This window comes from Python bivittatus, unplaced genomic scaffold, assembly GCF_059951505.1.
Source record: "Python bivittatus isolate LINGU-HERP-01145 unplaced genomic scaffold, Pbiv_v1 ctg000020_np1212, whole genome shotgun sequence".
Taxonomy (NCBI): Eukaryota; Metazoa; Chordata; class Lepidosauria; order Squamata; family Pythonidae; genus Python; species Python bivittatus.
The window spans coordinates 10462802-10516589 of record NW_028277030.1 but is presented as its reverse complement, the minus strand read 5'-3'; the positions used below and the strand labels follow the sequence as shown (position 1 = coordinate 10516589).

Genomic DNA, 53788 nt, shown 5'->3' with positions numbered 1-53788 from the left:
GACTGAGTGTAAGTGATGTTATGTAAGAGGAACAAGTTTCACTGGACAAGACTGAAATTAATTTGAACATGGATTTAAAAATGACAGGCTACAAGAATGATCTGGAAAAAGATGATATACTGGACATACAAGTGAAACGAGATGATGTCAGAATGATTAAAAGGGACATACAAATAACAAATCAGAAGAGTGACTTGGATAACTTTCTTATACTGGATTTACAAAAGAAACTAGTTAAAGTTTTGTGAGAAGGGACAAAGAAAAAAGGAAAAGAAATGAAGTTCTAGGACATTATTTGAAAGAATTAAAGATCAAGATAATTAAAAGTAAAGGGAAGGAATATAAAGTTGGTTTATTTGATAAAAGTTAAAATAGATATGTTGGTATCTCTGGTAACCCTTAATGGACTTTTGCTGACCAGGACTGAATGGCGCCATTTGTTGTATTTTAAAAAAAGGTGGTAAGTTACTAAAATTGTTTATACTTGTGAGGAAGGGGGAAGTACTTCTTTACATATGTCTTTTTTTTTTCTTTACTACATTCTTATTTTTTCTTTCTTTTCTATTTTTCTTTCTATTCTTTTTTCTTTTCTGTACTTTCTATTTTTAATTTTTTTAGTTTGTATTAGCTTTTATCTTATTAATTGTAACATTTAATAGAAATTATTATTTTAAAAAATGAAAGAGCAGTAGACTTGTTTTGTAAACATAGGTGTGATGCTCTTCGGAAAAAGCACTAAACGTGTCTAAAATAGCCCAGCTCAGAGGTCACAGGGATGGAGGAGGGGTATGGGATGAAGCAGGAGGAAGTAATCAATAACGAGTGAGTTCAACAAGTGTTGCAAGGGAATGATAGTGCTGGCAGTGAGTCCAATTCTGTCCTCATGGAAGTAGCAGATGGATGGCCCTGGAGTCAGAATGGAATAGGCCAAATGGCACCTCTCCCGCCATACAGTGGTACCTCGGGATATGAACTTAATGCGTTCCGTGACTCTGGGCGTATCCCGAGTTGCTCGTAACCCGACGCAAATTTCCCCATAGGGTTCAATGTAAATCCGGTTAATCCGTTCCACCCTCCGAATTTGGTCGCACCCCGAAGCAAATTTTCCCATAAGGTTCAATGTAATTACCGTTAATCTGTTCTGGCGTCCGCGGACCACACGTCAGGGGCGGGAGAACGGCCGGGCGCTGCACAGCGCGGTGAGAAAAAGGTTGGGCACCGCGCCGTGTGGCAGGAGAAAGGCTGGGCGCGGCGCGGCGGGAGAACGGCTGGGCGTGACATGGTATGTCAGGAGAACGGCCGGGCGCTGCACGGCACGGCAGGAAAACGGCCACAGACCACGTGTCAGGGGCGGAAAAATGGCCGTGGACCACGTGTCAGGGTGGAAAAATGACCGTACCCCGAGGCGGAGTTTGCACATTGAGGTAAATTTTTGCGTCCGGAGCTGGCCATAACCCGAAAAGTTCGTTAGTAGAGGCATTCGTATCCCGAGGTACCACTGTAATAATAAAAAGTATAACTTACACAAAATCCCTTGTTGACAAAGCAGTGGGAAACGTGCAATGCATCCAGTGCTGAAGAACCAGCAATGCATGACAGGTGGAACCCAGTTCAGTTTCCAGGTTTAAATCAACACGCACTTTCAAAAGGGGGCTAAACCCATGTTTAAAAAGAAGTTTAGCACCTTTTCAAAAGAACACTAAAGCTATGATTATAAGGAGCCTACAAAAGACCCAACAAGCCCTGAAGAAAGTACAGCTCAAGCAGTTTGCAGACAGTTGCTTTTGCAGAAGCCTGGAGTCTGGTTTCTCCTGCATTGCAAGCAAAATGACCATAGAAGGCAGATCCCAGCAACTGAGGGAGGGGATATGCCTGCAGAAGCCTAAAGTGGCCAACAGGAACTGAGCAGTACAAAAAAATTGCTTTGTATTTGGAAGTCCACCTGGACTGAAATCAGCACTACGTTTGTGCTGCTATGACTTGTTATGATGAGTTGACTGCATGTAAAACCCATAACTGCTGTATTGATCCCTCTATGAAACCACAATATAAATGGCTATAAAGATTTTGGTTTCTTTACTTAAAACTGTATGTTGGGATCCATAGGAGACACACACACACTTTACGCCCTTATGGGCCTCTGGGGTGGGAGGGGGGAAGAGAGGCAAATGATAACATGAATCATGATGCATTATGACATGATGTGAGTACTTGTATGAGGCATCATGACACAAGTACACAACTGAGTCATTTGCACAAGGGTGCCATAAGACACTTACTGTTTTGATATCATCATAGCTTGCTATAGATGCCTTTAGCCATATCCTCCAGGAAATTCCTGCTTTTGATCAGCCTCCCCTCTAAATTTTCAGAAGCCATACCACGAGCAAGGACTCCCTACAGCTGTTTCATTTCTACCCTGAACTTACTTGGCACCCAACTCTATGAAGCTAAACTACGGATCTCTCTTTTTAAAAATGCTGCAGAAGTCAATGACTGGTCAGTAAAGAAGGCTAACATTTCTGAATGCTGATTTGCTCTTTGGTTAAATCATGTGTTCTTTTTGTAATGCATTCTCTGCACTGATAATTATTTTGAGAGGTTAATATTCCTATTTACTGGAATGCAAATCTTCTCAAAATTTAAGAACAGCATAAAAATTATGATTCTCAGTGGTAATACTACTACTGATAAAAATGGTAATAATGCTAAGATTATTTCTTTTTCAATATGTTTATTGAATTATTTGTTAGAAGTGTAGCCCACCTTTCATTTGGGAGCTCAAGGCGACACATACTGTATAGAGCTCCCTTCTCCTGTTTTGCCCCACAGCAATAACCCTGTGAGACAGGTTGGGCTGGGAGAGAGTGACTGGCCCAAAGTCACCCAGTGACCTTCCATGGTTGAAGGTAAACTAGAACCTGGCTCTTCTAATCCAAGCTCTGTAATACTTGTAGGCATATACCAAATTTCATGGAAAGGTACTTCATTGAAGAAATTATCTCTACTTGGGTTTTCTCCTGCCTGTTTACTCTCAGTGGGACAACAGCTCATATAAAGTGGCATACCATATCAACATGAGTAGTGCCAGTGTGATGTGGCTGGAATCCCAAATGTTCCTATTAGTGAGAGTCACAAATACTAGGTAGTATCTGTTATCTGTCTTACACAGAGATTCCTAATTACAGAAGGACCTTCACTGCGACTTCTTTTACAGTATTTCCCTGGGCTGTGCTAGAGGGAAGTTACAGGAAGACCTCCATGATGAAATGCTTGTGTCCTTGTAATAATGGCCAAGTTGAAATTATAGAAATATTCTCTTTCACTGCACATATTATAAAGACATTCATAGTACACTTATCCACCATTATATTTAAGGATTCTAGACCATACAGATACATTCTATGTCTCTTTATTACTTTTAACTTTTCTATTGCTTACAAGGTAATGAAGTTCTACGCACCCAGCATATAAATTATTCTTATTTTATAGACTTATAGGAATTATTGAATTATTTATTTAATATGCTGCCACATCTAGCGATTCTACATTTTGTTATTTTATATCACATATTTTATGCTACTAATATTTAATACTATAAGTTGTCTCTACAGAACCTAATAATAACTGAGGAATTCTGAACTGTTAATTTTATTCCTTATGTTGGTCAAAACCAAACTAAAATTGAATGAATAAAAAATAACCAACTATAAGTTTCAATTGTATTACTTTCCCTTTGAATGTTTAAATTAAATATTGGCCTTAGGAATTGTACCTGAGAAGGAATTCAGCTTGGATGGAGAGATGGGCTAAAAAAAAAAACTTGCCTCAGATGGTTCGCTACTCAGCAAAACTCAGACACAGAGAAGTAGGTGTAGGATAAAATGGGGTTGGCCTCAGCCACGTCAACTGCTCAGCCTTTCAAAAACATAATGACATCATTAAATCTTCCCATTTGCTAAGCCAAAAATATAATTAACCCAAAGGCACAAGAGTGACTGGGATCTTCTGCAGTTAACCTCTTGGTGATCACTGCTTTCCATCTGTAGTTGCAAGATACAAGTCCATACAGGGAGCCACTCTTGTATAACCCTTACAATTCTGAAACAATTCCCCATCAGACCGTTGTTGTTGTTTTTCAGAAAAACACTTAGGGAGACTGGGTCTTTTTAACAGAGTTTAGCACTATATATAGGCGCCTGCCAAAATTATTTGGGGATGGGGTGTTATACATTTAACACCTTCCCATGATTTGTCAGGAAAAAAATCCATGTTTTATAATAGGAATATGGGGAGTTGCCTTTTAGTGACTTTATGTACAGTACACCAAACCTTTTGCTGACAAAGCAAAACTTCTAACTCTGAGCTAAAGCTCTTTCCTTCATCTTGAGAATATGGGTTAGTTTTCTGTAAAAAGTAGCAATAGCGACTGGGCCTACTGTATTTTGCAGTAATGATGATAATGAGATACGGATATACTTGGTCACAGTTTGGAGGTTTGGTTTGGTTAGTCAACTACTTTTTTCATCCACAAATATAACTTTTCATTATTCAAATGTTATACATCATCTAATGCTCTTGGAAGTACTGTATATGTTTGTTCCTAGAATAACGGTTTCTGTCTGGTTGCACATTTAATAAAACTGCCCTGATAGTATCAAATAAAGGTTTTATCTTTTCTCATTGTTTTGATGATTGAACAAGCTAAGGTTGAACCCCTTTCCTGCCCAGTATTTGCTATTTCAAATTGTCTTATTGAGTATGTTTATTTTTGCAAAAACACATTTAGAACTTAAGGCAAAGGGGGAAATTATGAAGTCCAGGTAAGGGTTATGCAGTTCTTCTGAAAACACTTTGATGTCTAGTGTAATCAACAAGAATTGTACAAAAAATATATACAAAATGCATTTTAAATTATTTATTTATACATCTAATTTTTCTGAGATCAATAATATCATGACTTCCTTAGTAAATTCTAAATTCATTAAATTAATTAAGAAAATAAAAATCACTTAAATAAGAACTAAGGATGAAACAAATAGTGTCATAAAACAATTAAAAATGGTAAAATTCCAGGTATGGATGGTTTGAGATCCAAATATGATGAAGTTTTTAAAAACTAATTATAACCATGCTAGTCAAATATAAAATGATATATTCACAGATGCAATGATTTTAGACTCATTGAAAATCATTGAAAGAAGAAACTTCTGGTTATCCTAAATCAAAGAAATAACCTCAACACATATCTTCATGTAGGACTCTCGCACTGGATTAAGCTCATTTCTAAGTAATTACATCTCCTCAATCAATCTGTTCCAAGAAGAAGTATAATGGATTCAGTCAAAATATTAATATAGTTCATTAAAGACACCAGAATGCTACTAGTTTTGCAGTCTTTAGATGGTTTTTAAAGATGTTTTCAAAGTAATTGATAGAATGGAGGGTAAGATTCTTGATGCTGATGAAATAGGATTTAGACATAAGATCATCTTTGTAATATAGGCATGTGCAAAACATATAATTCCAAGAGGACTCCAAGAACTTTAGAATGTTCTGTTTCTTCTCTGGACCATGTTTCAGTCATGGTCCAGTGATTTTTTTTTTTCAGAAGTGAAACAGTCTGCTTTGTTTTGGACATGGTGTTCCAGATGAAACAGGCCTGTTTGGGAGCCAGCCCATGCCCAGAATATCATGAGCCACTTCAAGTTCAGGGGATTAACTTAAAAATGAAGCAAAACAAAACACTGGGCCACATCCAGAATAGACAAATCAGCATTGTCAAGAGGAGAAAAGAATGTTCTGTTCCTAGAACACATCCCTATCCTTAATAATCCATTATATTCACTGACACAAACAGTAATTAGCACCAGTGGATAAGGTATTAATCAGTTATATTTACCGGCATATGGATAACCACTGTTACCTACATCTTGCCTGATCTAGAAGTGTTAGCATACTAGAGAAAATAAGAATATTCAAGGACTTACTATAAATCAGAACACGGTACAATTCATTTGTTTGCAGACCTTATGCTTATTTACCTTTACAATCTAAATAAAGATATATCTTAATTGCAACTTGAATTAAATAAATTATTGCCAGGAGCAGGTATAGAAGTTAACTTTTATAAACCTTCTGCTATGATAATTAACATCTGCAAAGTATAAGAGAAACAACTTCAAGAAGTTACAACTGTAAAATCCTCTTTGTTTCAGGTACTGTACTCCCAATTTTACTTTTTTTTTTCAATACGGCAAATATTTTTTTTATACAGAAGTATGAAAAACCTAGTATTACAGAACCTATACAGTATGACAGACTATACAGAGAAAGGCAGTTTGGTGTAGTGGTTAAGGCACCAGGCTAGAAACCAGGAAACCAGGAACTGTGAGTTCTAGTCCCACCTGAGGCACAAACCCAGCTGGGTGACTCTGGGCCAGTCTCTCTCTCTCTCAGCTCTCGGAAGGAACAATGGAGAAAAAGGTTCATTCTCACTTCCCTTGAAGAGTTCCAGAGGAAAATCCTTCCTCTGAAGCTGCTATTTGCATTAGAAGGAAATCTCCCATTATGCCATTGAGACATTTCCCTGCAAAACAGATTCACAGTGACCAACCTCACAAACAGCCTCAGTAAGCAATGTCCATCATTAAGATTTGATGTCTGTCTGTCTGTCTGTCTGTCTGTCTGTCTGTCTGTCTGTCTATCTATCTATCTATCTATCTATCTATCTATCTATCTATCTATCTATCTATCTATCTATCTATCTATCTATCACATTTATACAGCCGCCCATCTCACACAAAGTGAGGGGCTGCAGAGAATACGCTAGAACCTGCCATGTAGTTATTGTATTTGAGCTGCAAAAACACAAATGACCATTAGAAGGCAGCAAAGTGTTAGTTTTTTAAAAGAAGAGACTATGTGCAGCTCAGGGTTGCACTGTGGAGTCCCTGGAGTTCTCTGAGCTTGGCTGTTTTCTTGCAAATGTTCCATTACCCAGCTAGGTAACATCTTCAGTGCTAGAATGGGATGGGGTTTGCTCTCTGTTTATATACAGTGGCATGCCCTTCCAGTGTTGGTGGGGGTGGGGGTTTCGTTTTGTTTTTTTCTCTGGTAGTTTCTTGATTAGGGTACTGCTGGATTTACTGCTGATTGTATGTCTGGTGATAATCTTGGTGTTAATCTCTGCTTATCTGGGTGATGACTGCTGGTGAGGAGATGTTCTGGTCTTTTGTTTTCCTTTCTATTGTCTCTTTTGAATAGTGTGTAGGTGTTGTTTATCTCTATGTGCCTGTTGATGGCTGTCTTGTCTGAATACCAAGCTTCCAGGAATTCCCTCGCATTTTTGGATTTAGCTTGGTCTAAGATGCTGACAGTTTCCCAGTTGAAACTATGGTTACGTCTGTCCATGTGTTGTGAGATGAAGGAGTTTTCATCGTGTCTTCTGACTGCTAGTTGGTGTTCATGGATGCACTCTGCTAGCCTTCTGCCTGTCTGTCCTACATAGCGGTTGTTACAGTCCTTACACTGTATGTTGTAGATGACTCCTGTTTTTTTCTTCTTGGGCTACTGGGTCTTTTTAGTTTTCTGTTTGTTGTCATTTAGCGGTCATCCAGATTTTTGCAGTGCCCATATGGTAGCCCTATGGTCATGGCTATCAATTCACGGCTATCAACACTGTTCTTCAAACATGATAGGGGAGAAGGCACTGCTTCTCATCGCTTCATTCTCAGTACAGATGACGGACTGGGGGCTGCATTTATGGGACAATGCTGTCCCTGCCCTACGTAGCACTGAGTGTAGCACCAAGTAAGCTCTGATGCCTTATCAAAAAAAAGCTACATCTTACTGAAATCCATGGTTCTGTTTACTCAGCCACTAAGCCAAGATTTGCTTAAGTGAAGTTTATTGAGTAAGTCATAACTGGCTGGGTTCAGGCAACATTCTAAGTCACAAGGAGGCAAACCACATTATAGCTTAGCATCTTGTGTGAAGTCAGTTGATACAGTTAAGCAGTTCCTGCACACTACCTAGAAAAGCTAAGTGGAACAAATATGTACGTTGCTCCAAGATCCTTATGGGGCAGGGAAGAGGTGCCTAAGTTTAGATGATAAAAGCAGAGAATTAAAATGTTTCTCACTCACTGGAAAAGACAGGCATTATTTGGCTACAAATCAAAGAAAAATTGGAGAGTGTTAAACTGCAAGAAAGTACTTAATGCTAACTGTTGCAATTACATGTTTCTTTGTGATGCATCAAGCACATAATGTCTCCATTTACCGCTTACAAAACCAGAGATCATTCTCTGTATATTAAGTAGTCTGATTACAAGAACCTGGAATTTTGGACACACAGCATTTGTAAGGCTCGCTGGATCCAGGTATAAAGTGTAATTAGCACTGGTGTATTCTCTCAGAACATTCTGTCTCACTTGTTCTTTCCAGCACTATAGTGAGGTCACTGGATGAAGTTTGCACATAAGAAATGTGAAGAAGGAAAAACAGGAGGCTCACATCCAGGAGTGTTCGAGCAAAGGCTCTTTCTGAACAGATTATTAGTGGCCAAAGTTTAGATTGTTTTTTCCAGCACAAACGTTACTTGCCAGAGTAATCATAGCTGCACTTTTTCCCTTTGCCCTTCACTTTAGGAGTAGCAGATGAGGGGTGTCTCCATGCCAGTATTACGATAGGTATTGGGGAAATACATGTTGCTATTTCGTAGCGATTGCAGAACAGTAAGGACAGGTCTATATGATAAAATTAGACAGAGTGCACCATTACTTGCACATTTGTTATCTGTTCTCTTAGTCCCTGCATCATTACTCCCTGCGCAAAAGTATACAGATAGGTACAGTTTATGGGATTTGTAAACAAGAAGTAGAGTGCACCATTTGATTTGGAAAAACTGTGCATGGACCGTTTTATTTCTTTTGATCATTGGATAAAGCAATCAGCAGAAATAAGAGGCCCTGTGCAAAGTAGGTTTTATTTCCAAGTAAGTGTGCAAACAAGTGTAGCCTAGTGACTTTGGGGCAGCTGTCTATTAAATAAAAAATAAGAGTTGTGTTAATTCTGCGAAAAGGAAAACTGAACATTCGTAAGTAGGGTGTCACAAAAATGTACAAACTTTTAAGTTCTTGATAACTACTCATCCGACTAGATGCTACTATGGACAAGAAACAAGAAATCCAAACATCACAAGATCAATAGCTCAACGTCATTAGTTAGTCAGAAGTAGATATTGCCCAAGGGGGATGTGGTGGCGCAGTGGCTTAATGACGCTGAAAGTTGCCGGCCAGAAATGGTCGACGCTTCAGCGGTTCGAGTCCAGCCTTCGCGTTAACAGGGTGAGCTCCTGTTTCCTCCCCAGTTCCTGTCAACCCAACAGGTCGAAAACTCACGTGAGTAGATAAATGGGTACTCTCACTCCGGTGGGAGGAAAAATGCTGGCGGCGCCTTGCAAAAAGGAGTTGGGAGCAGTTGCCGGTAAGCACGAAAAACCGCGCACGCCCAAAAAGGGTGCGAAGCAACGGAAACCCTGCCTCCTGCGCTCGCCAGCTGGGCTCTGCTCTAGGAAGGAGGCCCTGGCAAACCACTTCGGAAACACCTTGCCTTGAAAACTGCAAGGACTCGTCCAAGCAGTCACTGCAGGGTCAGCAATGACTGAGCGCAGACAAAAAAAAAAAAAAAGATATTGCCCATAACAGGTTATACCTCGTATTCAGGAACAAAAAATACAAGCTGATCTCCTTCAAATCACTGTGCAATGCTTCACACAATGAAGACTTCCAGAGGATTCAAAAATATGGACAAACCTATGCAAAACCTTTCAAAATGGGGGGTGGGGGTGGGGAGAGAGCGGAAGTGGCTTTGCAAAAGCCTGTTGGCATGAGCAAAGCGCCACTCTTCAAAGCATTAAAGCAGCTCCAGTTGTCCGGGTGGAAAAGTCTGGGTATGTACACACCCTTTCAAAGCAATTGTGTGAGCCTGCCAAATAATGCAGCCATTTAAAAACTTCATGGAGGGATGTTTTTCACCTATACATTTTGTGCAGCACCTTTCGCAGAGTACTTTTAAGAGTCTGAAGGACTGGATGGAAAGAGTGCAAAACAGCATTCCAAAGGTGTTTTTTTTTTACTTTTTTTTTTTGTTCAAACTAGTGATAAAACACATAGCCAAAGTAGTCTTGTTTCCAGCTAAGCCTTGCAAATACAATTTACAGCTTCTAATTGCTCTCTATACAAAAAGGAACACTTCTGTCTCCCCTACTGATAAGACAGTGTTTCAAAAGCACAAGCGAAGACATATTTTTCTAAAGTCCAACTTTCAGCCCTAGCTAATTCTAAGCATGTATACACCTGCTAATTATTATAAAAACTCAACATATCTTGACATCTAATATTAACTCCTATGGTTAATTCAAAGTTATAGGTATTTACTTGTTTTAAAGCAACTTCACAGGAACCCATGACAAATAAGAGTCTTTAGTACTTTTTTAAATTTTAGGTGATCTGATTACAGTACAAGTGTAACCTTGATGGGAGTTTATTCCAAAGAACTAGAGCCAGGTGAGAAAAAGCTTTTAACAAGGACATGAGTATCCACCTACATATTCAATAAACCTATGCCTGTCTCCTTAGAATAAAAACATTACTTTTCTTTTGCACAGAGTCATGCTTGACCTCTCAATACAATGCCAGGAATTGAATTCAAAATCACAAGCCATGAGAAAAAATGAGGAAAAATTAATATCATTATTCTCCATATTTTGTTCTTGTTCCTCATTCCACCATTTGCCATCTTTAAAATAAATTGCTTTTCCTCAAGCCACAGACTTTTAATTAAAGGAATTTAATTTAAGTATAAAGTAGACAATTAACTGCCCCAATTAATTAAACCCAAAGTATGCACATAGATTATAAGAAGGAATGAATAGATTTTTCTATTTAAATCTGGCTAAGTAAGTTTTGAATATGGTTTTCATACTTTTCCCTTCACCCACCCACCCACACACACACACACACTTCCCTTAAAACTGAGCAGAATCACAACATAACTCTTCCGTCTTTGCTAGGATTCTTGGAATTGCAATTCTGATAAATCCGAAGAGCATCAGGCTGGGAAAGGCATTTAGGTTCTAAATGACCTAATCTTAGGAGAGACACAGTGTGTTGCAAATAGTATTGGGTTCCAAACAAATAGAAGATGCAGGTTTGTTTGTTCTCTCAGAAAGGATGCACTGCAGAACAGGAAGATGCTTCTCCTTTGACTGGTTTGTTACAGCATCAAAGAACACAGAACTTCCTTTGGAAGGAATATTATAGCATTCAATCTTTATACTCCTACAACAATACAATAAGAAGATAGGAAGATTGAATGTTATAATAACTGTTTCCTTGAAATAAATTCAAATGTCAGCAAAGGCTACATTTCTGTTCTTGGAAAAAAAAAAAAGAATGAAATTAACAATTTCCAAATTTTCAAATGTGTTCCACTGGTACAATAATTCTTCATTCTCTCAGACTGAACATTATTTCAAAAAGCTGGGGCTTGTTATAGGTCTAGTACTTCCAGATAAAAGTTGTACATTCCCTTTTTGAATTCACCTTCATTCACTAGAGCATATGGGGGAGGTTTAGAATAAATGGTGAATATCAAAGATCATTAGTTATTTTGAAAGGGCTAATGAGAAAACTATCTACTATTATTAAAAAATTGATTATGATTATGGAGAAGCTTAATTATAGTGAAAAATGAAGAAAGGATTTTCTTTCCTTTAATAAAAGCACAGTCCCATTCATCTTTAATTCTCCTAAGACTGAAACTTCTATATAATTAACTCCTATCATTTACTAAATGTTGATTTCTTTCAGATATTCTGAATATCTCCTCCTCCTCCTGCCCCTCCTCCTCCTCCTCCTCCTCCTCTTCTTTGTTAGAAACAAATTTTGGAGTATATTCCAAAGTATATTCCACATTACCTAAATTTGCTTTGGGATTGTATAAAAAAACCCCAAAAAACATGAAAATGGACAATGGAATTCTGTTTGGATGATAAAATAGAAAGTGTAACTTGCTTTCTAGTAATTGCAAAAATATATATTTCACTGGCTGCTTAATGAAAATGAATGAAAGAGCTGCTTTTGACAGATATGGATGTGAGTCCTGGACTCTGTACTAAGGGCACATCAAACAACTGGAGAAAATTCATGTGCATGCTGTCCGCTCCACCCTTAACATTCATTAGCAAGACCACGTCTCCAACCTGGAGGGATTGCATGGAGTCCACCAGCATTGAGCCCCTGATTATCAGAGCCCAGATGTCATGGGTGGGATATGTCATCAGAATGGATGACCATGTATGCCTTTCCAGTTGCTGTATACTGTACTGGAGTCTGGGAAGAGACCTCAAGGTCAACCACACAAGTGCTACAAAGATGCTGTGAAAGAAACCCTACGCCACAGTGACATTCAGCCAAGGGAACTAGAAGTTGCAGCTGCTGACAGAACCCACTGGTGAGCCCTGTGCTATGAAGCCTCCACTGGCTTTGAAGATAGGCACTGCCAAAAACTGATAGAAAGCCATGACATCACAGAATAACACCCACAGTTACCCCCAGTAACTTCCAGAGCCTCCATTATGCTAGACTCTGTGCTTCCAGACTGGGACTGCAGAGCCACCTCCGTGTCCACAGATGAACTGCACAACAGCGTGTCTTCTTTGAACCTGAAGGACTACCATATATCTGGCTTCTTAATGAAAATGAATGAAAGAGCTGCTCTTGACAGGTTAGTATATAATTCAATGCACACTATAGTGTTGCTAATATTATTTATCTGTCAATTTGTACGCTGCCTCTGTTATGAAAGTGACTCTAATTTAACATCTCATTGTAAACAGAACAAAAGTGGAACCACACAGAGATGTGTTCTTTTTTAACAAACTAAAATAGAATGTAGTTAGATCAAAAGTAACATAATTTTTCCTAAACCATTCTTGAATCTTTTGTATTGAGACTGCTCAGAAGACAGTAGACACAATCAGCACTGTAAAATGAAACCTTGTTCCCCTTATCCACCCATGTTCATGACTGATTTCATTAGTATAGCCAAAAGGGAACAAACTAAAGCTAAATTCTGTAAAAAAAAAAAAAAAGTTCAGATTCTGTTCAGTGACCTATTCTTTCAATGCCCAATATCCTACAAACAAGGAATATTTACAGCTGTGCTAATTTATGTATTAGGTTTATAACCCACCTTTCATTCAGGTGCTCAAGGTGCTGCATATGGCACTAACCTTATTTTGCTCACAATTCTATAAAGTAGGTTGGTCTGGGCATATGTGACTGGCTCAGAGTCACCTTATACGTTTCTGTGGCTGAAAGAGGATTAGAACTTGGGTCTCTCTCTCTCTCTCTTAGTCCAACGCCTTCTTCATACCTGGTCTCAGAGTCACTGAGAGTTGGGTGGCATACAAGTTTTTTTTTTATTATTATTATTATTATTATTATTATTATTATTATTATTATTTGCCACAAACCACCAAGACTCCAGTAGTGTGCTGTGATATGCAAGACCTACAGTGCTGTCAAGACAAGAGTTTTCATGTCCTTACTCTGCTTGTACTGTTTTTTAAAAAAGAGTTATCTTTATCCCCAAACAGCAAAAAGATTTGTGGAATGATATCATGCATGTGAATATTGACTTCACCTGAGGAGAGGGAAAGGAAGATTTCTGTGTCTATCCCTTCAGTACGTTTGGGACTTGGTTGGGCTTGTGCAGCAAACTTGTTTTAGAACTTGATCTTTGCAATAGTTAGGAATCATTCCTATGGTGACACTGGGACATCTGCATGCCTTGCTGACATTTGCACAACTTGTGAGTATCCAAAAGCCACAGCTGGTTCTTGAGAGGCATCCTGGGCCATCCTGTACAAACTGGATGGGCCAGAGAAATAGGGAGTACCAGGAGAAAACTTAATTTGATATAACTGATTTAATTGAAGATTAACTAAGCTTAGATTAATACAATATAGCTCACATGATTACTAACAAGTATTTAACTATTTTCCTTTTCTGCACATTAACAATTACAGTTGAGTTAAACTTTCAAAAAGGCACTGGGGAAGACCCCCAAGGTTTTGTAGGCCCTAGAACCACAATATTGTGCATCTCTGACTTATCTCATCTCAATTGTTTCAGCATGTCTAGCATCATATACCTCATGGGAAGTAATGAATTTTAAACAATGCAGAAATGTGATGTCAGGCCATAAGGAATTATAAACCTTTTAAATTATTTAGCTGTTTCCAACCCAATGATTTTACACCTGTAATAACCATAGTATCAGAAAAGCTTCCCTGGTCCCAACATATGACTGGCTCCTTGTATGTTTCTACATTCAATGCAAAACATTATTCTGATATTTAAAGCCCTAAATAGCCAGAGACCAAGATGCCTTAGCAATTGCCTCAGGCCAAAGTGATGCCCAGGATATTGAAATATGAATCTGAGATCCTTCTACAAATTCCACCATTGTCTCTAAACTGATATAAATGATGTATGGGGTCTTCTGTGGTCTAGAGTATTCCAGATTTACAGTATTCTTCCTAGGGAGGCTGACTTAACAGCACCAGATGAAGGCCATTTGTTTGTTTTCCTGCTGCATGGTTATTTCTGAGAGAGAGAGAGAGAGAGAGAGAGAGAGAGAGAGAGTTTTTTAATCCCACCTTTATTATTTTTTATAAATAACTCAAGGCAGTGAACAAACCTAGTACTCCTTCCTCCTATTTTCCCCACCATAACAACCCTGTGAGTTGGGCTGAGAGAGAAGCACTGGCCCAAAGTCACCCAGCGGGCTTCCATGCCTAAGGCAGGACTAGAACTCACCATCTCCTGCTTTCTAGCCTGGAGCTTCAGATCTTCTATTTGAAGATAGATTTGAACAAGAATACAATCTCAGTTGGAAGAAAGATCATCACAGAGTTTACCATATTCCGATGTTGCCCAAGCTTAATAGGATATTACTTCCCTGCTTCAATATGAAATACAGTTTTGTTCCCTACAGCCACATTAGTTGCAGCACCATCAGAATTGGCTTTTATGCTTTTTTCCCAGAGCTGGACATAGGTGGTGGTCTTGATTCCACATAGATTTACAAAAATGAATCTCAGTTCTACCTTGAAGCTAACAAGAAAGACCCAGATGAAAAATAGACTGTTAAATACTGTGTATCATTATTCTAAACGTAATTATAAGCAAAAGCAAGCTGCACATCTGACTGTAGATTAAAGTGCCAGGGAGCTCATTAATACCACATCCATCAGTGATTGCAGAAAACAAATGATGAGGCTTGATTTAAAAAAAGAAAACTCCACAATTTTCAATCCAAGTTCCAAGGAACAAAAGCTGCAGTGCTAGGCCTAACTACACTGAATTCGAAGGGGATGACTCGGGTGTAGATTGTGCTGAAAGTTTTTACCAGCTTCAAGATGGATTCATGTGTTATGACAGAAAGTTTTTCAGACTAGAACCCACGGTATTTGATGCAGAAGTGTTTTCTTAAGTTGGTAACTATATACAGTATAAGCATGGGCATGGCTATGGTGATAGAGAGGAAGCAGTGATGTCGGAAGGAAATTAAACGAAATACAAACTGGGACAACTGTAACCAAGTTTAAATATATATGAGATTTATGCACAATGCCATGTTGATAGTAGCAAAATTGTGCATAAATCTCACAAATATTTGAGATTTATGCATAACTGTGCTGTCGTTGGTAAGCTAATTAGTACCCGGGTAAGGACTCATTATCTCAATTCACGTCAGAAATGATATAACTGATTTCTTGATCAACCGTAATTTAGAGTTTTCTGTTCCTTTGATGTGGAATGGCCATTCCCAGGTAATTAACAGGATGCCCTAAGAGAGTCAAGTGTTCTCCCGTTGATTTCTGGGTGAAATCAGATTTGTCTACCTGTCCTACATAGAATAGGGAAGAGCCTTGGGACAGATTAATAAACCCTTGGTGTGGCTGACTGTGGACATTGTAGTAAATGGGGCAAAATCCCATTCCAAGAAGTTCAGGCACAAAAGAGTAAAACAAAACCCTTAAACTTGAACTGTCAGTCAAATCTAGCCTGCCATCCTAAGATAGCGGGTGGAGCCATCAAAGCCTGTGAGCAAAAGGTTTCCCTCTTTCCCTCTGGTGTGTTTTAAAAAAGAGGAAGGGGCATTTCCATTTTGTCTTTGTTGGACCTTCTCTCTCACAGGTGGAACAGAACGTCTATTTCAAAACTGGTTGCAAGATAGATAATCAGTGCCTGGGAGTTTGAGATCACTCTTCCAGGAAATATATAGCACTCTAGAAACCAGTAGAAACTAAATAGGAATTAGAATATTGATTTTATTTTTGGGGAAATTATCTGAGTTGTCCCTTTGTTATCTCTGCTATCCTTTTTGTATTTCATCCTACCAACCTGTTTTTGGTTGAAGGAGCAAAAAGTTGGGAAACTTTGGAATCATTGTGAGTTTCTTCCTTTTTCTTTCCTCCTTCTGGCTTTAAACTCCCATTTAATTCCTTAACCTTGGTGTACATAACACAGACTTGCATTTCTTACTGAATCAGCACTCTTGTTCTAAAAGAAGTTTGACTGGAACATACACATCTCACCCATTCCCAGCTCAATTAAGTTACAGAACAGGAAGGAAAGCAACAGAAGGACACTTATCATGTTCTTCTTCTTGAGCAAACCAGAGAGGGACTTTTTCTGGAATATAGTGGATGGTGGCAGCATTTACCAATTAGATGTTCTCCTAGGAGTTATGAGAGAGTGCTGGAGGGTTATTAGTGAAGGATATGGAGACTCTCTCCCTCCTCCCTCCCCTACAATCCTTTGTGGGAGCCAGAAGGCCTGGTCCACCACGTTTCTGTTTGTGCTTATATAAGTGCAAGTGTAAATTACAAAGGTAACTTAGGTTTCTCCAAGAGAATTATTAGTAGCCCCAGCAAGCTTCTCTGAAAAGCAAAGTATTATTATTGATCTTCCTCCAAGGAAATAAAGATGAGTATGCCTAGGTTGCAATTCATGCAAAGTGGTGATAAAGCCTGCAATAAATAAATTGTGATTATGTCCCATAAAAACAGTCACTTGCAACACCCAGATCTGTCAAGGCTCCTTGGTAGACTATTAGAGAGGGAAAGGCTTCTAAGTGGTTCAGAAACCGCTTAGAAAAATACATCTGGTATTCCTGTTGATGAAAAAGGGAAATGCATCATATAAAAAAGGCAAAAGAGTACAAATGCATACAATGATTTTATATAGAGTTATCTACTTATATATCCAAAGAAAATAACCTTCAAAAGTAATCGATCTCATGATCATGGGAAACCCGGTAACCAAGTAAACTCTGCATATCTTCACAAACGATGCAAAGCCTTGTACTCCCTTAGGGTTCTTGATCTTTAAATCTGGCATGGGATAGCAGCATTTCAACATGAAAAAAAAATTCAGATAGAGGAGTATCTTCTCTAGTGGGGGACTCATGGCCAGATTATTTTTTTATTTTTAAATTAAAATCCATGTGTACGTTCCTGAGGCCAGGCCTATATGGGATTGCAATTACTTTCTGAACTTGACCATTCAGTTTATATGAGACCCAATTTGGAGTAGCGGTTCAGGGGCTGGACTAAAAAGGGGGCATATGAGGTCTACTCCTCCATTAGGCACGGGAGCTGGCTGGATGGTTTGGGGCCAGTCACCCTCTTTTAGCCCAACCCATCTCACAGGGTTGTTATTGTGGGGGACAATAGGAGGAGGAAGCATTATGTTTGCCACCTTGGATTGTGTAAAATAAAGGCAGGATATAAATGACCATTCCAGGAAGCGCCAAAGAAGAAGAGCCAAAATAGCTGGAGAAAGTACACTGGGCTTGAATTAATAAGAGATTTCCAGCCACATCATAACAATTGGTTGATGAATGGAATGGCATAAAAGCCTAGTAAAATAAATGCATAAATAACATTAGAAGGTAAGTGATCTCCCATCTGCCTCCCTGTTCCAGCAAGGGTATCCATTAGCAGATTCCCAAATTTGCGCACAGTAATATGCATGGCACGGCTCAGTCCTACTCTCCCCCAGCTATTTTATTATCCATAATGGCTCCATCTGAAGTTGATTTCACTCACCAGAATGGAAGAGACATATAAAAGGGGGAAAGGGGGAGGGCATATTTTTCTTTTACTTTCAGAAAGTAAAAGAATACTTTTATTGCCCAGAAAGGAAAAGAATACCAAACAAATACATCATTTGCATCAACTCTCCTTCAACTTTCTTCATGTCTTTCGAAAAAATTCTGTGTTCTTGTAAAGTCTCCAGAAGATGTTATATTTTTTAATGTGTATCAGTCTGTTTATCTGGCTTTTCCCTCCTTCTTCTTGCCATCTTAGTATTGGAGAGAGTTTGAATCATTTCCATCATAATGATTTCTTCAAAAGAGGTCTGTGCTGCTGTGGGAAATACTCTCCCTTAAGTGTAGTAGTAAGGAGCTCCAATGTTTGTGACTGCCACAGATGAAAATCACATCAACCTCTTTGTATGAAATCTTCCTCTTCCCCACACCCCACATCCACATTTGTTTTCAGTCTCTGCCTTAAATGTTCACTGTCAAAGATCTATTGGAATTCCTACTGTGGAAAACAGAGTTTGTGCAGCCATGACTGAAAAGCAGATTTGGTGTAGCCATATATATCTATATCAGCTTTCCAAACATGGTGCCCTTGAACTGTGTTGGTATAAACTCTGGCTTGGTGTAATCTATGGAACTTGAATTGATTTGGAATTTGCAATGATTTGAACTGAACAAAAAGCTTATTTAGATATGCAAAATAATAGAACCAGATTTATAAATCTTCTAATTTAAGAAAACACACACACACACTGCATTATAGACTACTCTTTTAAAATGTCTGTCTGTCTGTCTGTCTATCTATCATAATTGCTGCCTTACAAACTTTTTGGACAGGCAGCCCAAATGCTTTATTGTATAAGAAGACCGCCTCTCTCTGATTACATCAGTCCATCCCATTAGATCCAGCAGGGAAGGTATACTATGCGTTTCATCGGCCAGGGACTTGCATTTGGTGGGTCCCAGGAGGGGGGTTTCTCTGCCGCGGCTCCCTCCTTGTGGAATATTCTCCCCCCTGAAGTGAGGCTCGCCCCTTCCCTACTGTCATTTAGGAAGTCCCTCAAGACCTGGTTATGTCATCAGGCCTGGGGCCTTTGGGAACTGGAGACATTCTTAGATGGCTCCACTATGATTAATATTCTGCTCTTTCAGTGGGGTTTATATATTTTAAAATTTAATTTTAAAAAAATTGATAATGTTGCATTTTAATGATCACTTTTCATCTTTTTATAATTATTGTTTTTATCTATTTGTTGTTTTATTTAATTGTTGTACACCACCCAAAGTCACTTTGTTTGAGACGGGTAGCTATATAAACACGACTAATAAATAAATGACATAAATAAATAACAACGTGCTGGACCTATCAGCCACGTTCTGCATGACAACAGTAGCTACAAGCAACAAAACTTCAGCCATTGCTAAATGGGTTAACATATGCCACTAACCCATAATGTGGTTTGCTTGTTTGTTTCATTTCAAATTAATGTATTCTATCAACCTGGCCATTGAGGTTTGTCAACTGTTGCTTCCTCTAGAAATCAGAGTTAAGTAAACTATGGGTTTGTGCAATGTGTCAATCCAACCATAAAGTAATTCCACAAGAACAATGCACACATAACAAATTTCAAAATAAAATTCAATTTTCTCACATAAAATGATAAGGATTATCCTATTTATTAATTCAATTACCTTACAGAAAATGATGGTTATTAATTATCGATTATTAATAAAATAATAATTAAAGATGATTGATAAGTAATTATGATCAGTTCTGCAGCAATCAATTCTCGAGCAGAATAAACAGATTCTTTCCTTCTAAACTTTCCCATGAATGATGACTCTCCTTGCAAGGCTAAAGCAAACAGTTAATACAAGTGAGGTTCAGAGTGAACAGCACTCACCTGAACGCCCCAGATGATCACTGGTCAGGTGGGATAGATTTTTTGAGAATTGTAGCCCAGATGAATCTGGGGAATACCACTTAGGGAAAGTTAGAGTATAATCCCACTTGAGTGCAAATGTGTGTCCTTTGTCACAAGCATCTACAACAGTATTGAAAGCACAGGAGTTTTAAAACACTGTAAAGCATTGGCTGGTAAGGTCTGAATACCATGGCTGCTGATAATGACCACAGCTGGCAACCCATAATAGTAATAATAACAGCAATTGCTTCAGTAATGCCTTTTTTTTAATGGTTATTGATATATTATGAGCAGCATTGGGTACAATCTTTTAAAAAAGCAGCAAACAATGGAGGTTATGATGATCGTACATGAAAATCTCCTTTGAGAAAGCTTACCCATTTTTACCGTGGTCTTGAAATACACACATAAAAGCATTCTTGGATTATCATTCTTTCGTTCCAGCCCTTCTCGCTGTGTGTTTAATGTGGCTGGAGAGAGAGGGAACGTAGAAGTAGCCAGCAGTATGGATTAGGGAGGCATCAGATGGTGACATGCAGTCAATGACTGGAGCGGTGGCTGGTTATACAGGAGTGAAGTTAATGGCCTTTCTTTTCAGACCTGATTATTGTTCCAGCCCTGAGCCTTTTGGATACAAATATAGTTTCTTCTTGTCCCACTATATCCAAAGAGAAATCTAATCAAGACCTTAGTGTAACATCATTCAGTTCCTCAGAGTTTATGGAGGTCTGGGGTTTCATAATGCCACCCAGAAAAGAAAAAAGTGTGTCTTTTGTGGTTTTATTCTCATGCCTGTGTGTGCTTTGGTGTACACTGCTAATCTTTGGGCAAGAGTCTGCAACTGGCAAGGTTGACCAGGTCCTCATGGAGGATTGCTCCCACAGTGCCCAGATGTGCTTCTTTCCTGTTACTAATTTGTCGTTCTGGTGGATCCATTTGTTTAGGATTTGGCAAAATAGAAGGTGTGGTAGAGAAGGGGAAGGGGAATATAAATAAGGAAATGAAAAACTCTGCATTGCAAACTGAATATGCCATCTCTGTACATTTGATCCTATTGTGTTGGCACAAGTGTAGCCATACTGAGCGCACAAGAGTTCTTTTCAAGAAACAGCAAAAGAAGGCAGGTAGGAATGAAGAAAATAAATGGAACAGTTTTATTATGCCTTTGTAGAGAGTGCTTCCTTCTTTTCTTTTGTTTCCCCATATCTTCCCCCGGTATGCTAATTATGTATTGATTTCCATTTCCAGCCTCCTTGCAGCCTGCTTGGCTTGCCACAGTACAAATGCTTTAGAATGGAAAAGTCATTACTATGATTAATAACCACAGATATTGATATTGAGATAGATATATATAGACATATATATAGATATATATAAATATATATGGTGTTAATAGCAAATGTAAAAATATTGAAATAGCTTTTTGATGCAGTGATTTGTGTTACTTCCTTCTCTCCAAATGCAGTCTAGATTGGTGTTAGCTAAACTTAATTTTTCTTAAAAAAAAAAAAAAAAAAGACAAAAGCTGTATTATTGCACTAATGGTCATAGGTTTCTGTCTCTAAATTCCCATTTTCAGTTTTCCATACATTTGGATAATGCTGTGATGCTAAGCTTCTATCATAGTTATCCCATTCATTCTATTGGGTATGGTAGTCTATTCATATTGCTGTGCTCCCTTAAGTTTTATGTGCAAGGTACTGAGAGATGACAATGTGATTTATCTGGGAAAATGTTAGATATGAGATACTGTGAAAGTATGCAAGCAATTATGATTTCTTTGTTTCTTTGATTTAAGAGATTCTAACCAATCTTAACAAGGTCTTTTGTGCCTTTCCCCATATAATTTTGGCTCACTCCATTCACATAACCCCCCAACATTTTATAAGAAAGTAGGGCAAAGTGTGGTAGGAAAGAGATAGTGAACTGCCAGGAGATTTATGGATTCCTCTGCTCCCTAAAAAGGTCATTGTGGTAAACATACTGACCAATTTTGGTTTGCATTTGATCCAGATAGCAATTACTAGTTTTCAGATAGCTTAATTCCAACAGGTGTTTTCTTGTTTAATTCTTTTAAAGTTGATTGGGGACAGAAGCAAGGTTCAGTATATTAGATCTAGGCTGCAAAAATTCAAATGGCCATTATATGGCAGATTAGAAACCTTGCATATATACAGGCCTAGCTAGCAAAGCTTTGATAGATCAAGAAAATCCCTACAACCTTAGGTAGCACCTTCCTGGTTATGTATGCTTTGCATACATGCAACTAGGCCTCCACATAATTGCTAACACAAGCAAATGAAATTCTCTAATGCAATCACCAAAGCCAAATCTTGACAGAAAAAACTTGAGTTAGACAGGCCTGTGTGGACAATTAACGTATGACTTTCAGCTTCTTTAAGAAGACAGATTTTTTTCAACCTGTTCGCCTTCAGATGAACTCCCAGAATTCCCATCTATCTGGCTAGGAATTTGGAGAACTGCCATCTCAACTTTTTTTTCCCCCCCAGACTGAGAAATGCTGCTGTAAGAATTTCCAGTGGTAGGAACCCTACAAATTTGGTAAATGATTATCAGCATTCCGAATCTAGAAATGTAGCTGAACTCTTTAGAAATGAATTCTAAAGATACACTTCCCATTCATCATGTCATTGGAACCACTAGCTAAGTAGTCACACACATATACGCAACCCACAATTAACAAAAAAACTGGCATAACCTACAGTTCTATCATCTATAAGGGATATGGAACAAAACAAGTGAAAGGGTATAATTAATTTGCCGGTTGATTGGTTCAAGTCAACTATAATTTACTCAGCTCTTTTCTAGCATTCCTAGCTCACTAAGAGTTTAAATATGGTGGAGTTTGGGTTTGATTTTTGGGGGAAGGGGTCACCTGTGGTATGAAGTACCATTTCAAAGATTTGATTGGGAAATGGAAGGTTGTCTAAGATAAGCTGATTTCACTGTATGTCTATGGGGCTGTTTAAGGAAGTACAGCATGATATCTCATGGGGTACAGAAAATTGCTAGGAAGCAGTAACATGTAAAAAGCTGAGCAGCAAGCTATGATATGTGAGATTTGTCATTTATCTGTAAATAGAAATGCCACAAGCCTCTTTAGGAGAACAGTGAAGCATTCCCAACATATGATGTAAAAGCACAGAGCTTTCAAACATACAGCCTGGGCAAAGATGCCTTACTTAGGAGGCAGAGATGCTCTTTCAAAATACCTTCCTTCATTTTAGAGGCAGAGATCTAAAATGAAGGAAGGTATTTTGGGATTCCTTTAAAGTGTGTTTGGGAAATTGGGAAGATGAAATTAAGGAACCGGAGAAAAGGGGACTATGTCCCTTCTTAGATCAGAAATGCAAGGACCACATTGGACTTTTGAGTGACACACTAAGGGCTGCACTCCAAAAATGAGATAGGGCAGAACAAAAACTCAGTTTGTTGAGATTTCATTTATATTCATGAGGGCTATTAGAACTGCAAAAATACAGATGACCACAAAATGGCAGCAAAGAATCAGAGTTTTCTCTTTTTGCTGTCATCCAGTGGTTATGTGGACTTCCATAGCTGATGCTGATCTATTTGGCATAATTACTATTTCCTGTATATTTAAGTTTTTCTTTCCTTTTATCAGACACAAAAAAGTCACAGTTCAATTGCAACTTTGGGTGAGGCTCTAAGGGACACATTCAGAATTTTTAGACCCCATGAGACCTTGGAGGCTCAGCTGTGCACCCCATCCCAGTTGAATGAAAATCATCCTAGGACTCAGTAGACATCACCTGACCTGTTGTAGTGGAATCACAGAAGACAATGGTGAGGAGCTTAGATGGCATATTACATTGTTCCCTGCACCCTCCTGCATAAAAAGGCTTCTCTTTTGTATTCTTGTGCACAGCATCACATAGCATAGCTGAGAAACTCCTTCAATTTCAAAAAGAAGGCCTCTGTTCCCCTCCATTTTCAGAATCAATTACCTTTCCATAAAGTTTAGCTGTACTACTCTCTCTTTTAACTCCAGGGCCAAGCATTTTGGCACAGAGATGCTGGTATTGTCTCACGAATGCTTTTGATAATTAACAACAACCTAGAATAATCTTTCATGCTTGCCGTTTTGAAACACATAAACGGAGGTTCTAATTTTTGGACACGATTTACAGATTATTTACAAAGAACAAGAAGCCAAGTTAATAGTAAATGCCTCTGCATCGCAGCAATGTGAATGTGAAGAGGACAAGATCAGGTTGCCTTTCTTTCATTTATTTTTTAATTTTTTTTTTAATTTATTTTGGCCTTAGAACCATTGGCAATGAAAATACATCAAGAAAATAAAATGTCAGGAGTTAAATTAGCAACTCAAGGGCATAAACTGGAATTATGTGTTGTTGATGCTGTACCCACAGTTACCCAGCCAGAGGACTCTTTAGCATTGTTAATGGAATATATGCAGCAACAGAGCTCTGTGTCAGGTTTTGGATCAATAAAGATAAAACTCAGGGAACTTAACAGAGGAAGAAAAGCAACACCTGCATTAAATAACAGGGTGCAGCCCTTCTACAAAAAACAGCAAATATCTAGGAATTTATTTGACAAAAAATAATAAAGATCTGTTTAAAAATAATTATTTACAGATTCGAATAATATAACAGTAGACTTTTCAAGATGGAGAAAACTAAAATTGTAGTGGTTAAGAAGCATTGCAGCCATTAAAATGAATATTCTCCCGAAGCTTAACTTACTGTTCCAAATAATTCCAATGAATATTGAAGACAAAGTATTAAATGACTGGCATAAACAAGTAACAAACTGCATACAGTATGGGTTTTAAAAAAAAATCTGAGGTGCATTCAGTCATGTGAAACACTCCTCTCACATCTCGCATGCAGTGGTACAGGCTTGATCCAGGTTTATCACATGCCCCTACAAGCAGGAGATTGCACACTAATTACTGTGTATGTAAAAATGAAGCAACAAATATTTCATAGGGCTTAACCTTGAAACAGGCAGTTTTATTACTCGGAAAATTACATCTGAAACATAGTGAACTCTAATAGGCTGTTGTTGACTGAGCTTTCAGCAAGAATGCTCAAGGCTTCTGTAAGTCCCTTTAAGCCCATTGAAGCCCAATGTTTGCCTTGATTTACACCACCAGAAATAACCGTCTTAAGTTATTCACCCATAAAAGAACACAGTCCTTCCTGCCTTACTGCAATCACTGTACGTCTGTGGTGTCCAAAGACTCTAAGACAGGAATATTGCAAGTGCAATTATAAATACTGACAAATGAGGGCTGCTTGCTCAACAATCAACCAGAAATTTATTTATTTTTTATTTTATATATCAAATTTGTCACCACCCATCTCAGGAAAAAGATGATGAAATCAGTTTGAGGCAAGTTTATCCAAACTGGGAAATTTGAGTGGCCCTTGAATCTCTCTCAATCTTGGTGCTGCAAATATCCACAAGCAGAAACTAATCATTTTCTCTGATAACCATTCAATTTGAGTATCTTCATATATTAACATCAAAGGTCTCTCTGTGTATATATGTGTTTGTGGCCTATAAATATAATATAAGCCACCCACTTTTATATAAAATAACCATGTACTCATTTTTAGTTGCAAAATCATAACTGTTTGCACTCTGTTGTTATAGAGAACATATGTACTCAAATACATACAGCTAAACAGATCATTATACCAAGTGGGCATTTTTTATATCTATTTATCCCTCCTCCTTCCATCCTGGGTCAAACTCTGAGTGCACCAATATGAAGAAGGAACAGATTGAAAGGCAATACATGGCAATAGAAAGACCTGGCAATAGTTATGTGCTCCCCAGTGTTTGCAGGGAAGTTGTGTGGCTGCCTAATTCAATTGCAGAATGCAGAAAATAGGATCTACCAAGATGGATAGATAGGTACATGAACAAAGGTAGAGATTTTGGGAAGAGGTAGGAAGATTTTCCTGTGAGACATGCTGATACCAGGGGATAGTGAAATAGCCCCAACCCTAAACATTAGGCAATGGAAGGGGGAATAGAATGACGAAAGGAAGCTATTTGGGAAGGTGCAGAGAGAAAGAGAGAGCTAGAGACAGAGAGAGCTAATTCAAAAACATATGCATATAAGACCCCAATTTGGGGTATGGCAGGAGAGATGAACAGGAGAGACAAAGAAGAAAGGAAGAGTATTTGAAACTAGTAGGGTGGGCAGCCTCTTCTGGCAGAAGGATTATTCATGAGCAAGAGATAGGAAGGCAGGCTCAAGGCCTTGAGCAAGGAATACCAGAGCAAGGGTTAGCAGCTGAGTCACGGTGGTGGGAAGAACTGAAAGTTTCACCTGTGAGGAGCCAGAGAAGCAATTTGGAGATCTGATTCAAGAAGAGAAAGATGCTAAGAAGAAAGAGAGAGGGGGGAAGCAGATTGAAGCCCTGCAGCAAGCAACCAGCTACAGATGTTGGCAGAGATAATTAGAATAAGTACATTTTGGAAGAGAGAGGGAGAATTGTTTGTTTGAATTGAAATGATTCATTAAATCATTTAGTAGAGTGTTTCCCAACCTCAGCAACATCAAGATGGGTGGACTTCAACTCCCAGAATTCCCCAGCCAGTCGCTAAGGTTGAGAAACTCTGGTTTAATATAAAGTTCCTATAGTATAAGTATACACTGTCCAGTTGCCTGTAAATTGTTTCCTAATGATATATGCAAACACTGTAAAAGTTCACAATTAGAGTAGGTATTCTTTCTTACTGGATGCCCAGGAAGGAAGAGAAGATACCCCTTAGAACAACCCCTCTTGGTGGAAGGGTTGGCAACAGACTTGCTGAAAACAAATTTTGACAGAAATTGACTGGAAAATATTCAGCTTGGCAGATTTCTGGGGAATTCAACTATCAAACTCAGGACTGGCTCCAGGTTATAATTTGGGTTACATATGCAATTCTTGAATTCAGGACATTGGCTAAAATTAAATCTTAAATATCAATTTCTTTCTTTCTTTCTTTCTTTCTTTCTTTCTTTCTTTCTTTCTTTCTTTCTTTCTTTCTTTCTTTCTTTTCCCTTGTCTTCAGCTAGAATAGATTTGGGTAACAATCTAGTCACTTTGTATTATGGGCACAACTCAGTCAAAGCTTATTTTGATTAATTTCCACTTAAATGAATTGGGTTTAATTTAGCTGTGCCTATGACTTGTTCTATTGCTTTCAACAATATTTAAGTGAAGGCTAACTTTTCTTGGATGGTCCCATATATCTGTAGCTAACAAATCTGCAATTGACAACCAACATTTAGTAACACAGCATCTCAACATTTTTAAAGTTTCTAAAAGGTGAAGGCTTTGAAATCATTAAGTTTAGAAGTAATGCAGTTAAAACTTTTTTCCCTTTTGGAATTTGTTTGCATTGTTTTGTTCTGCCTCCTCCCTTGTTTTGGATTCAGTCTTTGGCATGCCATTTAACTGCCAAAGGCAATTCTTATCAGAAAGAAAGGTTGCCCATCCCCATTTTACACGGGAACAATGAAAAAGAAATGTTCAACAAAAACAGCGTTATGAAAAAATAAACATCATAAAAAGCCTGCTTGTGATCTTTCTTGAATAAAGAGAATTTGATCTCTTATAAAGGAAGCCAGAAAAGACAAGATCAAATTCTCATTTAGAAATTCTCATTCAGCTTGGGGGAAAATAGGAGGTTATAGGATGGGGACATAGAAATCTATTAACCTCCCCCACATTCAGAAAGATAAGAAGAAACAGCCAACCCATTTAGAAATAGTCCAGCCATACAGATTCTGTGAATTAGAAATAGCTATGTTAATCTGTGCTTTAATTCTCTCAAAGCTCAAAATTTTTAGGGATTTACTAGACAACCCATGACCCACTGGGTCATCATTTCAGAGATATTTCCTTACCTAAATAGAGAAACACAATGACCAAAGGCAAAAAATCAGTGGGAGTGTGAGCAACTTACAACTTGCTGCCAGCTTCCCCATTGACTTTCCTTGTGGGAAGCTGGCAGGGAGTGTCAGAAATCCTTCCTTCCTTCCTTCCTTCCTTCCTTCCTTCCTTCCTTCCTTCCTTCCTTCCTTCCTTCCTTCCTTCCTTCCCGCATATACTATAGGCTTGTGCCATTTGCCATCCATCACAACCCTCAAGAGAGCCCTGGTGAAGCCTCCTCGGCTGACCTGTGGAACTGCCTGCCTCTGCTGGGGTGAGGTGAAACAAAGGGAGCCGTGGACCATGAGGAAAACTGCACCCCCACTCCTCATTCTGGCATGTCCCCAAAGGCCCCTCCCTCAAGGGAGGAAGAGGGCTCACTGGTTAATTTCCAGCACCCCCCAGCCAGCTCTACCTTACCAGCAGGCATCCAAGTCACTCCCTCGTCCTTCCCTCAACATCCACCACTGTTAAGAAATTTCAGATTTCTGCCTCATTTCCAAAGCAGCCAATCACCACTCACCCATTGAGCAATTGGATGCAGGGGACAGAGGGAGGTGGGAAAGAGGTTGGGAATACACCCATGACGATCACATGACCTAGGCTTACTGCGGTGGTGTGTCAGCACAGCAGTGCTGAAGCAGCCACAAATTTCCCAAATTTCAATCCCACAGGAGTAATGGGTCCTGGATTTTGGGCACATTTTGTTAGCCCATTTGAGGTACCTTGGTTCAAAAATTGTTGCCCTATGACACACTGTTTCACCCAGTTGGTTACAGACACAAGAGTTTTAGTAGCATATAGATGAATTGTGAAACATGATATGTTAAATATCCCCTCTCAAAAACTTTTAAAGCCAGGGAATAATTCTCTTGTATGGAAAAACAGGTCATGTCTGCTTGACAGCTCTAAAAGGTGGATTCAAGATTTTAAAAGTATGTCTGGTCATGGGTTTATCACCATTGGGAGATGGAATAGAAAAGAAACAAGGTTAAGCCCACAAAGCAATTATTGAAATGTCAGTTTACATCTTGGTTTAGATTCTTCATTGATCACACTTTCTGAGCAGTTAATCTATTGCAGTTAAATCAACAAAGAGGCAATTTCAAAAATAATAAATATATTGTGCATAAGCTTTTGGGAACTACATTCCGCAAAATCACATCCATGGAGCATTATCTCATGAGGGAAGAATACATAGAGAGAGAGAGAGAGGGTTGAAGGGGAATTAATAAAATGAGAGTTTAGAGGGAAATGAAAAGTAGAAGGTACAATATACTGTAGATAAGACACATATAATTGCTGGTAAAAAGTAGTTATTCACAAAATACTGAGTCTGACACTGACATTTCAAGTTGCTTAATTCAGGCTGTGCGATAGGAAATCTTAAGTTTTAGGGCATACCTACACTTACTATTTAAGCTGCTCCTGCCTGGTCCTCATGGTAGCCTGACTCTAAGCCCCTGTCTGAACGGAGACATATCTGCTTGCAACGTATTCAGTCTGCTTATTGCTTTCCTTCCTGGATATACATGTTCACATTTATTTCAATTTATATGGCCGTCCATCTCAATCATCATCACTCTGGGTGGCTAACAACAGTTAAAAACACGACATCATAACCACAACTATATGATTGGCAGCTGAGATAAAACCACAAACAATCATCAGCATAATCATCCCATGGGCTCTGCCACATCTTCTGACTCCCATGGCTGGTGACATAGTCAAGACTTCAAAGCTTTATGAAAGGCCAACAGGATTAGAGCTAATCTAATCTCTGAGGGGATGATTTCCCAAAGAGCAGGTGTCATAACAGAAAAGGTTTTCTTCCTGGGTCCTGCCAAATGGCACTCTTTAATAGACAGGACACACAGCATGCCTCTCCTGCCAGATCTGATGGGACAGGTAGACACAGGTGGGGAGAAACAGTCCCTCAGATAACCCAGCCATATGCCATGGAAGGCTTTATAGGTAACTACCAGCAGCTTGAAGCTGGAAGCACAGTGGCAATCAATGCACCTCATGGAACAGAGATGTAACATGCCTGCATCACTGCATTTTACAGCCACAAGTTCAAGGGCAGCCCCATGTAAAGTGCATTGCAATTCTTTCAGGAGGTGATTAAGGAATGAGCACAATTGGTGCACAACTCAAAGCTGTGCAAAAGCCCTCCAGGCCATAGCTGCCACCTATTTCTCAAACAGGAACTGTGAGTCCAGGAGGAGCTCCATATTGTGCACTGGTTCTGTTTGGGGAAGTGCAGCCCTCCAGAACTAAAGATGGAAGATCTGAGAACCTGTAGGCCTTAAAGCCCAGAATCATTCAATCTTGCTAAAGCCTGTTCTTCCCCATCCAGACCCACTCAGCCCCAGAAACTGAGACAGAACCTCCACAGCTTCACTCACTCCACCATGGTTTACTCTTCACTCTATGGCCAATTAAATTCTTCACCCTGAATGCTACCTGGCAAGCAATCCCAAGTGAAATAGGAAACTGAAGGTAGCATGTTTTAGCAGCTGTCTATAGACAGACCTCCCAATTTTGTGCCATCCTCAAATCTGAGAAGCAGCCCAACAATCCCATCATCCAGATTATTAATAAAAATGTTAAATAATCCTGGCCCAAAGAGTGGTCCCTGCGGAACCGCCCCACTTACTGTTCTCCAACTCAATACAGAGCTATTAATGCAGAATCTTTGAGTGTGGTTAGCCAATCAGTTACAGACCCACTTTACTTTCCAGACTACATTTTAACAGTTTATAACTGAAAATGTTAAGTGGAACCTTGTCAAAAGCTTTGCTGTCATCAGGGTAGATAATATCCTGTTTCCCTTGTCCATTTCCCTTGTCCATTACTCTGTCAAAGAAGATGACAAGAGTTGCCTCACATGATTTATTCTTCACAAAGCCAAGTTGGCTTTTAGCAATCCAGCAATGTCTACAAGATGCTTACAATTACCTCTTGTAATTTCTTTCCAGAGATTGATGTTAGGCTTGCTGGTTAAGAACTCTTTTTTCTCCTTTCTTGAAGGGAGGGACCACATTTGTTCTTCTCCAATCCTTTGGTACCTCCCCAGAGTTCTTCAGGATTTCTCAAAAATAATTGACAGAGGTCCTGACAATTCTTTTGCCAGTTCCTTCAGAATTCTATGGTGTATTTCATCAGGCCCTGAGGACTTGAAGGCATTCAAATTACTTAGAAGTTCCTTTTCTACACCTTTACTAACTTTTTTGTTCATTTCCAGTTTGGGCTCCTCAAATCACAGTTTTCTTTGAATGTAAATACAAGACAAAACAGGAGTTGAGTTCCTCTGCTTTTTTTTGCGTGTTTCTGCCTTTGAAGTAAGCAGTGAGCTCATCAGCTCCATTATCATCTTTTGCCATTCATATATTTGAAGAAACCCTTTCCACTAGATTTCTCCTCTCTTGCTATCCTTAGTTTGTTTTCTGTCTTTGCCTTCCTGATCTCAATCCTGTTTTCCAAGCTGAAACTTTGTAGATTTCTTTTGTTGTAAGCCCTTCCTTCCGTTTCCATTTCCAATAAGCATCCTTCTCAACTCCTTTGTGAGCTACTTGTTCAATCACATTGGCTTCTCTAAATGCCTCCAGACCTGATTTTCTTCATTGGAATCTGTGCTACCCTTAATTCCCTATTCAACCAGCTGGCTACAAGACCTTTTCATTTAAAGTTGTCTTTCAGCGATATCATCCTTTGACTGCCATTTTGATTCTTCAGTGTTTGTTATCAGCCACACTAAACTTTCTGAAGGATGCCCATATTGACCACCAGAAGGCAATACTAATGCTAATTGGAAGTAATAAGGATACTAATACTAAATGAACTGAAAAAAAAAATGAAAGGGTGTGCCTTGTCTTGCAATCTCAGGAAACATTTCTTAGCTAAATGACTGGCCCAGAGTCATACACCAGAATAGGACTTGATGTAGACTTGGTCTTCTAGAATAGAATAGGTGTAGTTCTTAACAGAACTGTGACTAGTGAGATCTGGCTTTATTTATTAAAAGAGAGCATCTAGAGTTCGTACAGAATACTACGGTCCTTGCTGACTACTATAGTATGTCCTTTTGATTGGGTCTCTTTAGATAAAGCTCACTTGCAATGATGCTTCCTAAGCATTTATTCTGAAGCCAAAATGATAGCAACAATCGGTGTCATTCATGCCTGAATAAGCAATTTTTGCCATTCCTGAAACTAGGAGAAGCTGAAGAAATAGTTATGAGATGCAATACCAGGACTTTCATTTTATTTCAATTCTTTAATCAGAATAATTCTTTAGGGATATAAAAGATGGCATTACCATGTGAAGTGTTGACTTATTGCAAAGGAGGAGTGCAAATAAGATGGAATGAGTTCACATGCATAAACAGAAGCATTTCTATTTTGACTGACTTGTCAAATAGTTTTATAGAGTTACATCCAAAGATTGGTTTCCAAGGACAGGAGGATTCTGATCTACAAGAGGAATCCTGTTGCTGAAAGGGGAAAGAATGTCCACTCTGATTTCCATCTTTCTCTGCAGTTTCATATGTTCTTTGGAGGACTGAGGTCCCTCCAGAACAGCAGAGGAGATGATAATGGGGGCTGCAAAGTGAGGAAGGGATCTTAAGCAGACATATGGTGTATGGCTCTTCTCCAAAAGATGTAGTATGTAATTTAGACCATTTGCAAGTAAAAACAAGAACAAAGAAGAAAACAATGGGTAAGATAAATATAATGGGAAGGAAAGACAATTGGATATTTATGGTTCATGCTTTAAACAAATTGCAAATATATTTGCTCCTTCAGCAAATGGCAAAGACATGCACAATCTTCTCTTGGCAGACTTAGAGTCGAAAACAGTGGTTTACATTCCACTGAGATTGTTATCAAGAAAATTCAGAGGCATTTCTTGGCAATAATAAAAATTAATAATTATATAGCCATTTCCAGTTATGAAAACAATTTAAAGGATTGGCAGTTTTTCTAGATTGCCTGAAGCAATTTAGCTCTCCCTGGGACATTTTTTGCTGTTTCTAAACATAGTGCTACTTGGAGAGCAATCAGTAAGCAGAACTCATTCTGATATCTAAAAACAGAAAATTGTAATTGGATTATAAATACAATTGTCTTTTCTTTTCTTTTTTTTGACCTACAAGAACAATTTTATGGATTCATAGGATCTGTACCATTTCACTCTATTGCTGGAGTTCACTAAGATGTATTGGATTTTCTTTACTAAAAATCAGATTGAATACCCCAGCTTTTTCAAACCTCATGCCCCCAAGTTGGGATTACAATTCTCATAATTTCCAGATAAGAAAATTATGAGAATTATAGGTAACACATTTAGAGGATATCAAGTTTGAAGAGACATGCAGTATTTACTGTGTTGCATTTATTGTTGTTATTTTTTGCTGCTGCTATCCTTCCTCTGCTTCTTCTTCTTTGTTGTTACTTATTTGCTCACAGTTACTGTGTTATTGTTATGTATGTTTGTATCCTTTTCTCTTTTTTTTAGTTTTGTACTTGTCTGTATTTTGACAGATTTATCCCTCCCTACTCTGATTGGGGGTTTTCAAATATAAATTAATAATCAAGCAAACCAGCAAGGTAGCAAAAGGCAAGCAAGCTAAACTTGAACCACACTAGAATGACTTTTGGCAAACCACTTTTCCCTTACCTGATAGATACTTCCCAGCTGTCTTATTCTCCCCCTTTAATTTCGTTTTCCCATTGAAGCTTCCAAGCAGAGTCTCAGTCTAACCCTAACCTTAACCCTAATCCTTATTTGGCCCAATCCCACAGCTCTTCAGTAAGAATATAGAAGCCCTAAACGCAGCAGCAGACCAATTCACGTGGAGCATACAATGGTGGCTATAATGAAAATTGCTCTCCAAGTGCCTGGAGGATCCCCTTTTTAACATCAACTACTCCTGCTCCTTGGTAAGGATCTTCAGCTAAGCATTCAGAAGCAGAAGTACCTAATCTCGCTAGTCTGAAAGAATCATTTAACCTAGCAAATACAGAGCTAGCCAGAAAGCCAGGGAAAATAGCAAAGGAAAATTGAGTTTTTATCACTGATGTTGGTGTGCTAAAGAACTCATAATAAAGTGTATGTGGAAACATATCAGAATTCTCTACAATGAAAAAAAACAATTCATAATAGATTCTGACAGATTCTCAATTCTGTTAACCATTGACCTTTTCTTGTATATTTAAATGAGCTGTCAAGATATCTCAAGCCCTGTAGTACCCAAGAAATAAAATAAAACAACTTTTGACCTTTCTAGTATCTCCGCAGATATCTATTCAGTCCAGTATTCCTCATTTCACAATGGCACCCCCGTCTAATGGATTGAGTTTTGTATTTACAAATGTGTCTGCTGAATGGAAGGTTCAAGAATTTTTTGATGTAGAGCTTTTTTACCAGTTTCTAAATTGAAATAGGTCTGTACTTTACACTGAGGAAAATAGAAGACATCTACTTAAGAAAGAATTCAGCCTCAGTCATAAAAAAAAATCAACATAATTTTTATGTTAAACATAACATTATACATCGTTGAGGATAGAATTCTCAGTTGGATTATCTCCTCTGTTTAAGCATAATGAGTCCTCTTACAGTGTTAATATGAAGTCTTTATGCATTATTTTCCCATATCACATTTGCTGAAGAGAACACTTTTCAGTATCCACATGCTGTGCATTTTAAAAATTAGTTGTTTGGGAAGGGAGATGTTCCATCATATTTGGGTTAGTGGCAGTATTTGCATGAGAATTCTCCATCTTCTTCCATCCCATTAAAGAAGCATCAAGCATCAGAGATGTTTATCAACAAAATATATCAGTGCATTGCAGATAGAAGCACCTGACCTGGGGTTCAAAGGCTGTTCTTAGGATTTTTCAATACAGCCTGCCATTATTTCTACAGGCCCTGCTTCATCCCTTCCTCAGATTCTTTTGCCACATCCCTGGATTTGAATAATGTACATAGTATAGTCAATGGTAATGTACAAAGCATAGTAAATGGTGTTGATGTATTTGTACCTTTGTATTTGCAAAGATAGTATGAATTCATCTACACGGTGTGCACAATTATTAGGCAAGTTGTATTTTTGAGGATGAATTTCATTATTGAACAACTACAGTGGTCTCGGTCAATCCAAAACGTTAATAAACCTCAAACCTGAATATTTAAGACAGTAAAAGTGAAGTTTTGGCTTTCTTAGGAGCATATCTATGTGTGCACAATTATTGGGCAACTATTAGTGTGCAGAATTATTATGCAACTAAATGAAAAACTAAAATTCCCCCATCTCACTCCTTTATTTTCATCTGTTAAAGTGAGAATAATGAACAAACAACTCAAAATTTACAAATAAACATTTCTGACATTTCAAACAAAAAATCAGTGACCAATATAGCCACCCTTCTTTGCAATAAGAGTCATAAGCCTTCAATTCATGAAGTCTGTCAGTTTCTTGATCTGTTGATGATCAACTTTTTGTGCAGCAGCAACCACAGCCTCCCAGACACTGTTCAGAGAGGTGTAGTTTTCCTTCACCGTAAATCTCCCATTTGAGAAGGGCCCACAAGTTCTCAATAGGGTTTAGGTTAGGTGAGGAAGGGGGCCATGTCATTATTCTTTCATCTTTGAGGCCTTTACTGGCTAGCCACACAGTGGAGTACTTCGATGCATGCGATGGAGCATTGTCCTGCATAAACATCATGGTCTTCTTGAAAGATGCAGACTTTTTCCTGTACCACTGCTTGAAGAAAGTGTCTTCTGAAAACTGGCAGTAGGTTTGTGAGTTGATTTTGAGTCCATCTTCAACCCGAAAAGGTCCAGCTAGCTCATCTGTAATAATACCAGCCCATACCAGTACCCCACCTCCACCTTGCTGGCATCTGAGTCGAAGTGGAGCTCTATGCCCATTACTGATCCAGCCACAGGCCCATCCATCTGGTCTGTCAAGAGTCACTGTCATCTCATCAGTCTATAAAACCTTTGAAAAATCTGTCTTCAGATATTTCTTGGCCCAGTCTTGCCGTTTCAACTTATGTGTCTTGTTCAGTGGTGGTCGAGTTTCAGCCTTCCTTACCTTGGCCATGTCTCTGAGCACTGAACACCTTGTACTTCTGGGCACTCCAGGTAGGTTGCAGTTCTGAAATATGACAGCACTGGAGGATAATGGGTTCCTGGTAGCTTCACGTTTGAATCTTCTCAAATCTTTGGCAGTTAATTTGCATCTTTTTCTCTCAACACATTTCTTGTGACCCTGTTGACTATTTGCAACAAAACATTTGATGGTTCTGTGGTCATGCCCCAATATCTTAGCAATTTCAAGAGTGCTGCATCCCTCTGAAAGACTTTTTACAATTTTTGACTTTTCAGAGTCACTTACATCTCTTTTTTGGCCCATTTTGCCTGAGGAAAAGAAGCTGCCTAATAATTATGCACATCTTGATATAGGGTGTTGCTCTCTTTAGGCCACACCCTCCCTCATTAGACAAATACACATCACCTGATATGCTTATATCCAATAAGCATTCAGGTTTATACAGCTTGGAGGTGGAAAATATGCATAAAAATGATGATATGGTTAAAATACTCACTTGCCTAATAATTGTGCACACAGTGTATTGTCCTAGGTCACATTTCTCCTCCTTGAAAAATATTTTGATCTGCTTCCTTTAGACATGTTCAGAGAATCAGATGGTGCTGTACCACTACCCACTTCCTTTGGGAAACTTGATACTTTTGTAGACTCAGTTCAGCTTGGTCATGATTAAACTGCCTTGTGTGCATATGTGTAGATGAGTTATATGTGTCACATATGTCTATATGAATGTGGTGTGACTGTAGTTTTGGCCTCACCAGCTTAATCCAAAAGAGCTTGAATCTCTGAGGCCAAAAATGTGATTCAAATCTATCCATACCTCCTATTTCTGATAATAGCAAAGTCCAAGTTTATAAAGCTTATAAATTTTACATGCACATAACCCCCCCAAAAAATATGGCTACAGATCTCCAGTTAGTTAGTTAGTTATTTATTTATTTATTTATTTATTTATTTATTTAGCCATCCATCTTATGTACGTGACCCTGGGTGGCTTACAATAAAATAGATAAAAACAAATAAAATACATAATATAAAATAAAAACACATAGCAGACAAGCATTATAATATAACCGTCAGCAAAGCCAAGAGACGGGCACTATCGCTTACCATAGATATGATCTATGGTCTGCTGTGAGGAACAAATATTGGTCAAAAGACACAAAAATAGTGTTTATAGGAGCCCACTTTGTTATACTGAGGTGAGAGTTGGTAAGCAGTTATAAAAGTTAGCTGACTGCAGTGGGGATAAGTGACTTAAGTAAGTGAGGTTAGGCAAAAAGAATTACAGTCAGGGATGAATGGGTACTGGATGAATGTGGAATGAATACCAAAATGATCTAGTACTACAGTATGTGGTTTGATCATACAGATAGAATGAATGAGGATAGAATTGTAAGTGTTTGTGTATGTAAGAAGAGTCAACAATGAGTTGAAAGGAAGAAAACTAAGAAAACCATAGTTGCACGAAGTTGATGAGATCTTCAAAATGAGAGTGGTGCAAGTTTAAAGAACAAAAAGCAGTGTATGGCTCCCTGTAGGATGTATTAGAAGAAAGAATGGTTTGCAAGTATGCAACATTATGGAGAAGTATAGTAAATGGTGTTGATGTAAATTAAATGTAACTATGTTTTCTTTTCTTTTTCTTACTGCATGCCTCAATTTCTTTGCCTTAATATTTCTTACTTACTTCCTGTGCTTTGTGTAATCTTACCTATCACAAAGGGAATAGTGTGATGGGTATGTATTATATAGGTCCAAATTTGCCTCTGCTTCTTGGAACTGCCCAGGCTTTTGACATTTCAAATAACTCTAATTAACATCTCAAATGTCAGTGAGACCATTTTTGTGTAAAGGCTCAGAAACAAGCCTTAGATGGTTGGCATGTAGAAATGTTTAGAGCAGCCTTTCCCAACATGGGGGCTTTCAGAGTTTCAACATCTATAATCCAAACCTTGTACGTTCCAACAGAAGAGAATATGTGTAGCGCAGGGTTGAACTGTGGAGTCCTTGGTGTTCTCTGAGCTTGGCTGTTTGCTTGCAGACGTTTCATTATCCATTTCATTATCATGATGTTATCTAGTCGGGTAACTAAGAAAGTAGTTAAAAGGGGTTTTCCTCCCCCACCCCTTCCTTTCATATATTCAATCACTCTTTGATTGGCGTTATCATTTCCTACTAAAAACTCAATTATATTGGAAAAACACTCAGCACCTGGAACAATGAAGGCTGTAGAATTCTATTTTAAAGATCACTTGTCTTATTCTGTTGCCCAGAAAAAGTTAGGTTATATCACTGGCCCTGGGCCAGTGTATTCACCATATAGTTTTCCCCACCCATCCCTTTTTTTCAGCTCTTCCTTAAGAGTAATCTCAGCATCATTTTCTGCATCCAACTTTGAGCTAATCACAAAAGATCCTAAGAGTGTGATTAGCAGTCGTGTCATTTAAAAACAAATAAGTAACTAAATGCCTGAACACAGAGGGGTAGCATCATTCACATTACATCTCATGGAGAAGTGAGGTTTAAACCTTTCTTTCAGGCCACTATTTGAATAAAAATCACATACCCACCCATGCATCAATTATCATTAGGAGAAGGATTCCTATTGGTGCTCATCATATTTTTTTTTCACGCTAATTCATATTGCATCTACCACATACATTTGAAAGGAGGACAACCCTGAATGTAATATAAACCTTCCCCACAAAAAAAGAAAGAAAGAAAGAAAGAAAGAAAGAAAGAAAGAAAGAAAGAAAGAAAGAAAGAAAGAAAGAAAGAAAAAGAAAAGGAAGGAAGGAAGGAAGGAAGGAAGGAAGGAAGGAAGGAAGGAAGGAAGGAAGGAAGGAAGGAAGGTCAATTTCCTGCACAACACCCAGTTTCCCCATTTTGTCAAACTACGGTGGCCAAGGACAGCAGAAATCCATCCTGTAACAAATGTGAATGTGTATTACTTGCATATGTGGGTGCATATGAATAGATAGATTTGTGTGTGTTGTGTGTGTATGTATACATGGACACACACACGCATACATTCTGATCAGAATCTACCCTGCAAAAAAAAGCAGAGCCAGAACAACAACAAAAAAAAGAATGACAGATTAAAATTATTTTCTATAAGGCCCTGCATTTGTAGGATTAATTGACTGCCCACCTGCATCTATACATATAAATCATTCTTTCTCATATTGACATACAAACACACATGCACACACACAAAACACACAGGAGGAAGGGAAAGAAAGACAAATCTGGGGGAAAAAACCTGGATGGAAATCAGGGACAGGGAAGAGGTAAATTGACAAGACAGGAGAAGAAAGGCCACTGAGGCCTGAATCTAAAAGGATTCAAGGTCCTTAAAGCAGGGGGGAATGAGCCTCTCCCTTCCCAGTTCTGCTGATGGCCTCTCATCTTCAAAGGTCCCCATGGTTTCTGCAATGGGGAAAGCTTTGTGTGTATACATGAGCTTTTAGTTCTTTGTGGGTTATCTAGAGAGAGGGCTAGACCACTCTCCATTTGAGGAGGAGAATTGTCTGCAGTAAGCTGGACAGGGAAAGAAGCCACCCCCATTGTTTCTGCCTCTCCTTCATGTTTTACTAGTATTCTCAGTGATACAGAAGGGATCTTTCTCATTCAGCAGCATCATCTCCTTTTTAATAAAAGCCATGTTCGGTCAATTTACATCAAAGGCCCTTGTGAATCAGTCCTGGATCATTTGTCTTCCCCAAGTACAGCACAACTGTCTGCAGCAGGAACTCTTCCTGTGTTAAGGATGACTTTACAAAGGGGAGGGGCTGCTCAACTTAGCAAATGTATTGTCAATACAGGGCTAATGATTGCCTCTATTCTACAAAGGTAAGATTCCCCATGTAAGTGAGGGGAGGGGAGAGTGAGCCCAAAGCAAGGTTTTTTATATTGGTCCGCACATGGAAGAGCCCCCCAAGAGATTCAGTGGGCACCCCCACCCTGACAACTTTCCAGGGCTGTGAAAACCAAACTCTTCCAGAGGGCCTTTGAAGATTCATTCATAACTGTTGTGGCTATTGAGTTTGGGATTGGTGCCAATGATGATTCATTGCTTTATTGATATTTTAATATTGGTGTTCTGTTGCTTTATATTTTTTTGAAGCTTGATTATACATTTCATTGCTTAATCAATTAATTAATGTGATTTTAAGGTGAAAAGATCTCATCTTTCTTTCAAGTAAATGTGTAGATAGAACCTGAATTCACACTGAGTGCTAGGAATCTCTCCTTGTAATCGTCACTTGAGAAGATCTAGCACAGTGTAGGGGTTAATATGTTGGACTACAATGGAGAAACCCAGATTCATATCCAGACATAGAAGATCACTGTGTGACTTTGGGACAGTCATTGTCTCTCAACCTAATCCACCTCATAGGATAGGGATACTGTAATTACGATAAAAGGGAGTCCCACATGTAAGCCACCTTAAGCTCCTGAAGAAAAGACTGAATCTAAATCTAATAATAACAAAAGCAACTTAAACATGCACACAAGCAGCAGGTAAATCAGTCAGTTTGGGCTACGAAAGTATCGTTTGAGCTATGATGTGTTCAGCTGATCTACAGAGCTCCAGATAGTCTGTTGCTCTGCAGTAAGACTTAGTAGCCACATATTTTGGGGGAGGGGAACCCACAAGTGTTTCTATGTACAGTTAAGGGCCAATGGACTATTTTTCTCAAGTTTTTCCTCACTTCTGTTTTATGTTTACAAAAGGATGTAACACAAATCTTTAGGTATCAAGCTATCACAGGATGTGGAATCAATCTCTTTAGACTCTAAAGATGATAATCCGATTGAACACTCTTGCAGTAGAATTGCAGAGTCTCAAAGCCTCAAGCTCCTTTCCCAGAACCCCTCTGGATCTTCACAATCTGGCCCCAGCTCCTGCTTTGAGGTAGCAGCTTGGTGGTTCCCACTGCCTCAGCTGGCATCCTCACTGTAACCCCAGTGTATGAGAGAGACAGAGGTCTCATAATCTGTGCTGCCTTTCTGGTGATCAAAAGGCAAAACATGAACAAGTTAAAATTATTTCTATATTGCAACCTCCCAAACTTGTTACTTAGGGTTATGCATTAGAATTATCACTCCTTCTTCCCCTTTTCTTTTGGGAGATAGCCCAATCTCAGTAGAGCTAAACAAAATCAAACTTTATTAAAACAAAAAAGAAAGATAAACTATAACATAGTTTTTAATTTTAAAAATTCAAAATGCAAACACCCAGTAGTGAATGAGAACAATCACAGTGCTATTCAGATTACAGATTAAAAAAGAAAATGCTCCAAGCAGTCCACAGGATGTTAGAGAAAGCTTCATTATAAATTATTACATATGAGAGAAAAAATTCTAAAGATAAGTTATTTCCTCACATATAACCTAAGAATGTGTGTAAAAGTCTGAAGTGCACACAATGTATTGAGGTTGTGCAAAGAAATGTTTAAAAAGCAGGAGACTTACACAACACAGAAAAAAAAATAATCTTAGTGCAGAATTCTAACAAGACTTGTTACTTATTTCTTCAGGACTAGAATTCCCTTGAAATAGATATTCCCTCTGCTTTGCTTACTTGGACATTCCTCAGATTTCTAACCAGTCCAAATTTTAATCAGAGGCTATACCTTTTCTCAGCCTCAACTCAGAGCTTATTCTTCCCTCTCTTCCTTCAAATCTGCCTTTATCTTCTTAAAAGTCTCAACTTTTCTGTCTCCAGCTAAAGAAAGGGTGGGATATCTCTTTGCATCTACAAGAATACCATTTGTGAAGTTGCAGATTCTAAGTCTGCAGTTTGCAGAAAACAATGCTTACCGGGAATATCTGAGTTCTACTGGCTGGTGAAGGAACTACATTTACAACATCTCTTCTTTGTAAGATTAACACTTGGGTGAGATGTGTGGAACTCAACTATGTTGCTATGTGTACAATGCCCCCCACCCCTCCGCAGATTCTTCCAGCAACCAAAATATTATCCAGCCTTATTTTAAGGGAGAGGTAGAAAGATATGTGGGGAAGGGGCGACCTGGTAAAATTAGGGAGTTTGAGAGATCTAGGAGGGGAGGGGAAAGTGGGAATCTGTTTCTGTCTCAGATTTTAATTTAAAAGAGAGAAAGGTTTCGGGGCTTTATCTCTATTTCAGATGGCCTTAATGGTGCCTTTGTGGCACCCAATTTCAAAGCAGCCCTAAATGCTTTTCCATTCTGTGCATAGTCATGCCAGTTTAAAATCAATCAAGTCATAGGATCTGTGATTTAGATTTCTTTAATGGAGTGACCAATATAATTATCAGTGCCAGGATGTCTGTAGGAGACAAAGTAAAATGATGAAAACAAAAAACAAAATTTTGATCCTACATTAAAATATTTTAGAAAACTATACCATTAACTGCAATCAGTGTAATACGCCACATTGTCTCACAGAAATCAGTGGCATTTTAAAGCGCTTTGGATGGGTGGAATATTTCTATGTGCACTCATCTCTTATCACAGTATTTATTTATTCCGCTATTTGATGTTGAGAAGGCAGCTGTCAGGCAGTACATTCAATCACGTCAGGCTCCAGGGGGTGAACAACACCGAGAAACCTTTGAAATGGCACTACCTGTCTGAAATGATTTCAGTAATTGAGACTTCTGCTCAGAAAAGCACTTTGGAAAATCATATTATACTCAGATTTTCAGCAAAAAGCACAATCTTTTTTGGAGGGAAGGAGGAAAAAGAGAGGACTCACTAGATCTGTCGGTGACTGTCAAATGATTTAAGCAGACCAGAAGGACCAGCCTTCTAAGATAATCTCCCTTGACAAACTCAGAGGTTAAAAAAAAATATATCTCAGTTTTCTCAAAGGCTGGGCAAAACACATACATGGATTCTTAAACATACATCAGACATATATCAGAATATGACATACTGTGTACTGCCTCTTTAAAATTACATATGCATAAAGATGCCACCTACTGAGGATAGACTTTAGATGCAGACACACAGACAGCCGGACTTCTGATCTTGCTCAGCACTAAAGAAGACGTGTGCTCTGCAGTTCCACTTCCAGGACCAGACAGCATTCTTCATTTCACCTTCCATGCGGTGTTTTTCAAGATGCTCCAATTATTCTGGGGATTACAGCGTATGAAGAAGTCAGAATTTGTCCTAAGCACAAGCTCTAGAACAGGTACCTTCTGATTTGCACTTTATTTTTTTGAATGGCTTTGTTTTTTGTGAGCAAAGTGATTTAACTATGGCATGTACAAGTTTCTATTTTGTTTTGATTGTTTCTTTGTTTACAGTCAAGGCATGCACTGATTTTGAGTTAGGATTTCTCTCTCTCTTTTTTTTTTCTGCCACAGAGAGAGAATAGTTTGAGACATCACTCTTCTCAGACATTGTAGTGATTGGTCTCTAGAAATTATTTACACTTTATTCCTAACTCTCTTTCCTTAGGATGGAATTGTAGGGAATACTTTGATATACAGGTAGTCCCCAGTTTAAGAACGAGTTCTGTTCCCAAGGTCTGTCCTTAAGTCAAATTTGTATGTAAGCCTGAACAGTATTGTTGTATAATACTGTATAACTAGTATTGTGTAATTATCTCGAACCATTATGTATTTAACTTGAATCATTGTGTATATAACTTGAATTTTGCTACAATAGGCTCCTTTTTTAACGATGGGTTGTCCGTAAACCAGGTGCTCTTAACCCGGGGACTACCTGTATTCAATGAAACTTAGTTCTGAATAAGTCTGATATAGATGGTGCTGTTGGACTTTTTTTCCCTTAAATTCCAGAAAAATAATTATGTTACTCAATGCCAACAAAAAAGTAAGAAATATTTGGCCTGGCAACAACCTAATGCCTCAAGAAGCCACTAACAAGCCTTCAATTTTTACTTTGTTCTTTAGACTGACTTAGATGAGAGGTTTTCCTTCCTCATTTGCACCTCTCTGTTGCACATGAAACATGATAAGCAACTGAATTTCCCCAGAGATGTTTCTTATGACAAAATCTAGTTGCGTATTGCCCTGAAAATCCCAATGCATTGTTAGGAAATGATGTTTGCTTATTTATTTAGTTGTTTGATTGTTTATCATGGAATTTATAGTCTGCTCCAATCTATGATGACTTATATTTGATCAGCATAAGCAGAATTATCTTGAATATCCAGATAAAATACCCGATACTACTTGACATCTCCACAATGCAAAATAAGTCCAACTGCTTTGCAGCATTTGGGGTCCAATTGCTCCACTGAGTTTTGGGTGGTTAAATAATTATACATAAAATATACAACCTGATCTTGGCAAATCTGAATATCAGTCTCCCTTCCAGTGATGGAAGCACAGGCATGAGACTACATGAGATTTTGTCACCTATGAAAGGAGATATGAAATTCCTCCCATTCTTTTCAACTCCTATTTCTTTTTCCTGGGGAAATTTACATGATTTCTAACCAGAACAAACAGATCAGATCAAAGACCTCCTTTTACCTGGAGCCCAGAAGAAGCAGCCATTGCACGGCTGTTTCATTGTAACCAACCCAGTTTGAGAGATAATGCTTTGCAAGTCATATTTTTGCAAAGCATTATTTGCTTTATACAAGAGGTAAGTGGCCCAGGTAAATGAACAACCTACGGGTCATAAGCAGAGTGGTGAAGTTTGAGATTCAGTTAGCTCTATGAGTCCATTTTATGGATTCAAGTCAATTGGTCCGATACAGGTGGCCCGATGTACATTTGGGAGACCCACTATTGAAAATGCTCCTTACTCATGAAAGTGGAAAGCCTGTCATGGGCAGGACTCAAATCAGGCATCAGAGAGTCTTACACAAAACTTTGGATAGCAGTTTATGATTTCTATAAACATGGCATCCCCAAGCACCTGGAGAATTTGGTTACCTTGTCCCTACAGGACAAAGACATTGCTTCCATTGCATAGTAAGACTCTCCAACATCCCTTTAACTTTGTTTGTTTAGTGTGATTTATTGAGTTATCTAAGCAAGCTCAGTGATGGAGTCTTTGAGGCTGAGGTAGTTTATTCATGTCAGAAATAAATAAATAAATCTGTTCTGTTGACTTCAACAAAAGGTTGAGCCATTAAAAGTGGTACTGGAAGTATCTACTTCCAAAATAAAATCCTTGCTGGCATGAAACCCATCACACTCAATTTAATTATTTGGGGAGCTAAAATGCAAGAGTGGCAGTTTTGTTTCTCTAGGAGCCCTTCACAGACTGCAAGAGGCTGAAGGAAAAGTCACTGGGATACACTCATTGGTATTTGATGTAATTTACGAGTTCCTCCTGAACATTCATTTTGATGTAGGCACTGGATATATGAGAGGCATACGTTACACAAGTCTAACTATTCCCTTCCCTCTCCTCACTGTTAATCTGTGAGTTCTGCCTTTTGTGAGGAAAATATTCTTACACAATACAACTACCTGAGATAGCCCCTTGTTTGGATATAAAAACTGACCTTGTTTGGCCTGAGAATAAAGAAGTGGGAAAGGATCTTAGAAAAAGATCTGTCCTTTCCAATCTGTGGCATGCCTAGAGATAAACTTAGGTGGAGAGGGTTGCATGTTGTCCCATTCGCTAAGTGAATTTACTTTTTCCCTGACTTGAAAGGTAAGCAATGATACAGCTGCTGTTGAAGATGTTGAGAACATGACTTACAGAACAGTGAGATTTCTCCCATCATGGTGAAAAGATAGAGTTCAATACAGCATCACTGAGGACAAGAGAGACAAGAACAACACCATGAAGCAGGAAGCACATCATCCCAATAATACACACCTGAATACCAACTTCGCTGCTATCTATAGCAACTATATCGGAGACTTCCCTGCTTACCAAAACTTCACCTTCCCTTTCAACTTCAGCTACGGTGATTATGATCTGCTCTTGGATGATGATGATGTGACAAAGACTCGCACTTTCTTTGCTGCCAAAATTGTCATTGGTGTGGCACTGGCTGGCATCATGTTGGTCTGCGGTATTGGCAACTTCATTTTCATTGCTGCTCTCGTCCGTTATAAGAAGCTGCGGAATCTCACCAATCTTCTCATTGCAAACCTGGCTATCTCAGACTTCATTGTGGCCATTGTTTGCTGTCCATTTGAGATGGACTACTATGTGGTGCGCCAGCTATCCTGGGAACATGGCCATATCCTCTGTGCCTCCATCAATTACTTGCGCACTGTCTCCCTCTACGTTTCAACTAATGCACTCTTGGCTATTGCTGTGGACAGGTAAGGGGATATTGGGAAACCGGAATTGACTATAGCCAAGAATTGCTATATCTAACGTACTTGAAATTAATTTCCCTATACCTCTTTTCTCTTTTAAAAAGTGTATGATTTATTGGACTTTGAAGCCTTCCTTCCATTTCAGAGCCCTTCATCATCATCTCACTGAAAGATAAATCATAGTTATCGTTTGGCATCAGAAGGAGAGAGTTATAATAAAACTGCTAGAAGGGAACATCTGACAGAGGTTGCTAGGTCTTGGCAGAGCTGTGTGCAGGATGAAAGTGGGACCATAGACCTGGCAATTAGCAGTTTACCACCACTATCACCCCAGGTTTGGACAGAGGTCTTCCTCTTACACATCTGCCTAGGATAGTCTATTCTGGCTTTCTAAGACTGATACCAATGGGTTTTCTAAGTTTACTCACTTCAGGAATTCCAGTGATCCTCTGTTACTACATTAATGATATGTGATGGCCTTCTGCTTTTTAGAAGTGGTTATGCAGAAGGGAGGAATTCTGTGGTTGCTGGAAATGGTTCTAAAGTAATAAGCTTTTTATTTTCAAAAGCCCAGATCTTTGTTTGTTTCACATGCTGGTATTATTGTCATTTGCAGAAGAAGGTAATTTGCAGACTTAAAGCGAAACATTTTTGAGAATTGTTTTTTGCTCCCAACTGACTACTATCCAGTAGAAATGAGATTTGCTTCTTCAGTTTTAGAACACTTAGACTGAAACAGCATCTTGAACGCATCTCAGATATAAATCAAAGTGCTATTGCTTTGTTTGCCCTAGTGGGGCCTGGCCATCAAGCCATTTACTGTATTTCAAATATTAGATTTTGAAATATCTTGAAGAATTTGAACAGTGTTCAAATATGGAACATAAGTGAGGCTGAAAGGAATATCTTTTCAGTATAATTATTAAGGAGGCTGCAAGGAAACACCAGTCATGAACAAAGATTGCCCAATTTTCCCTCCACAAGGGAATCAATTGTTTCAGGCAACAATCCTACATTAAAGCAATTATGTAAATATGCAGGCTTTTCTTTAAGATTTAAATAGAACCTTGAAGTAATTTATGGGATTCTTCTGCATTTGAAAATGGCAAAGTTTGGATAAAACAGGTGTACATGCTCTATTAGCAGCAACTCTTAGTGTCAATTAGATTCTTTTATGAAAACCGCTCTTGGTATCAGCCTCCCTTCAGATTACTAAACTACAGTCACCATCTCCTTAACCAGCACTGCCCTCTGGCATGCTGTATGTAGCTGGGGATAATGGGGATATAATCCAACTCATCTAGGGAGAGTGCCAAATTGTGGAAGGATTGCCCAGAGGATATCCTATAAAGAAAGCAATCCTTTCTGTTCAAGCATTATTATTTTTTTTGTACAGCAGCTTTTTCTTGGAAAGAGATAAGAGTGTTTATGACATCAGCCTTTGGTGGCCCTTGAAATAACATTCTGATAGCAAGTTTGGAATATAAATTCATACATTCTTCAGCATATCTGTTTTTATAGGCAATTATGTTTGTGATTTTTATGCAGTATGGACTGGTAAATCTGGAAGAATTGGAATTTGTCTTTCTCTTTTAAAATCTGGATCCACCCTAGAGATACCAACTTTATATTGAAATGATGTGATACACCAACATGATTTTCTAAATATTTACATTTTGAAAGGTGCCAGATTAATAGCAATGTGTAGGAAAACCTGTAGATCAGTGTATACTCCTCCATTCAAATAGTTTACTCTGTGATGTAGCAGAAATAATTTTATTACACAGATATGTTATACTACCTGTATCACCATCCGAGATGTTGGATCTGATGTACAAATAATAGGAACCACTTGCTCAGCAAAGGTTAAATAGAAAACATTGTGAGAGCAGTGAAATGGAAAATATTAGGCTACAGCAGAGAAGACTTGGTTACAAAGACAAGATCTGATCTTTTATTGTACAGCCTGACTTTGGAGAATGTCAGTGTAATGTAGAGAGAAAAGGAAGGACTTAAACTGATATTGGATCATTCTTTTCTAAGTTTCTGTGAATAGAAATTCATCCCAGTGAACAAAATTAGTTTTAAAAAATCTGAAGAAGAGGTTAGTACAACCTGATATTTCTTGACGAGCTAATAGAACTGTGTTGTGAACATTGACAAATACAGCAATTCCCTAGGGCTATGCAAAGCTTCAGTGGCTTCAGTCCAATAACCTAATTGAAGAAGATCTATGACCACCACCAACCCCCCTTCCACATGCACGCACACCACATATAAAAGATGAAGCAATTGTGTGGCCCTACATTACTTCACTTCGGACTCCTTCCCTAGCAATTCCAAATGGTAGAAGGCTATTAGAACTGCTGGTCAAGGTTCAAGGTGATACAAAGTGGCTCATCAAGGGGAGCCACATTCCCTCTGAACCTCAGTGAAGCAAACTGTATTTCTCCCCAGTGCAAATCCAGGGTGCTTCACACAGGACTATAACTTTCACACTCTGTCAGTCATCCGAAGGATACAGACTCAGGGTTTGCACATCACACTAAGCCATGGCACCATAAACACCCCATAGTGGCCTGATTCACACCTAGCATAAAGCCATAAACCACGTATTACAAGCATCAACATATGGATGCTTATGTCGTACACAGCCATAAAGTGCAATGGGATGTGGGAATAACCTTGAGAGACAGGAGGAAGAACCGCAGCCTAGACAGTGGTCTGATAAGAGAAATCTGAGTCCAAAGGAGGAATGGGGGTGGAGAAAGTATCTCAGAAGGGACCCTCCCTAGTTCTCTGGAACATAAAGGCAGGGGAGGGGGGAAGTGCTTTCAGACTTGCAAGATTCTGTTACTGTAACCTTATAATAAAAGTAATATCAATATTCATGATTTTGGTTTCCTGGTCTGGACTGACTTGAAGGGCTGACATAAAATGGCTTGTTTGGTATTAATTACCATGATTGGCCAACCACACTTGGGGCTACATCTATGGAATGTTTGTACCCATTACCAGTTTACCTGCATAGCAGTATATTTTGCTAAACCTTCAGGTAACAAATCATTATATATATAGTACAATCTAAGCCTGGATTGCTAACATTTAATAAGCAGGCCATTTCTTGCACTTCTTGCTTTACACCTTCTCATGCCTCACTTTCCACTTCCAGTGATAGCCCAGAATGCTCCCTTTGATTGTCTACCAAAAGACAACCCCAGTCTTGGTGACATTGGCTTCTTTTCCTCTTGAGGTTGTTTTTCTGATTAGGTGTACTGAGTATAGAGGACAGCCTCAAAGGGCAGAGGGAAGAATCGCTACCAAGGCAACACTCAGATAAACAAAGCTTGAGCCCAGCCCAAGAAAGTAGTTTACAAAAACACCGTAGACAGTGCCCTCCCCCCAAATCGCATGAAGCTAAAAGAAGGAGGAAGGGAAGCACATTCAGATTTGCAAGATTCTGTTACTATAGCAGTTCTAATAAAGGTAGCTTTAGGCCTACATGGGGTCTGTTTCTTAGTTTGGTCTACTTTATATGGTGACTCTCCCAGTTCCTGAGCGTTCTAGTCACCTTCTTTTTGCCAAAAGATTCTGACCCAGCAAGGGGCTTTAATGTGTTCTACATGCCACATTGCATTCTGGGGGATTTCCTTTTGGTTTAGTGGAATTTTCCTTTTTTTTTTTTAATAATGATTTTTATTTTAAAAAATTCTCAGGTATAAAAGTTAAACATAATGCAATATAAAGTGAAATTAAAGAAAAGAAAGAAAGGGAAAAAGTGAAGTGAGAAAGTGAGAAAAGTATAAGAGAGAAAATGCAAATAGAATCAAGAAAATAAAAATATATAAAGTAACAATCTTCTTAACAGCAGTTTCAAGCAAACAAATCTTCACACTTCCCTTTTTAAAATTACATATTTCCCTTCTTCCCATATCCAATCCTTTTTAAGTAGCAAATCCATAAATCACCAAATCATTTTTTTTCCCATTTTCAGCAAAAAGTCCATAAAAGGTTTCCAGTCTTTAATAAAAGTACTTGTTTGTCTTGTTTTTGATCAGACAGGTCAGTTTTGCCATTTCTGCTAATTCCATCATCTTCACCATCCATTCCTCCATTGTGAGTATTTCAGTGTTTTTCCCTCTTCGTGCATATAATAACCTTGCTCCAATCACCATATACAAAACCAATCTTCTGGAGGTCCTTTCTAATTGGCTATCCAAAAATCCCAATAGAATAAGTTCTGAATTCATTTGAATATTAATCTTTAAAATTCTCTGTATCAATGTATGTACTTGTATGCAATATTTTTTTGCTTTTGCACAAGTCCACCACCCATGGTAAAATGATCCTTCATGTTTTCCACATTTCCTTTTTTATATATATAATTTTTACTAAAGAATTTTTTACAAAGTTAAAATATATAGAAGTAATGTAGGAAAGGAAGAAAGATGAAGAAAAAAGTATTGAAAACAATAGAGAGCAAAGAAAAAGAGGGGGGGAAAGATACTTAAAGAAGTGACTTCCAGTCTTCTTTACAGCATACTTGATGCCATTTCCCCCCTTCAAGATTACAAAATATAATCTTCTCATGTACAGCCCTTTTTAATCAATAAATCCAGAAATCACCAGTTCATTTTTATCCATTTTCAGGGTTTCCATAAAGGGTTTCCAGTCTTTTATAAAAGTAGTTGCTGTTCCTTCCCTAATCAAACAAGTCTATTTAGCCATTTCCGCAAGTTCTACCATCTTTACAGTCCACTCTTCCATTGCGGGTATTTCTGTATTTTTCCATTATTGTGCATATAATAACCTTGCTACAGTTATCATGTATAAAACCAATTGTCCATGAGTCTTTTTTAATTGATTGTCCATTAGTCCTAGTAAAAAAGAATTCTGGTTTCATCTGAATATTAATTTTTAAAATTCTTGTGTATTTGAATCCAATATTTTTTTAACTTCTTCACAACTCCACCATGCATGGTAAAATGTCCCTCCATGCTTTTCACATTTCCAACAACAATTAGAAGTACCTTTATATATCTTAGATAATTTCTCTGGTGACATGTATGAATGGTACATCATTTTATAAAAATTCTCTTTTAAGTTATAAGACAATGTGAATTTCAGTCCTCTTAACCACTTTCTTTCCCATTGATATGTTTTTTTACATTTCCAACATTGGTTCGAAGTACCTTTATACATCTGAGATAATTTCTCTGGTGGTTTAGTGGAATTTTCCCACAAGACATCTAGTTCAGAAAAGATATTGAAAACCAACACCAACTTCTTGTCTTTGGCTAAGTCTTGGCACGTGACCATGTTCTGTTCCTGCTTGACTAAAAAAGTGTTTCTTGCAGAGGAGAATGAACTGGCCGTGTGTATCATACAGAGTGTGCCAGTTCTGCCTATCTGAGTAGCTGGCAACCATGCGATGGGCAGGCATAAGATGCTTTGACTGATTTAAAAGGCTCACATTTCAGGAAAGTGTTGGGGATGCTGTAGTAGGAGGCTGCCAATGAGATTAATCAAGGCTGTAAAGTATCTCCCTGGTTTTATATTATAAACAGCATGACAATGGCTGAAATAAACCCCACTTGGATGTGCTGTAAATAGTGCAGGCACCATGTATGATTGTGACCAGGGTCTGCAGGCTCATCCTGAAATCTGAAGAAATCACGGAAGAATGATCCCAAATTCCCCTGAACAAGTGATATCTTGCTAACATTTTTTTTCTGGAGTTATAATGCCCCTTCTTATGAATCTCTAGGGGTGCTTTATCATTTGATGCTATGCACTGCTACGTTAGTGGAAAGGGTCTTTTGATCAAATATTAGGGTAGCTTCTCCCAACTTGGTGGCCTTCAGGTGTGGATAAAGTATAGTTAGCCATACCCTCTACTGTCAAGAGATGGTGGGAGTAGTAGCCCAACAGATCTGGAGTGTGCCAAGTAGGGAAAGCTGTATTTGGAATCTACAGAGCCATGAGGATGATGGGAATTGTACTCCCCAGATGAAAAAAAAACTATATTAGGGTTTGAATGCAGGATAATGCATGTTTCCCAATCTTCCAATTAGGATTGGTAGCATTAAATCAATGTTACAATGTCTACAATTATATTTCTTAAACATTGGAATGGGAGCAGCTGTATGATACAGACCAATAAAACAAGTTGCCATTTCTGTTAATTACTGTAAGCTAGTTTGAAACAAACAAAACAAGTGGATCGTTTCTAATATAAATTTGGAAACTTCTGTATTTTGCAGGTACCTTGCCATTGTTCATCCACTGAAACCTCGGATGAATTACCAAACAGCAACCTGTCTAATTGCTTTGGTGTGGATTGTGTCCCTAATCATTGCAATACCATCAGCATATTTTGCAACTGAGACGGAACTATTCATGATCAAAAACCAAAAGAAGTTTTTCTGTGGACAGATTTGGCCAGTTGATCAGCAGATGTATTACAAATCCTATTTCCTTTTCATCTTTGGTGTTGAATTTGTTGGACCGGTTTTCACCATGACTCTCTGCTATGCCAGAATCTCACAGGAGCTTTGGTTTAAAACTGTGCCAGGCTTCCAGACAGAGCAGATCAGAAAAAGGCTTCGCTGCAGAAGAAAAACTGTGCTGGTGCTCATGTGCATTCTAACTGCCTATGTTCTCTGCTGGGCGCCCTTCTATGGCTTCACAGTTGTCCGCGACTTCTTCCCCACTGTCTTTGTGAAGGAAAAGCATTACCTGACAGCCTTCTACATAGTGGAGTGCATTGCCATGAGCAATAGCATGATAAACACCATGTGCTTTGTGACAGTCAAGAACAACACCATGAAATACTTCAAGAAGATTATGCTGCTTCGGTGGAGGTCCACCTACTATGGATCCAAAGCTAGTGTAGATATGGACATCAGAACCAGCGCAATGCCCGTCACTGAGGAGGTGGACTGCATTAGACTAAAATGAAATCTTGCCAGACATTGTCTCACAGCCAAGGTTCTATAGCCTCATTCACTCACTCCTTTTCTTTCTTTCCTTTTTTAATATGCCACAATTTACCAGGGAAGGTGCTGTCAAGCAGAGCACAGGCTGAACAAGGTCCATGAAATGCTCCAAAAAGCAGAACCCTAGGAGTCAGCCAGCTTTGCCACAGTCACTCCACTTGGTTGTGATTCAGTTTCTCTAGTGTGAAATTATATTTACACATAGACTGGAAATCAGGAAATGATAGAAAATGGGATAATTCCCAAATCTAAGCTTCTTTCTTGACACTTATCAAAATCCCTGTGGCTTCAGATCAGGACAGGGGCAAACAACGTACCAACTCACTGCATGTGTAAGACAGAGAAAGGCAAGGA

At 38.6% G+C, this 53788-nt stretch overlaps 1 protein-coding gene across 1 annotated transcript; it reads left to right on the top strand.

Moving 5' to 3' along the window:
- Positions 1 to 45885: 45885 nt before the first annotated feature.
- PROKR1 (prokineticin receptor 1) lies at positions 45886 to 53396 on the top strand. The gene is made up of 2 exons (XM_025172085.2): positions 45886 to 46439; positions 52700 to 53396. The coding sequence occupies exons 1-2, from the start codon at positions 45949 to 45951 to the stop codon at positions 53394 to 53396; spliced, it is 1188 nt and encodes a 395-aa protein (XP_025027853.1). The 5' UTR covers positions 45886 to 45948.
- The last annotated feature ends 392 nt before the right edge of the window (positions 53397 to 53788 follow it).

Excerpts from the sequence above, each read along its gene's own strand:
- PROKR1 (XM_025172085.2), top strand. The coding sequence starts at position 45,949 with ATGAAGCAGGAAGCACATCATCCCAATAATACACACCTGAATACCAAC. Across the intron at positions 46,440-52,699 it reads TTGGCTATTGCTGTGGACAG|GTACCTTGCCATTGTTCATC; the intron begins GTAAGGGGATAT and ends TGTATTTTGCAG.